Source organism: Camelina sativa, chromosome 15 (genome assembly GCF_030686135.1).
Source record: "Camelina sativa cultivar CO46 ecotype springtype chromosome 15, ASM3068613v1".
Classification (NCBI taxonomy): Eukaryota; Viridiplantae; Streptophyta; class Magnoliopsida; order Brassicales; family Brassicaceae; genus Camelina; species Camelina sativa.
In genome coordinates this window covers 24,366,939-24,439,027 of record NC_141894.1, presented here as the reverse complement: position 1 = coordinate 24,439,027, position 72,089 = coordinate 24,366,939, and the positions used below count along the sequence as shown (strand labels likewise).

At 39.9% G+C, this 72,089-nt stretch overlaps 2 protein-coding genes, 4 non-coding genes and 1 pseudogene across 6 annotated transcripts; 4 read left to right on the top strand and 3 right to left on the bottom strand.

Moving 5' to 3' along the window:
* Positions 1–25,054: 25,054 nt before the first annotated feature.
* Positions 25,055–30,585, top strand: LOC147927039 (uncharacterized). Its single transcript, XM_087487822.1, has one exon. The coding sequence runs from the start codon at positions 26,073–26,075 to the stop codon at positions 27,897–27,899; it is 1,827 nt and encodes a 608-aa protein (XP_087343948.1). The 5' UTR covers positions 25,055–26,072; the 3' UTR covers positions 27,900–30,585.
* LOC147927040 (small nucleolar RNA R71) lies at positions 26,663–26,767 on the bottom strand. Its single transcript, XR_015583177.1, has one exon. It is a non-coding gene; the product is annotated as a small nucleolar RNA R71 (small nucleolar RNA).
* A 1,142-nt stretch (positions 30,586–31,727) lies between the features above and the next one.
* Positions 31,728–31,834, top strand: LOC147927038 (small nucleolar RNA R71). The gene has a single exon (XR_015583060.1). It is a non-coding gene; the product is annotated as a small nucleolar RNA R71 (small nucleolar RNA).
* A 6,939-nt stretch (positions 31,835–38,773) lies between these two features.
* Positions 38,774–38,880, top strand: LOC147927037 (small nucleolar RNA R71). The gene has a single exon (XR_015583146.1). It is a non-coding gene; the product is annotated as a small nucleolar RNA R71 (small nucleolar RNA).
* A 7,737-nt stretch (positions 38,881–46,617) lies between these two features.
* On the bottom strand, positions 46,618–48,108 carry LOC147927035 (uncharacterized). Its single transcript, XM_087487274.1, has 4 exons — positions 47,959–48,108; positions 47,140–47,871; positions 47,016–47,079; positions 46,618–46,922 (listed from the first exon to the last, which is right to left on the bottom strand). Exons 1-4 carry the CDS (start codon positions 48,106–48,108, stop codon positions 46,618–46,620), a joined length of 1,251 nt encoding a protein of 416 aa, XP_087343400.1.
* LOC147927036 (small nucleolar RNA R71) lies at positions 47,384–47,490 on the top strand. Its single transcript, XR_015583225.1, has one exon. It is a non-coding gene; the product is annotated as a small nucleolar RNA R71 (small nucleolar RNA).
* Positions 48,109–57,707: 9,599 nt separating the features above from the next.
* On the bottom strand, positions 57,708–60,037 carry LOC147927034 (uncharacterized; annotated as a pseudogene).
* Positions 60,038–72,089: the final 12,052 nt, after the last annotated feature.

The following is a 72,089-nucleotide window of genomic DNA, read 5'->3' as shown; positions in this document are numbered from 1 at the left end:
GCTCAGGTGTGGTGGAGATCAGTGGCTGCTAGGAGAGTGCAGAGGGAGATGACTTGGGCTGACTTTGTCTTGGAGTTTAACAGTAAATATTTTCTTAGAGAGGCATTGGATCGGTTGGAGGGGCAGTTCCTTTAGTTGTCTCAGGGGACACGGTCAGTGCAGGAGCTGGACTTGGAGTTCAGTCGACTTCTTTGTTATGGGGGTCGGGCTATGGAGCCTGAGGAGAACCAGATCAGGAGGTTTATGAGGGCTCTTTGTGATGACTTGAGGGTCCATTGTAGAGGACATAGTTATGCTACGCATACAGAGCTGGTTGAGACTGCAGCAGAGATTGAGCAGGATATCCGGACACAGTCAGTGGCGGTTAGTCCAGCGGTTCAGCCTAGTATGGCTCAGCATCATGGAGGTTCTAGCAGGGGCGGCAAGCCTATGCAGGGAACCAGGAGGAGGTGGGAGGCTACGCAGACGCAGAGTGGTGCGGGTTGCTTCTAGTGTGGGAGCAAGGATCACAGGTTTGCTAGCTTTCCCAAGAGGGGTGCGCCGACGGTAGGGGCTCGTGTATGCTATCATTGCAGGGAGACAGGGTAAATCAGGCCCTTGTGTCCCAAGTTGCTGCCGGCAGTAGTGGCAGCGTTGCAGCAGGTGCAGCCTGGAGGTCAGCAGGTGGAACGGATTGAGCAGGCGCCACGAGTTTACACGATTGCAGAGACTGGTGGAACCAGTGCCGGGGCGATCACATATATAATTTATGGTACTTAAGCTTTGGGAATTTTAGTAGGTTCAGATTTTATGTTTTCCTGTGATAAAGTGTTAGGTTCTCAACACATGAGGTTTGTGTAGGGACCTTGTTGGTGGGAGGGTTTAAGTCCCATGTTATGTTTGATTCGGGAGCTTCTCATAGCTTCATTACTCCGAAGTGTGCAGAGAGTGCGGGAATCAGAGGGGATCCTGGGGAGCGTAAAGGCTTTGTCAGAGTTGCCGGAGGCAAGTTCCTGAGAGTTACTAGAAGAGTTAGAGGAGTTGATATTCAGATCGCAGGAGAGTTGTAGCCAGTGGATTTGCTTATCAGTCTAGTGGAGTTGTATGATGTTATTCTCGGAATGGATTGGTTGCATCGACATATGGTGCATTTGGATTGCCATTGTGGTAGAGTGGAGTTTGAGCATCCAGGAGGGAAGTTGGTTTTTCAAGGTATTAGACCGAGTTTGGGGAGTCTTGTGATCTCGGCCATTCAGGCTGGGAAGATAATCGAGAAGGGCCGTGAGGCTTTTGGTTATTAAATCTATGCCAGAGTCAGTGGGGAAGTCTACGGTTAGCGGTATTCCGGTAGTGGAGGAGTTTGAGGATGTGTTTCAGTCATTGCAGGGATTACCACCATCTCGGTCGAATCCTTTTACTATTGAACTATAACCGGGGACGATGCAGAAGCTTCTTACGATGGCAGAGCTGAAGAAGCAGCTAGAGGATTTGTTGAGTAAGGGATTCATCCGTCCTAGTGTATCACCGTGGGGAGCGCCGGTGTTATTTGTCAAGAAGAAGGTTGGGAGTTTCCGGTTGTGTATCGATTATCGGGGTTTGAACCGGGTCACTGTGAAGAACAAGTACCCTCTTCCTAGGATCGATGAGTTGTTGGATCAGTTGAGAGGTGCTACTTGGTTCTCCAAGGTAGATCTGGCGTCAGGTTATCATCAGATACCGATAGATAAGGCAGATGTGAGGAAGACGGCTTTCAAGACGAGGTATGGGCATTATGAGTTTGTGGTGATGCCTTTCGGGTTGACTAACGCGCCAGCAGCGTTTATGAGGTTGATGAACAGCGTGTTTCAGGAGTTTCTGGACGTGTCTGTCATAATTTTTATCGACGATATCCTGGTATATTATAAGAGTCCTGAGGAGCATGCAGTGCATTTGAGGGCAGTTCTGGAGAAGCTGCGGGAGTAGAAGTTGTTTGCTAGTTAAGCAAGTGCAGTTTTTTGCAGCGTGAGATGGGTTTCAGGGTCACATTGTTTCTGCAGAGGGGGTTTCTGTAGATCCAGAGAAGATTCAGGCTATCAGGGATTGGCCTAGACCGCATAATGCCACAGAGATCAAGAGTTTCCTTGGTTTGGCAAGTTACTATAGGAGGTTTGTGCAGGGTTTTCCAAGTAGAGCACGCCTTATGACTAAGTTGACAGGGATGGATGTCCCTTTTATGTGGTCACAGGAATGTGAGGAGGGCTTTGAAAGCCTTAAGGAGATGTTGACTACTACCCCAGTGTTTGCTTTGCCTGAGCAGGGAGAACCCTATGTGGTTTATACTGATGCATCTAGAGTTGGTTTGGGTGTGTGCTGATGCAGCATGGGAAGGTGATTGCTTATGCTTCGCGGCAATTGCGGAAGCGTGAGGGCAATTATCCTACTCATGATTTGGAGATGGCTGCTGTAGTTTTGCCCTTAAGATTTGGAGATCTTATCTTTATGGTGCAAAGGTACAGGTGTTTACAGATCATAAGAGCCTGAAGTATATATTCACTCAGCCTGAGCTGAATTTGAGACAGAGGCGGTGGATGGTTGTGGCAGATTATGATTTGGAGATAGCCTATCATCCTGGTAAGGCTAACAGGGTTGCAGATGCTTTGAGTCGGAAGAGGGTAGCTTCGGCTCAGGAGCAGGAGATGGAGTCTCTGGTAGGAGAGACCAGTGCTTTGAGCTTGTGTGCGGTTGCAGAAGAACCGTTGGGTTTGGAGGCGGTTGATAGAGCAGATCTTTTAAGCAGGGTGCGGTTGGCTCAGGAGAAGGATTTGGGGCTGGTGAATGCATCTAGTGATTTATGTGCCCAAGATAATGGAACTATCTTGGTGCTGGGGCTGTTGATTCAGAATATCAGGTCTCAGATAATGGAATTATCTTGGTGCACGGTCGGGTTTGTGTGCCCATGGATGAGGAGTTGAGGCAGGAGATTCTGAGAGAGGCTCATGCGAGCAAGTTTTCTATTCATCCAGGAGCGACTAAGATGTACCGTGATCTCAAGAGGTACTATCACTCGGTCGGGATGAAGAAGGATGTAGCTAGTTGGGTCGCGAGGTGCGATGTGTGTCAGCTAGTGAAGGCTGAGCATCAGGTTCCGGACGGGTTACTGAAGAGTCTACCCATTCCTGAGTGGAAGTGGGATATGATCATCATGGATTTTGTGGTAGGATTACCAGTGTCTCGGACGTTTGATGCTATTTCGATCATTGTGGACCGGTTAACTAAGTCAGCACATTTTCTGGCCATTAAGAAGACTGATGGAGCAGCGATCTTGGCTAAGAAATATGTGAGGGAGATAGTCATGTTGCATGGGGTGCCAGCAAGTATTGTGTCTGATAAGGATTCCAAGTTCACTCCAGTGTTCTGGAATGCATTTCAGGCAGATATGGGCACTAAGGTGCATATGAGTACACCTTATCATCCCCAGACAGATGGACAGTCAGAGAGGACGATCCAGACGCTGGAGTATTTGCTGAGGATGTGTGTTTTGGATTGGGGTGGCCATTGGGCAGATCACCTGAACATGGTAGAGTTTGCTTACAACAACAGTTATCAGGCGAGTATTGGGATGGCTCCTTATGAAGCTTTGTATGCGAGGCCATATCGTACACCGTTATGCTTGACTCAGGTGGGGCAGAGGAGCATGTTCGGGGCAGATTTTGTTCAGGAGACCTCCGAGAAGATTCGGGTTTTCAAGCTGAACATGAAGGAGGCTCAGGATAGTCAGAGGAGTTATGCTAATAGGAGGAGGAGAGATCTTGAGTTTCAGGTAGGAGACAGAGTGTACCTCAAGATGGCCATGTTGCGGGGTCCAAACAGGTCATTGACTGAGACTAAGTTGAGTCCAAGATATATGGGTCCGTTCAGAGTGATGGAGCGGGTTGGATCAGTGGCATATAGACTGGAGTTACCTGAGGTTATGCGTGCATTCCACAAGGTTTTCCATGTGTCTATGTTGCGGAAGTTTCTCCGTGAGGGAGAGCGGGTGTTGGCTAAGATTCCTGAGGATCTTCAGCCTAACATGACTTTGGAGGCGAGACCAGTGAGGGTTCTCGGGAGGCGGATCAAGGAACTTCGGAAGAAGAAGATTCCTTTGATGAGAGTCTTTTGGGACTGTGATGGTGTGGAGGAGCAGACTTGGGAGCCTGAGGCGAGGATGAAGGCAAGGTTTAAGAAGTGGTATGAGAAGCAAGCCGCGACTTGAGCTTGTCTAGCCTGGTCCCATCTGTAATCTGTGGCTGGAGCGGGAATGGAGTATTCCAGCTCATCTCTCTTGTTTACTCGGTCGCTTGGAGTGGTTGGTTGTGCGACTCAGTAACAAGATGAGGTGGTGCTCGGGGTACAAAGTTTCCGTGAGGCAGGACTTTGGGGAAAGTTTTCTGAAATAGAAGTTTCCAAAAGTGGAAAGTGCAAAAAAAAATGGAAAGTTTATGTGAGTTAGAATTTGTCTATTTCTGGTGGTGGAGAGCCTTGGAGGGGCTTGTGTGGCCTTAGTGGTGGACTTTTGAGTCATTTTTACTGTGTGTGGCAGTCTTTTTAGACATTGTGTGGCATTTGTGGCAGGCTTTTTAGCCAATTGTGTGGCCTTTATGGCCGGCTGTTTAGCTAAATGTAAGGCCTTTGTGGCGGGCTGTTTAGCCAGAGTGCCTGTTTAGGCGGTCCTTCGGGACAGATGGTCTTTGTGATGGTCCTTTGGGACAGATGGCCTTTGTGGCGGGCTGTTTAGCCAGAGTGCCTGTTTAGGCGGTCTTTCGGGACAGATGGTCTTTGTGACGGTCCTTCGGGACAGATGGCCTTTGTGGCGGGCTGTTTAGCCAGATTGCCTGTTTAGGCGGTCCTTCGAGACAGTTGGTCTTTGTGACGGTCCTGTTTAGGATAGATTGTTTGGTCTTTGTGACGGTCCTGTTTAGGACAGATTGTTCGGCCTTGGTGGCGGTCATGTTTAGGACATTTGTTTGGCCTTGTGGCAAGTATATGATCCTTATGTGGTCATGAGATATTCTAGTGAGGGGATATGTGGTTGGTAGGTCATTGAGATGTTCTACGCGAGCCACGGGAAGAAAACCTTGATAGGGATAGGACTCAGACGTGTTCAGAATTGTTTGCTCGCGACTCTTGGAGGACTTAGGTTCTCCTAGTATTGCCATATTCAGAGACTTTGTGGCTTGGGAGTATGATTGGTATATAGAATTCTGATGACGATTCGGGGGCGCGCTGTAGGGTGGCAACCCGAGAGACGAGTATTGGATTTTTCTTTATATATTTCGGCATGCGGGTTTAGGCCTGATGAGGAGCCAACATTTTGGAATGCAGAATTAGGTCTGATGAGGAGCCAATAAAAACTCAAGGTTTAGGCCTACGAGTAAAGGAAAGTCCAAAAGTCGAGAGCAAATGACGCATGGAGCGTGAGTCTATCGCCTAGAGGTGACCTTCTGTAGATCGGTCGAAGGAGTGTGGGCCATGGAGACGGTTGCACGGGAGTCCTTGGCTGATGGTTGTTCGAGATTCGAGGACGAATCTAGATTTGTGGGGGAGAATTGTAACATCCGTGAACCGACCGAAATCCCGGTTTGGGGATTGCATCGGTCGATGCAGAAGGTCAATCAGTCGATGCAGGTTCAGTTTTCTGTGTTTTGACTTAAGTTAAACGCTGCGTTTTGGGCAAAGAGAGAAGGAAAAACCTTTAATCGTTTCTTTTGTCTCATTGTTCGATTTTGGCCGTTTTTGAGAGAAACAAAAGAGAGAAAGAGTGTTCTTGGTGTTCTTGGTGATTTATGTGGATTTGTGGCGTTTCCTGGTGAGATCTGAGGCTTGGAACGTTGTAGGAGCTTGCTAGGAGTGTTCTATTGGTTGTTTGAGGTTCAGTTTCGTCTTGGCAAAGGTAAGTGCAGGACCATGGCTTATCTAAGCTAGAGAGCTCTCTAATTTGCTTGTTGTGTGTTGTTAGACTTGTTAGATTGATAATTGGGACGTTAGGAAGCTTTCTTGTTACTTGGGATCGAGTTTTGTGGCTGTAGGAACAAAGATCGGGCGAGAAGCTTCGGGGAAAAACACGATGCTCGGCATTGCATCGGTTGATGCATATCTTGCGTAAAACTCTAGGGTTTTCGTGTTATGTCGAGCACGCGTCAGTCGATGCAGTGCGAGTGTTGATCGATGCAAGTGCATCGAGCATCGGTCGATGCAACCCTGTGTCGGTCGATGCATCCCCATTCGGTGTCGGTCGATGCATGTTGGTGTCGGTCGATGCAGAGTCCTGGTTTGTTATTTGTTGTTTGTTGATTATTGTTTGATGGTTAGAGATGACTCTATTGCTTGTGTGTATATCCCAGTAGATGGGAGGATAGCCTTACTGAGTGTTTATAAAATACTCATGCATTGCAATTTGTGTTTGTGGTGCAGGTAAAGGCAAAGTATGATCGTAGAATAAGCGCATTGAAGAGGAGAATGTTCTCGTGGTTCGCTTGGTTGTATGGCTTCTGTTAGGTTGCTAGAGTTGAGTCCTAGAATGTTGTTTAGGATTGCTGGTTCTCTGGTTCATGTTGTTTGGATCATTAATTTATGATTTAGAATTAATGTTGGTTATTGAATTATTATTTGGTTATTTATTGGATAATGATATTGGTTATTTCCGCTGTTGATTGTGATTGTGGTTAGGTGGGTAGTGGGTATGGAACCACTAATTGTAGTTTATTTATTATTATGATATGTATATATATATTTTTATTATTAAAAAAAAAAACGGGTCAGGTCGTTTCATAAAGTGCTTGGCCATGGAGACACTAAAGATGACCTCTGTGTGCTCAAGGATTTGAACCTATCTTCATCAAGTTCACTGATAACATCATTATTTTACCCATTTTAGCTATAGTTTTAGTATGCATTTAGGATGAGTTTGATATGATTTCAAGGCTTTAATGTAACTATTTTAGGTTTCAAGAAGGATCAAAAGGCAAGGAAAATACGTTTTAGGAAAGATTCTTAGCTTTACAGAACGGGAAACATTTGAAGAACTTCCAGAACTCAAATTTCGCTGTACTTGGTGTCTTTGGAAATCTGAGAGAGTCTTCTTTCTCCTCAAAGTGGAATCAAGTCGATCCATCCAACCATCCGGAAGTTATGCCCGATATACCGAGACGTACCTTAAACTGACCTAAGAAGAACCTTCAAGCCCATGGGCTTTTATTTGAAGGCCTGACCACCGACCACCACGGCGGCCCAGTCCAAGCCTTCACCACCGTTCTAGAAGCTTCCTACGCCGCCTCTTGCCATGCACTTATCAAGAGAAGATGGTTTTACCCTTACAAAACCCTATAAATACACTTCTAAGCCCTAGGGTTTAGGGTGTGCAATCATTGGAGCAGTCAAGAGACACGACCAGAGGAGCAGAAGACGTCCAAACCTCTCCCTCGCCCCTCTCTTTGAAGCTTTGAGATCCACCAAACTCTTTCTCTTTCTCTTGTTCGTTTGATACACTAGTTTTCTTAAGGATAAGTCTTTACATCTTGTACTTGATTCTAAGAGGTAATATCTAAATCTTATTCTTACTATTTATTCTTTTATGTTTATGAGTTATTTAAACCTTACTTTGATGATTCTCTTAAACATGCTAGAGTAATTTTCTAGTTGGGTTTAAAGGGATAATCAAAGGGGGAAGATGATCTTAGTTTAGGTGGCAATTTTTAGGGTTTGTTAGATTTAATTCTGTTTATTCTATGCTTTAATTCTAAGTCTTTACTTAATGCTTTAAGTTAGCCTCATGAACTAACTATGATCTAAAGTGTGTGTGCTTTGCCAAAAGCTTGCATGTGTGCCTGACCTAGCTTAGATTTGTGGGGAGACATAGGAAGCACATACCCCTTACCTATGGAATTCTACGGATTATAATCGAACCTGTTTTAAATGCTCTGATCTATGCGTCGTAGACTGCGACAGTTTAGTTACGGGGTGTAGTAATCTTAGATGGTTAGCTTGAGAATTTTAAGTTAACGGTTTATTAGTGTTTCGTAGTCCGCGTTTTAGATAAACAAACTAACCCTAAACTTTCCTAGATAGTAGATTATTGAACCCCTGCGATTCCCCTTGATGCCCAACACTTGTCTCATTTATTTTACTTGCATTTTTATTTTCGTTTATTTGCTTACTACAACCGTGACAACGAAAACCTTATTTTTATTGAGTCCTAGCCTTACATCTCTTCCGACAAATTCTCTAAACAACAACTCTCTCTCTGTGGGATCGATCCTTAAATACTACTACCGATTAGCTGTGCACTCTCAGCAGTTGTGTGGTCTTTTAAGGTAAAAGATTTGAAGTGAAAAACTACACAAATCAAAGCTTTTTGGCGCCGTTGCCGGTGAGAGATTATTGTTTACAAGAGTCTAGGAACTAGAGTAACGTCTAGGACACCTTGCTGTTTAATTTTTTTTTTTATTTTTCATTGTTTTAGGAGACCTTGAGGATGAACCTCGACGCTCTCCTAGGAGAATTTGAGAACCTTACTATTGCTGAGCTCATGTCATATTACCAAGCCATGGACGGAGACCCATCCGGTCCACAAGCCCATTCACTGCAAGGTTCACGCATTGGTCACTCTCGACCAAGCATTGTACCAACACTTAGGCGACCTTGTCGAAGTGCTTTCACTCGACCACCTCAAGGCCGAGCACCTATGGGACCAGCTTACTGCCGAACTGACCATTCCTACACGCCGTATTATGCGGACGTACCATGCTTTGCGACGGACCAATACTTTGATCCACAAGAAGTCATGAATGTCGATGTCAATGAAAACTTTTTCTATGACAATCAAAAACCAATCACTTCAGGGAGCTCTCACACTGAAGACAAGCTCATGAAGATGATAGAAGAACTTATATCAAGTCAAGAGGAGGCTGATAAAGTTTATAATGCTAAGCTGGATAAGATGAGCATTGAGTTTGGAGCTAAACTCGAAACTATCACCAAGGACGTTACACGCTTGGAGGAACAAATCAATGCTGTCAAGATCTCACCTCCCGTGTTGCTGGACACAAGGAAGAAGAAGACCAACCCGACAAGGAGGAAGAAGAAGAAGAAAAGGAAATCCTACTCGAAAAAGGAAAACATTATAAATTCCTTTTAGGAAAAGGAAAATTTTCTTTTACTTCAAGACAAGAAGATTTGGAGAACAAACTACAAGATAACCTTATTCATCCTCCACAACATCTCGACGTGAAGGAAGCTGCTCAAGCCACCGAAGAACATCAAAAATAGTTTTTGAGAGATAAGCAACAAGTTCCGATGGAGACCAAGAACCCTACACCCGATTCGCAAGAGATCTCTCAAGGAGAAGAAGTTTCGATCCTTACCAAGGATTGTTTTGCTGTAACAACTCTTGAAGCCTCACCACCACACAACATCTCACATCTAGGAGAAGAAGAATCAAGCTCTGAAACTATACCAACACCCCATGTCGCTTGTAACACCATCACAACCTTCAAAGTAGTCCAACCTTTGCAAGAACTAGAAGAAGGGGAGATTTATGAAGAAGAAGATGAGTCATTCGAGGGAACACAGTTTCAACATCAACCACGTGGTCTCACCCTCTTGAACAACCGCTGGTACCCACGCATGATAAGCCTAAGAGATCTAGGCGATTTCAACCGAGCAGTTGGGAGACTTCCCCAAGGTACCACTTTCGCAAAAGCTTGTTCTATTTATCATATTGACCGATTATTTCTTGAGAGTTTTGAGTCAAGGAAGGAGATGAAAGAGCTCTATGATCAAGCCCTACAGTATCCACGGCCGTTTAACACACTACACAAAGTGGAGAGCCCTGGCCGATTCCTCATCACTTGTTCTATCAATGGAGTTCAATTTGAAGATGCATTATGTGATTCCGGTTCATGTATCAACATCATGTCAACCGATGCTTCAAGGAAGATTGGCTTGAGACACCTACAACCCTCGGACATACACATAGGACTCGCCAACTCCTCATTCACAATACCTGAAGGAATGGTGCGAGACATTCATGTGAGAGTTGGAATCTATAATGTTCCAACCGACTTTCAAGTCATCAATGATGAGAAAAGAAGGTTTACACCACTTATCCTTGGAGGAGCATTCCTAACCACAGCCGGAGCCGTCATGGACTGGCCTAACCGGAGAATGACTCTCACCAACATCAGTGGAGACATTTTCTATGAAGCTAAACCATTCAACCCTCAACCTCGAAGGTGTAGAGAAGAAGACTATGCAAGAGAGCCACCTGATGCCTACATTGGAGAACCAACCAAGAGAATTTGTCTAAGGACAACCCACTCTCCTATCCCTGTTTGAGAAAGCAACCAACGTCGAGCCAACGATGTTAAACAAGAGCGTTTCTTGGGAGGCAACCCAAGCTAGTAATTTTTTATTTTTAGGATTTATTTTCTATTACTATTGATATTTTTGCATTTTAGTTTCAGGTTTATCAAAAAAAAAAAAAATATAGAAAATAGAAAAGCCAAAAAGAAGGAAGAAGAAGGTCCATGGATTGGCAACACATCATGTCTATTGGCAAGCACCACCAACTGACGGGCCATGTTCAACATGTCCGATGCAAGCCGAAGGCGATGGATCATCACAATCCTCATGTGATTGATGCCGAGAGTCCCCACCAGCCATACCAGCCGTAACCGATGCCATGTACCATGTACCATGTATCACGTCCAACATTAGCTGCTAATGTGTGTGACCATACCTGCTGCCTATGTCCGCGACCGTTCATTCTTGTGCCGCGAGACAACTCCGAACCACCACCATCCTTACCACCTACCATCACCATTCTTTTACTTAGGTATGCATTTCTTATTTTTATTTTATCATTATTATTGATGGTTTTAGGTTTTTGTTTCAAGGAGGATGCATTTAGAGATATATCAAACACAATTTGATTGAACTTAGCCTAGTTCATACTCGATGTCAAGCAACCAAAGGAAGTACAAACGGTTAGTCGCCACTTTTTCATTCCACAGCCGAACTCTAAGATAAATTTTGGGCAACCAATAAACGTCTAGGGTCGACACAACACATTCTTATGATTGTTCTTAAACTCTACACTTTTCCTTATGATTTTTAATCCTCATCTCTTTCTTTTTTCCCACCGAGGACGGTGTGATTTAAGTCTGGGGGGAAGGATGTTCCATCCTATACTAATGCTACTTTCTATTTTGTTGACTTGAAACCTTTTTCCACTTTTTACATCAATAATTTTGACATTTTATCGAGTCACATTTTTTTTATTGAGTCAAAAATAGTAGGGTATTATGATCTTATTCTAACGGTTTATTTGATTTCGATTAACACTCTTATGACTCTTGATTATGCTTGACAACAGAACCAAAGTTTGGAAAGACTGGGAGCCGACTCAACAATCCCCCAAGTCCCTATTCGATGGATATTCAGATGATCTAATGTTGTCTCTAACTTTTATAGGACCTAAACCGGACTTAATTTTCAAACCCAGGGAATTGGTATACATTGGACTAGATCACTATATTCAAGCCACACAAGACATTGCACTTATTCAAAAGTATGTTCCCCTCTATCTTCCCTTCAATATTAAAAAAAAAAAAAAGCTAATAAAAGATGAGATGATTTTGATCAGTTTAGAGAGGTAGGTAAATTACCTATAACCTCATTATTCTACTCTTGAGTCAAATGATCACACAAAGCTTGAAAGCGAGGGGTAGGTAAATTACCGATGACCCCGGTATTCGCCTACATCTTTGATTTAAAAAAAAAAAAAAAGAAAGAAGTGATAAAAAGGAGAGGAAATGAATCATATGAAGAAAGTCTTGGCTTGAAGAGAGTCTGCAAGCCATTGATCGATTTTCCCTTGGTAAGATTTCACTTTTTATTTATTGTTTAATCTATGTACAGAGATGACAATAGAGATTCTGGAAACTCTAAAGAATTGTGGGATCAAGGAGAGTTGATGACTCTCATGGTGGATTACAAATGGAAGTTCCTAATGTCAAGGCGAAGAAGAATGCAAAGAAAATATCCCCAAAGATAAAGAAAATTCCCATTATTTTCAAAACCTATTTTCCATGATTTAGTTTGATTATTTGCTTGAGGACAAGCAAACATTAAGTCTGGGGGAGTTGATAACATCATTATTTTACCCATTTTAGCTATAGTTTTAGTATGCATTTAGGATGAGTTTGATATGATTTCAAGGCTTTAATGTCTATTATCAAGTATTTTAGGTTTCAAGAAGGTTTTACAGGATTTGTAGCAAAAAAGACCAAAAGGCAAGGAAAATACGTTTTAGGAAATATTCAGAGCTTTACAGAACGGGAAACGTTTGATGAACTTACAGAACTCACATTTCGACGTACGTGGTGTCTATGGAAAGATGAGAGAGTCATCCTTCTCCTCGAACTGGAATCAAGTCCATCCATCTAACCATCCGGAAGTTTTGACTGATTTACCGAGACGTACCTTAAACCGACCCCAGAAGAACCATCAAGCCCATGGGCTTTTATTTGAAGGCCTGACCACCGACCACCACGGTGGCCCAGTCCAAGTCTTCACCACCGTTCTAGAAGCTTCCTACGCCGCCTCTTGCCATGTACTTATCAAGAGAAGACGTTTTTACCCTTACAAAACCTTAAACCTAGACAAAACCCTATAAATACTCTTCTAAGCCCTAGGATTTAGGGTGTGCAATCATTGGAGCAGCCAAGAGACACGACCAGAGGAGCAGACGACGTCCAGACCTCACCCTTGTCCCTCTCTTTGAAACTTTGAGATTCACCAAACTCTTTCTCTTTCTCTTGTTCGTTTGATACACTAGTTTTCTTAAGGAGAAGTCTTTACATCTTGTACTTGATTCTAAGAATTAATCTCTAAACCTTATTCCTACAATTTATTCTTTTATGTTTATGAATTATTTAAACCTTACTTTGATGATTCCCTTAAACATGCTAGAGTAAGTTTCTAGTTGGAATTTAAAGGAATAATCAAAGGGGGGGGGGGGGGAGATGATCTTAGTTTAGGTGGCAATTTTTAGGGGTTGTTAGATTTAATTATGTTTATTCTATGCTTTAATTCTCAGTCTTTACATAATGCTTTAAGTTAGCCTCATGAACTAACTATGATCTAAAGTGTGTTTGCTTTGCCAAAAGCTTGCATGTGTGCTTTACCTAGCTTAGATGTGTGGGAAGACATAGGAAGCACATACCCCTTACCTATGGAATTCCACGGATTATAATCAAACTTTTTTTAAATGCTTTGATCTATACGTCGTAGCCTGCGATAGTTGAGTTAAGGGGTGTAGTGATTTTAGACGGTTAGCTTGAGAACTTTAAGTTAACGGTTTATTAGTGTTTCGTAGTCCGAGTTTTAGATAAACAAACTAACCCTAAACTTTTTTAGATAGATAGATCATTGAACCTCTACGATTCTCCTTGATGCCCAACACTTGTCTCATTTATTTTACTTGCATTTTTATTTTCGTTTACTTGCTTCCTACAACCGTGACAACCAAAACTCTATTTTTATTGAGTCCTAGCCTTTACATCTCTTCCGAGGGATTCTCTAAATAACAACTCTCTCTCTGTGGGATCGATCCTTAAATACTACTACTGATTAGCTGTGCACTTTCAGCAGTTGTATGGTCTTTTAAGGTAAGAGATTTGAAGTGAAAAACACACACATCATTGACCATCGTGTTTAAACTCTATTGTTGTTAAAGTTAATAGTGCTATTTGGCATGCTAGACTAGGACACCCTCATTTTCGTGCTTTAGAAGTTAGGTTACCAAGTATGTCGTTTAAAAATGATGATTGTATTCTAGGTAAACATTGCAAGTCAGTCTTTCCTAAGTCTTTGACAATCTATGATCATTATTTTGATTTAGTTCATTTAGATGTGTGGACATCTCCTTGCTTATCTAGACAAAATCAAAAATACTTTTTCACATTTATTGATGAAAATATAAGTACACTTGGTTAACATTACTTCCCTCTAAGGATAGAGTGCTTGAAGCATTTACAATTTTCAAAATTATGTGACTAACCATTATAATACTGAGATTAAAATTTTGAGATTAGATAATGGAGGAGAGTACACAAGTCATGTTTTTAAACAACATCTTGCGAACCATGGGATTATTCACCAAACCAGCTGTCCGTAGACACCTCAGCAAAATGATGTAGCAGAAAGGAAGAATCGACATCTAATGGAGGTTTCAAGGTCTATGATGTTTCATACAAAAGTACCAAAGCATTTTTGGAGTGATCCTGTCCTTGCCGCCTGCTATCTAATCAACCAAACCCCTACTAAGATCCTTCAAGACATCTCACCATTCAAGGTATTAAACAAAGAAAAACAAACATTTGATCACTTACGCGTGTTTGTCTGTGTTTGTTATGTGCTAAGACCAGAAGAACAGCGAGACAAGCTGGATGCCAAGAGTGTTTAAAGTATGTTTATTGGTTACTCCACAACACAAAAAGGGTACAAATGCTATGAGCCTAACACGAAGAGAGTTCTAGTCTCACGGATGTTAAATTTGTGGAATCAAAGGGGTATTATGATGAGAAGAATTGGGACAACAATAAAGATATAGCAAGATCACCCTTTGATCGGTCTGCCAACCTTTGAATCATTCTCGAAAAACTTGGCGTTGAAACAACTCAAGTCAGACAAGCCAACAACACCAGGAGGATCTAGTCAAAGTCATGAGGAATCTCACCCTGAGCCTATTACCTGCAGTCCAAAAAATGAGGATGCTCACTCGACACAAGACACTATATCGAGTGATGATGCAGGCGGTTTAAATTCAGTGTCTTCTGAGGAAATCTCTGGTGAAGCTGACAATAATCCTACAGACACTGAAGATAACGATGGTGATGATCTAGAAGAAATAATGCCTCCACAACGTAGTGAACGACTTAAGAAGAAAAACATGCGGTTCTACTACAACAATGTAGCTGTTGCTCATCCTATTCAAGCCGTTTTCACTCTTGCGCATTTTCCAGTGGAACATCAAGCATTTCTTGGGAAGATTATTAAGCATTAGATCCCTCAAAGCTATGAAGAAGCCAAAGACCACAAAATGTGGCGTGATGCTGTCTCAGCTGAAACAACCGCAATGGAGTCAAACCATAGTTGGGATGAGGCTGATCTTCCCAAGGGAAAGAAAGCAGTAACTTCTCGTTGGATTTTTACTATCAAGTACAAAATTAATGGGGATGTCGAACGCTACAAGGAACGACTCGTGGCGAGAGGATTCACTCAAACGTATGGGAGGACTATCTTGATACGTTTGCACCAGTTGCCAAGCTCCATACTCTTCGAGTAGTTCTCTCATTGGCAACAAAACTCAATTGGGAGATGTGGCAAATGGATGTCAAGAATGCATTCTTACAAGGCGAACTAGAAGATGAAGTGTACATGCGACCTCCACCCGGCCTAGAAGACATCACTGGACCCGTGAAAAGTACTTAATCTCAACAAAGCTATTTATGGTTTGAAACAATCTCCAAGGGCATGGTACCACAAACTGAGTACTACGTTACTAAAACACATATATGTTTGTGGGTGGTAATATGATGAATGTATGGAATGGTGAGATATGAATGAATGGATGGCAGGGTGTTTCAATTCCCCTTATGCAATTGTAGTACAAGAGGTGTCAATCCAATCTGAGAGTTTGCAAGTAATCAGGATGTGCATAAATGTCTAAGTCAAGCCAAATGCAAAGGATGTTTGTCACTAACAATCCTATGATGAAATGTAAAGTGCAGAATGTAAAAGATACTAGAACTAAATGCTGAATGTAAATGGAACAGAATGATTATGACAGTTATGAAGCTAGAAAAGAAATAGAAACTATGGTAATGCAAGTAATGAACTAATGCAAAGCAATTATGAACAAGATACTAAGTGAATGCTGTTGAAATGCAACTAGAATGAGATAGGAATTAAGACAGGACAACTACAAAGCATAAACAAAAGTTCTGGGGATTAACTCGAGCAAGCACTCGATCGAGTGTAGATCGAGTGCAGGGTCGAGCTGGACAAACGCGAAAAACAGAGCAATACAAGAAAAACAGAGCAATATGAAAGCGAATCAAACAACAAGCAAGCAGCAGGATTTAGACTAAGAAATCAATAGACAAGGAAGGTCTTGAGGAGGGATTCATGGGCTGGACTAATGATTGAGGTCAACAAATCTCAAACAACTTGAGCTAATCTCTAAACAATATTTTCTAAGACATGTTTAATCCACTCTCATGGCAAGAAACAATCAAACTCATGCATCTCTAGACTTGTTCTCATAAAGTAAAGAATCTACACAAGCAGGCATTAATCAATATGTCAAATACCAAACAAGACTTCTAATCTCTTAGCAAGCCTAATGGTAAACTCTAGATCTAGCCTTATCTATGCTCCTTAAAAATTGGTGTGATGCTAAGATGCTTGAAATCAAACCCTACCCTCTCAGTTATAGGATCAGCATTAAGAACATCTAGCCTAGAAGAGATCTACTACAATCAAGCTTGACCAAATCAAACAAACCTCAAACACAATCTAGCCTAACCCATCCTCAAGATCCTAAGCAACTACTCACAAGAACACATGATGAACATCAAAGTCATAAACCCAGAAAATACTGAAACTTGTATCAAATGAAAGATAAAGCAAAGATCTACAATATTCAAGAAGGAATCAAACACGATATCTTAATATCTTGAAAGTTATGGAACCAAAAAAATCCAAGAATTCTTTGTTTTCTCCTTCAAAAGAAGGTACAAGATCTAAGAAAATAAAAGTGCAAAAAGAATAATTCCCAAAAGGGTAAAAACTAGGTTTTTGACTATCTAAAACGCTGGACTCTTTGGTGGCCGCAGGGTACAAGCCCTTATATAGAAAAAGTAGTGGAAGCCCTAAAAATGCTAAAAGACAAAATAGCTAGGCGGCTCAGCCAACTCGACCCGGTGCTCGGTCGAGTGACCGGTCGAGTTGGCTTCTCTCGTGCATCTTCCACTCGGTCGAGTGCCTCTCTGCACACGGTCGAGTGTCTGGTCGAGTGGGACTCCGGACCTTGGTTCTTCAGCCTTAACTCTCTTGCTTTTCCTTCATGATTGCTTCACTTCTCCTCAGCATTGCTTCCATGCTCCTTAAGCTCCAAATCACCTGTTTATGCATGAAAAGATGCAAATGCAATGCAACTATACTCTAATGCATGATTAGTCCTAAAGCTATGCAATAATGACTAAAATGGATATCAAAAGATGCAAAATATGTGAATAAACTAAGGGAAAACATGGTTAAATATATGAACATCAACACCCCCAAACTTAGTCTTTGCTTGCCCTCAAGCAAAGAAACAAGACATAAGAAGGTAGGTGAGGTTTGAAAGTGGGATCTCAGCTCCTAAAGCTTGCAAATAGACCATCTAGAATCAATGTCCAAGTTAGTAGTACTATGATGCAAGTTGAATGAGCTGTACTTAAAGATTTTAGACAAGCATATCACAACCTTTACTGATTTGAGCCTTAGATATCCACATGCATTCAAATCAACCATTTCATTTAACATTCATTAATCAAGAACATGAATCAATTCTATGCAATGCTTAAACTCATTTGGCTTGGAGATATAAGTTTTGAGACAATGGTGGTCTCTCTTTAGAGTGGGGTTTATCAATATCAAGGTTCTCTCATGAAAATGGATTGAGCTTTAGAAGAATGCTAAAGGTAAGAACACTTAGACACATACAAGAACAAAACCTTGTCTACCCAAAGGCACCCAAAGAATTCTTCCTATCAATCTAAACCCAAATGGTGCTACCCTTTAACTTCTTCTTTTCTCTTTCACCCTTTTCTCTTTTGGTTTTCAAGTCTTAGGAGAGGTTTCTTATTTGATCTTTCTAGTGGGATGGGGGATTCTTACTTATTTGCTATGGTTCTCTTTTCGTCTTATTCTTAAGACATACAAGCATTTTGCTAGACTTTTCTTTTCTTTCTTTTCTTTTCTTTAACTAGAACCATCTTCAACAATTTTTTACTTCCCATCCTTTCACTAGACCTTGCTTAAACACATTTTCCTCTTAAAGACTCTACCCTTTTTCTTTCTCTTTTTCCTCCTTTCTTTTCATAACAGCCAAGTCCCAAACCCAACAAGTGAACCACCTAGTCCTATCTCTTTTGAAAAATGCAAACTAGAACTACACAAGTTCTTACTCTTGTCAGTTCAAACCTAACACTTTCTACCAAGCTCAATCCCAAAAATAGGCCTCACACACACAAGAATAAACATGGCTTGAAAGAAGGGTTGGTTAAGGGGTAGGGAAACTGATTTTAATTGTTTAATCAGCTACTTAGATCAACAAGAGTGGTAAAAAAGAGAAAGATGATCCAAGTATGTATATGGTATCCATGAGTTTAAAGCAATGCACACATTGATAATTGCAAGTCAATATTAGGTTCTTATAAATAGGAAATGGTGTCAAATCACAACATGCTTCAATTTAGACCAAATGCAATGCAGGAATTCAAGGCTGGGTTCAATCTTATGCTTCTAACCACTCAACTATCATCAAAGTACTATTAACTTGGGCATTGATCCTAGTCTAGTGAATAAAACAAGCTAGCAAGGCAAACTCATCATAGATCCCTAATGCAAATATTATACAATCCTACATTAAACATGCTAAACAAGATCCTAATATGCAATGAAAACTACATGAACACTCTTTTTTTATAAAGATTTTTGCAAAAAGTTTTTCAAATTTTTAGGGTTTTTCTATGCCTTAGATGTTATGCAAATACTAACATGATGATGCTAAAAATTTGAAATAAGAACACAAAACACAATGTCAAATGCTATCTCAAACCCTCCCCCAAACTTAAATCACACAGTCCTCTGTGTGAAAGAAATTTGATTGAGGATTCAAGATCAAAAACAAAACACAATATGAGATGCAATGGTATTTACAAGTGAAGGTGATAGTGGTACCTTAAGGGTTGTGGAAGAAACTGTCCACATCCTCTTGCATGCTGTCAAACGTGTAAGTGGGGGCTTGTTGGTGACTTGGAGAAGGTGATTGGGGCAGCTCGACGATGGCGATCGACCGGGACTCGGTCGAGTACGTGCTCGAGTGGGGGGGGGGGGGTCGAGCAGGCCTGCGGATGCCAAAACTCTGACCTTGCTGCCGGTAGAATGATAACACTCTAATTTACATGTTTTTAGCATTCTTTTTGTCCATATTTTGCATTGTTCATACCTCTAACTTAGCATTTTTAGACCATTTACTGTAGGAATCAAGTTTTAGAGCATTTAGGGTGTTGCATTTCTGCATTTGCATATATTGGATGAAAACAGGTGCTAAAGAGCCAAAAATGGGGGAAAACAAGGACAACTCGAGCATGTACCCGAAGGAGCCATCGAGCTACAAGAACAAGTACGAACCTCAACACGATCGAAGAGGATCCAAGAGCGCGAAGAGCAACCCGAAGATCCACCCGAGGAGTTACCCGACTCAAGCCTCGTGTACCCCATCGAGTAGACCATTGGGCAGGTCTGGGAAGCTAGGTCAAATGGGTTTCCATATATAAACCCCTCTTTCCCTAGCTCGCAAACGAGCATGCCAAAGACCCTCAAACCAGAGAGCGAGAGCTTCTGTGAGAGAACTGAGCGACTCAACATATTTTTCTTGTTTTTGTACTTTTATTTTGTAGTTTTTCATAGATATTTTATCCCTACTCTTTTCTACTCTACTCTATCTTTTTAATAATCTCATTTTCGTTTATTTCTATGGCTTTATCATTTGTTTCTATGTCCGAGTAGTGTAGCAAAGTTTCTAGGGATGGGATAGATGATTAGGTGTTCTTTATCGGTTATGATGCTTTTGTTGATTGTTATGATAGATAAATTTCCTTCTAGGTTGATGTTCTTAATGCGGTCAACAGACCAAAAGGTTGAGATTAGATCTAGGGCGTTTATAATGCTACATGCCGAAAGGAGTAGATAAAATGCTTGATTAGGTCAATGCTAGAGGTATAGTTAACTTTGAGTGACAAAATCAGATAAGTCTAAGTATACTGACAAAAATGAATTGTTCTTAATGCCTGCTTGTTCATATTGCTAGTGCGACAGTGTGGTAGTATGTTCAAGGTTGATTGTCACTAGTGCGACAGTGTGGTGACAAGGTTTTAGAGGTTCATTGTCTAGGAAATAATTGCTTGAGGCATGTAAGGCATCCGTATTGGTCTAGAACACTTAGGATTCGATTACCCCTATCCTTAGGAACTTTCGTATTTCATTTCTTGCATTTTCCTTACTTACTCGACCACTTACCCGATCAGGTACACGATAACCTGTATCGAGTAATACCTCGAGCTGTTCATAGTTCACTTGCATACTCGATCACCCCTTTTGCTTGGCTTGACTTGCTTGATTCTAATTGCATCCTATCTGCTAGCATAACAACCATTTGGATTGATAACCCTTTGTACTACAACTGCATAGGGAATTGAAACCCTTGGTGAAAACTAGTCTATCAATTTGGCGGCGTTGCCATTTGGTTGTTTAATTTTGCTACGTTTAGGATTTCAGGACTCTCAACTCATCTGACATTGCATCATCATAGAAGTGGTTGAGAAAGGCCACCTTGACATCACGCCAGCTTGTCAATGATCCAGGAGGCAGCTGTTTCAACCACTGAGATGCCTCTCCTGCAAGTGAGTAAGGGAAAAGTTTGCAGAAGATGTAGTCCTCAGTTACCCCATTAGCCTTGATGCTAGTCACCAGATCCTCAAAATGCTCAATGTGATCCAAAGGCTTCTCATTGGGCAAAGCAGAGAAAGGTCTCTGCCCAACTAGTTGAAAGTATGCAGGTTTCAACTCAAAATCATTCCTCTGAAAAGGGGGAGGAACAATAGCAGACCGGTTCTCATACACCAGATCAGCCCGATTGTAGTCAGCAATGGTCCTGATCAGATCCCGGTTGTTCTCCTGTCGTCGAACAGGGTTCTGTACGTGGTTGGCAGCTCCACGCACGTCTGCAGGTTGGTGTCGATCGATGCCACCTGGTTGGTGTCGATCGACACCCAGATCCGGATTATCAACGACACCAGCTTGCTGGTTCACAACAGCCTGCTCGTTGACAACAGGTTCAGGGATCACGTTCCCTTCTGCATCAAGCTTTTGGCCCTGCACATTGCGCAAGTGGCCCTCTTGATCCCTCAAAACACCAGCTTCATCACGCATCAGAATGATTGTATTAACCATCTTCAGAGATTTAGCTGCCTTTCTGTTCTCATGTTCTAGTTTTCCCAACTCTTTGTTTGACAAATTCACAGTAGGACCAGACTTGTTATTCCTTGTGTGAGGTTTAGGAGGCATGCACCTGAAACACCAAAGAGAAGAAAAACAAAAACGTGTTAGTTTGAAAATAAAAAGAAAAAAAATCTAGACAAAATCAAAAACTCAAATCTAATGGTAGATCAAAGAGTCCCCGGCAACGGCGCCAAAATTTGATATGCTCAAATTAAACCCTAGAGCTACTCTCTCAAATTAAGAGATCAATGCAGTACTTAGGGGTCGAATTCCACAGAGACTCAAGACTACACAATAAATTATAGAGTTTTTCAATTATGCTAAACAGATTAATTTGAATTAAAATAAAAGCAATGCAAAATATAAAAGTTGTTGTAAATTCAGAAAATCAAAAAGCTAGGCCTAGGGAATTTCTCAGGGAATTATGAAATATTAAATCAATCAATAAATTAGGATTCAATCAATTAAGAACAGATCTAGAACTCTAAACTTTTGGTAAATTAAATCAGTTCTCACTGCAAATAATATCTAAATTTAAAACCAGAAAATCCAAATCTCTTTGTAAAATTCTAGGTAATAAATCAGCAATAAAATCAGGTTTAGATTGTTCACAAAATTATTAAATCAAATCTCTTTGCAAGAAATAATTTTGCTCATCAAAAGGTTTTATCAGGAAAACAATTATATTCTCATATCAATTTATTTTCCTAAGGTATTAATTCTAGATGGCCAATCAAGGATTAATATGAAGAACAACCTAAGATGAAGATCTAGCAAGATAAAGAATCCTAAATAATCAGATCTAATAATTCATAAAATCCCTGTGAAAAACCCTGAACCTAACAAACAAATTACTCAGACATAATCAATGAAGAACAAAACATGATTCTGAATAATAAGCAATTGAAATTAAAAGAGTAAGGAAGGAGTTTAAGAATTCTTCTCTCAAAGCAGTTCAGATCTCTCTCCCAAAAGCTCTCAAAATCTCACAGGGTTGCAGAAAAATAAAACTCTCTAGAATAAAACTTAAGGGTTTGGAAAACCTAAAAACTATATATATATGTCCTAAAACACGTCAGGGACTTGTGTTGCAAATATGGAAAACTTCGGGCAATTTTGTAAAACTTCCAAATTTGAAGACTTGTCTCGATTTGCAATGGGTGTCGACCGATGCTCTTCTAGTGTCGATCGATGCCCTTCGTATAATCAGACTTCAAATTGATTCTTCGAGATTTATGCTCCAAAACAATCCAAATTGCTCCATTTCGCTCCTTTCATGCTAAAAACCTGTAAAGACTCAAAAACAATCTAGAAACAAATGAAAAGACACTAAAAGACTCATTATATCATGGTTAAAAACCATAAAAACCATGATATATCAGTGGGAACTCAGCCTTAGGGTCTCCTTCATCCTTGAACACCTCATTATCAACTTTCTCCTTGATAGTGAAGGGTTGATCATCAATGGTAGGCAGGTTGGTTGGGTTATATATGTTGAACTTCATTACCACATCTTCAGCAATGTTCAAGGTCACAAGACCTTCCTTGACATCAATGACTGCTCCAACAGTAGCTAAGAATGGCCTCCCTAGCAAAATTGGATCCTCAGGCTCCTTGTCCATCTCTATCACCACAAAGTCAGTGTGAATCCTTGCCTTCCCTATCTTAAGTGGGACATTCTCCAACCTTCCAACTATCTCTCTATTTGTCCCATCAGCTAGAAGCACATGGAGATTGGTAGATTTGAAATAAGTTCTTCCAAGCTTTTGGGCTATGGAGTAAGGCATGACACTTGTTGAAGCTCCCAAATCACAAAGACATTGGTTGTAGTGAAGATAACTGATTGTGCAGGGTAGATAGAAAGGTCCTGGATCACTGAGCTTTACTGGAATGATCACTCCTGCAAGGTTCTCAAGATCCTTCTCATCTTGAGCTTCAGCCCTCTTACTAGACAAATCAAGCAAAAAATTTTTGTAGAGAGGATATGGCTCATACTGTTCCAAGGCAGGCCCTCTCTCCTCTTCTTGGTAAGCTATTATGATCTCTTGAATGGCTGACACTTGTTCCTCTTTCTTAACCAAAGCTTCTTCTTTCAAAACCCTCTCTTCCTCTTGTTGCTTAGCCAACAATGCCTTTTTCTCAATTATTTCCCTTAACTCCTTGATCTTCTGTGCTTTGAAACGCCCAGGGAATGGTAGAAGAGGCTTGTAAGCAGGAGGAATGTACTTAGCAGGCTTGACAGCTTCGAATTGCGCAGCTCGATCGACCACTCGGGCATGCACTCGATCGAGTGTGTGGTCGAGCTCCTGGTCGAGTTCTCCTGCGAGTTCCTGTTTACTTGCACATATGTCACTTGGGGCTTCAGTAACTGATGAATTCCCCCAAACCTGGACTTCACTGTCCTCAGTGACTTCTTCCTCCTGAATTAGGATGGCCTTGGCTGTGAACTCCCTTGGATTTTGAACAGCTTTTCCAGGGAGTTGGTTGGGTTTTGGAGCTGAAGAAGAGGCTATGTTGCTCTCCATATACTTGACTCTAGAGTTAAGACCTTCAAACTTCATGTTCAGGTCATTGTACTGGGATGTAAGCCTTTGGTTCAGTTCAGCAAACTGCTTAGCCTCCTCAATCTTCCCTTGGGTTTGACCAATCAACAGCTGCTGTATCATAGCTCTAAGGTCTTGTTCTTGGCCCTGGTTAGTCTGAAATCCTGGTGGGGGACACATCTGGGGTTGGAACACCTGCTGCTGTTGTTTGGGAATATAGTTTTGGAACCCTTGAGGCTGTTGAGGCTGTGGAGGAGGGTAGACTTGATCTTGTGGATTAGCCACATTGGTGCTCCTATAAGATAGGTTGTTGTTCTTGAAACCACCTTGATTGTAGCTGATATCTTTTGTTTTTGTTGGGTTTTAAGCCTTGTTTTTGCATAAGTTTGTTGCATAATATTGTCATTCTAGGTTGTTTTAGGAGGATTTGCATCTAGTATGTTATCTCTCAGGTTCTTGGAGTAATCTCAACACATTTGGAGCATTTAGACTTGTTTTGATTGCAAAGAAGCAAAGAAGAGTGAAGTGAAGAAGAGATGCACTGGAGCGCCATCATCAGCGGCCACCACCATCAGCCAAAGTGTGCCCGGTCGTCCCAATCGGCCATCTCAATCGGCCAAAGCTTGCCCGGCTCAATTTCTCGGATGGAAGATTCAGAACCGGTCAAAAGCGTCTCAAAGATCGACTCGGATGAAGATCTTACATTGAGATTTATCTTCCACTCTCTTCATCAAAGTTATAGTCATTTGAGTTATCTTTCCAATGGAGGTTATGTCAAGCAAATCCGAGCTACTATGCAATAGTTATGGCAGTTTTAGTGGATGTAGGTCATTCTGGCGCGAAGACACACGCGGCCGCACAACGCGGCCAAACCAAGACCGAGTGAAGGCACGCGGACACACCACTCGGCCAAGCCATGACCGATGGAGTTTAAGTGGTTGAGGGTGCGAATACACACGCGGTCACACCACGCGGCCAAACCAAGACCGAGTGAAGGCACGCGGCCACACCACTCGGCCAAGCCATGACCGATGGGTTTTTAAGTGGTTGGGGGTGCGAAGACACACACGGCCACACCACGCGGCCAAACCAAGACCGAGTGAAGACACACAGCCACACCACTCGGCCAAACCATGGCCGCTGGAGCCATCTCCTCACTTGTTTTATTTTTGAACCGGGTTTGACCCAGTTTGTTTTGGGTTGACCTAGGTTCTCTTCTACTTTCCTATAAATACTCTAAACCTATTAAACAGACATATCTCTTATCTTATCTTTTTTTCAGTAGCCACTTAGGGTTCTTAAGCTTGTCTACTCTTGGTTTATTGAATCCTTGGTTGATTTTCCAGTTTTTAATAGCAATATCTCTTTCTAATCTCTTAACCTATAAACTCTTATTATGATTTCACAAAAATCAAACTCTTTCCTTTGTGTGATCATGATGATGAGTGAGTAGATCTTTTAGGATTTTGGGCTTGGTAGATTAGGGAGATAGATGATTGATCTTTGATGTCTAGGTCTTTATTTATGTATTTCCTATCTTGATTAGTGATAATAATGCTAGATAGCCATGACAAAGCTTGAATCTAGACTTTAGGATTTCCATGCCCACAAGGTGTTTGATGAAATTCCTGAACCAAACTATTCAAGAGCTTTGCATTCCTAGCCAATGGAAATTGATGATTAGGGTGCTTAGTAGTATTTAGACTTGATTTTAATGCATGCTTGCCTTGTGATTGCCTTTGGAAATTGTTGATTATCACTTGATTAGCATAGGATCTCTATCATGGAAATGAATTGATTTGCATAAGTGTTCTTAGCCATAGGATTGTTCTTGATTGTTGCTTAGACATCTAGGATTGATTAGCTATCTCCCAAGTCAATTACCTTGCCCAAGGTTCACTTGTTTAATCTTGATTTTAAAACTGTTCTTAGTTGTGTGTTTGCTTGCTTTTAGTTTGTTTGTTTGACTTATTTAAAGTTGCTTCTAGTTAGTTGATACATAAAACAAAACCCTTTCTTATTAGCTTAGATTAAGCATTCATGTGTATTCCTGGTGTGTTGATCATTGCAAACTGAGGTTCGATAATTTAATTGAGAGAAAAAGTACTACATCAATTTGGCGCCGTTGCCGGTTTGCAATTGCATTTAACCATTAGGATTTCATCTTTGCTTGAGACTAGGCCATTTAATTTCGTGAATATGATTAGCTTTATGCATCTAGTTGAGATGATGAATTCACTTTTGCTTGTTGTTACTAATTTGTCTTCCTTGATTCTCTTATGCTTTCAAAGGTACTCAAACCAAAATAAGAAGAATGGAAAGACAAGGTCATTCAAGGTGTTGGCTGTGGACAATCAAACAAGCATTACTAAAGCTCCAAAACCTCAAGTAATAGTAACAAATCCAAGTCAACTTCAAGAGAACACATTGACAATAGGAAGCTTTGATGCTCTTTATCATGAGTCAAGATATGGAATTCGACCTCCTCCCATAGAAGCCAATGCTTATGAAATCAAGCCAAGTTTGATTAGATTGATTCAAGGCTCTAAGTTCTTGGGACTAGCTATGGAGAATCCCTATGATCATTTGGACTCCTTTGAGAGGATGTGTAGCACATTTAGGATTGGAGGTGTGCCCAGTGATAGTATCAAGCTCATCTTATTTCCATTTTCTCTTGGAGAGAAAGCAAGCCAATGGGAGAGAACTATCCCATCTCATTTGGTCAATTCCTGGGATGATTGTAAGAAGATCTTCCTTCTCAAGTTCTACTCCAAGCAAAGAACAGCTCAAGTGAGAAATGACATATTGAGTTTTAAGCAAGAAATTCATGAAAGCTTCAATGAAGCATGGGGAAGACTTAAGGGATATATTCGAGATTGCCCACATCATGGATTCAACAAGCAAGCTATACTTAGTATTTTATATGGAGGAGTTAAGAAGGAGCTCAAATTGACATTGGACATGGCTAGCAAAGGAAGTTTTTCAAACCTCACCATAGAACAAGGAGAGTTGCTTGTTGAGAATTTGGCTCAAAGTGATCAAAGATACTATGAGGAGGACTATGATAGAATCCCAAGAGAGGGTGGTGACAAAGCTGAGGAAAGAAGATACCAACACAGAGGTTATAACCAAGCTTATCCACCTTTAAAGCTTCAACGAAAGTCTTCTATTCAACTTCCTCCTCAAGATAATGAAGTGAGTGCCATGTTGAAACGAGTTTTAGAAGGTCAAATTAAAGGTTATATGGACTTGAGTAAGAGTGTTGTTGAGCTGCACAATAAGATGGATGGGGTGTACAATGAACTTGATCATAAGATCATTAGTTTGGCTTCTCATTGGAAAATTGTTGATCCTAAGGTACCTCACACCTCTTCTAGTGAATCCAAAGCTACCCTCAAGGAGTTTTGCACTGCTATCTTCACAAATAATTTGGATATGGTTGATGAGAATGAGAAAAAGGTACAAGAAACTTCTAAGCTTTCATATGGTTGTTTTGTTGAGCAATCGGTAGATGATAGCAATGGAGAAGAACCAAGGATTTTGAAGGATCAACTAGAAGATGTCCAAGTTGTGAATGTGATGAATGGAGATACTTTACAACTTGCTAATTGTGGTGAAGAAATTTTGGATGGTGAGTGTTTAGACTCTTTATTTGATGACCTCAAAGGAGACTCTAGAGAAGGAGATTTGGGTCAAGCAAATAAAGTTGTTGACAAGAAGAAGAGGAAGAAGAAACAAAACCACCTTCCCACCATTGTCTCTTCTCCTATGAATTTGTGTTTGCATCCCTTGGGGCTTGTTGATGGAGAAATAGAGTACAAAGTGAAGCACAAAGGTTCTTCTTCACCCTTTGCAAGTGTCAAAGCCAAGCTAGATCCCAAGTATCATTATGACAAAGATAAGCTTCATGAACTTCTCTCAAGTGAGATTACTATCAACCTCCACTCTCCTTCCACCAATTCAACAGGATCTCAAGGGAGCACTAAAGCTCCTCCTATCACTCCATTCCCTAAGGTTCACAACTAGGGCCAAGGTATGGTCCTAACCTTCCATTGTATATATTATTTGAGTCTTGTTTTCTTTATTTTGTTAGTCTTTCTCTTGGACTTTTCTCACACAGGGACTGTGTGAATTAAGTTTGGGGGAGAGACTAGCCATCTAACATTGTGTTCTGTTTTGATTTTCATGTTTTGTGTGATGCATTGTTAATACCTATGTTTTGAGAAAAATCAAAAAAAATCAAAAAATTTAAAAAAATACCAAAAAAAAGCATTTAGCTTTGCCTATTCATTCTTGTGTTTAAGATTGAGTCTAGAAGCATTTACTATGCATTTTCATTTGCATTTGGGATAATAATGAAATTGCCTTGTAAATTTTGAGTTTTAGGATTGAACCCACAGCCCTCATTTATAGCTCATTGGTGCTTGTTTAATCTTGGGGAAAAAATGAAGAATCTAGGCTTAAAAACATTGTGTTACTTGAAAGCATTTTCTTCTAGTGTAAAGCTTGCTTGATCATTGCTGCATCTCTATATTATTTGGACTTTAATTTGATCTTTAAATTATCTTGCATATGGACTATGAATGCTAGCTCATGGAACTTTCATTTGTGTTAACTATCTCTATTTGCCACTCTATTTTGTTTAACCCAATCTCTTGCCATGCCTTTGGACCCCAACCTTTTCTTTCAAGCCTTGTATTGATTTTTTGAGTGAGGCCTTTTCTTGATAATGCTATAGGTTGTGAAATCTTGAGAGTATTGAGAATGACAAAGAACTGGCTCTTGTTTTTAGCTAGGCTTGGAATCTTTAATGCTAGCTAATAGGACTGGTTTTGAAAGAAATAGGTGGTTAGAATGTTGATTTGGGGTCAAGTTTGGGAAAAAGAGAGAATAAGAAGGGAAATAAAGGTTTACTTGGTCAAAGAAAAGAAAAATCTCTAAGGTTAAGTTGGTTATAAGCTCTAAGTCTCAAAGAAAAGGGATAGAAAGTATTGTTATAATCTCCTAGATTCAAAATGAAAAGAGTAAAGGAAAATCAAACAAGATTGGGAGTATAGCAAAGAATGAATAAGAAATAAAATGAGCTAGTGTTTAAAGCAAGAACAGCCTTAGAGATATAATAAAAATAAAGGAATAAGACCATAAGTAAAGAAGAAAAACGGGGTAAGTTGAATAAGGTTGATTTTTTGGGTTTGAAAGGAAGATAAGTAAGATGAGAAAAAGGGTAGAAAAGCTTCTAGGTGGGTAGAACATCAAGAGCTAAGCTTTGTATGCCCAAATTATTCTCAGTCTTAGATAGATTTCATGACTGTCTAGCATTCCTCTTTGTTTGAGAATTAACCACCCAAAAACACCATTTCCAACCACTTTATAAACAGCCTTTCCCTTAACCCAATTGAGCTTGATTTATTTTTCCATTTGCAAGATCACACCAAACACTTTAATGAATGTGAAAGAGATGTTCAGTAGGATTGCAAGTCTTTGCCAATAGATAGAAGATGAACTAGAGTGGTGCATTGTGCTAAGCATAGAAAAATATTTGTAAGGACTTTGATTGATCTTAGCACCATTGAACTGCATCTAAGGACTTTGGTTTGAATCCTTTATCTCATACCTTTAGGTTCTGAATCCCATTTTTAAACCTCTCTCTCTCACTTTTTGTTTGGTTCTTGCTTGAGGACCAGCAAGAGATAAGTTTGGGGGAGTTGATATCTTGTGTTTTTGTTGGGTTTTAAGCCTTGTTTTTGCATAAGTTTGTTGCATAATATTGTCATTCTAGGTTGTTTTAGGAGGATTTGCATCTAGTATGTTATCTCTCAGGTTCTTGGAGTAATCTCAACACATTTGGAGCATTTAGACTTGTTTTGATTGCAAAGAAGCAAAGAAGAGTGAAGTGAAGAAGAGATGCACTGGAGCGCCATCATCGGCGGCCACCACCATCAGCCAAAGTGTGCCCGGTCGTCCCAATCGGCCATCTCAATCGGCCAAAGCTTGGCCGGCTCAATTTCTCGGATGGAAGATTAAGAACCGGTCAAAAGCGTCTCAAAGATCGACTCGGATGAAGATCTTACATTGAGATTTATCTTCCACTCTCTTCATCAAAGTTATAATAATTTGAGTTATCTTTCCAATGGAGGTTATGTCAAGCAAATCCGAGCTACTATGCAATAGTTATGGCAGTTTTAGTGGATGTAGGTCATTCTGGCGCGAAGACACACGCGGCCGCACAACGCGGCCAAACCAAGACCGAGTGAAGGCACGCGGCCACACCACTCGGCCAAGCCATGACCGATGGAGTTTAAGTGGTTGAGGGTGCGAATACACACGCGGTCACACCACGCGGCCAAACCAAGACCGAGTGAAGGCACGCGGCCACACCACTCGGCCAAGCCATGACCGATGGGTTTTAAGTGGTTGGGGGTGTGAAGACACACACGGCCACACCACGCGGCCAAACCAAGACCGAGTGAAGACACACGGCCACACCACTCGGCCAAACCATGGCCGCTGGAGCCATCTCCTCACTTGTTTTATTTTTGAACCGGGTTTGACCCAGTTTGTTTTGGGTTGACCTAGGTTCTCTTCTACTTTCCTATAAATACTCTAAACCTATTAAGGAGACATATCTCTTATCTTATCTTTTTTTTCAGTAGCCACTTAGGGTTCTTAAGCTTGTCTACTCTTGGTTTATTGAATCCTTGGTTGATTTTCCAGTTTTTAATAGCAATATCTCTTTCTAATCTCTTAACCTATAAACTCTTATTTTGATTTCACAAAAATCAAACTCTTTCCTTTGTGTGATCATGATGATGAGTGAGTAGATCTTTTAGGATTTTGGGCTTGGTAGATTAGGGAGATAGATGATTGATCTTTGATGTCTAGGTCTTTATTTATGTATTTCCTATCTTTATTAGTGATAATAATGCTAGATAGCCATGACAAAGCTTGAATCTAGACTTTAGGATTTCCATGCCCACAAGGTGTTTGATGAAATTCCTGAACCAAACTATTCAAGAGCTTTGCATTCCTAGCCAATGGAAATTGATGATTAGGGTGCTTAGTAGTATTTAGACTTGATTTTAATGCATGCTTGCCTTGTGATTGCCTTTGGAAATTGTTGATTATCACTTGATTAGCATAGGATCTCTATCATGGAAATGAATTGATTTGCATAAGTGTTCTTAGCCATAGGATTGTTCTTGATTGTTGCTTAGACATCTAGGATTGATTAGCTATCTCCCAAGTCAATTACCTTGCCCAAGGTTCACTTGTTTAATCTTGATTTTAAAACTGTTCTTAGTTGTGTGTTGCTTGCTTTTAGTTTGTTTGTTTGACTTATTTAAAGTTGCTTCTAGTTAGTTGATACATAAAACAAAACCCTTTCTTATTAGCTTAGATTAAGCATTCATGTGTATTCCTGGTGTGTTGATCATTGCAAACTGAGGTTCGATAATTTAATTGAGAGAAAAAGTACTACATCAGTAGCCCTTGAATCCACCTTGGTTTTGCATATAGCAAAGCTCAACATACTCATTCTCCCCCTCTTGAACTGGAGCTTCTTCTTCACTAATGAAGTGAACTGACTTGGACTGGCTGAGGAGTATCTTGTCAAGTTTCTCACTGACCATCTTCAAATCCTTCTTGTACTTGTCCTCATGATCAGTTGAGGAACTCCTTATGGTCCTATCATAATCTTCATTATAATTACCATCTGACTGAGCAAGATTCTCAACCAATTCCCATCCTTCTTCCACATTCTTGTTGAGGAAGTTGCCATTAGAAGCTGTGTCAAGAAGCATCCTGAACTTTGGAAGGACTCCTCTATAAAGTGTACTCAACAATGACTCCATACTGAATCCATGATGAGGGCATTGTGTTTGGTAGCCCTTGAATCTCTCCCAAGCTTCACAAAAGCTTTCATTGTTCCTTTGAGCAAATCCAGAGATCTCATTTCTCAATCTAGTAGTCCTAGCATTGGAGAAGAATTTGGCCAAGAAAGCCTTCTTACACTGATCCCAAGTAGTGATAGCACCAGTAGGCAGAGTCTTCTCCCACAAATGTGCCTTGTCCCCAAGAGAGAAAGGGAACAACCTCAGTTTGAAACCATCCGGGGTCTGGCTCGATCAACTGCTCGATCTCCACTCGGTCGAGTGGTGGTCGAGTGGTACCTCAAATGGAACTTCAACCCCAAACACAAGATTCAAGTGCAGAAACTTCACAAATGCAAAAAGGAACTTAATCTTAGACTAATATGGATCCTAAATGTCACAAAAACTAACTCAAACAGGCAACGGCGCCAAATTGAACCATGTAATTTGTGTGGTGAGATGAGGTATGTGTGTGAAAGTGTATGATATGGAATGATGATGGGTGTTTCAATTCCCCTTATGCAGTTGCAGTATAAGAGGTATCAATCCAGTCTGAGTGCTTGTGAACAATCAAGATATGCATATGAATCTAAGTTAAGCCAAATATGATGATGATTGTCTGTCACTAACAATCCTATGATGATAATGATGAAAGCAGAAAGTAAACTACAAGAACTAGGAACTAAATGCAAATAAAACAAGATGATTATAAAAGCAATGATGCAAGAACAGAAACAGAAACTGTAAACACTAGATAAGAACTAATGCAAGGCAAGTAATGAACTAGATGCTAAGTAAATGCAATGGAAATCAAACAGGGATGAAACAAGACAAACACAAAACCTAAACAAGAAATCTGGGGAACAGCTCGATCAGCACTCGACCGAGTGTAGGTCGAGTGGGTGGTCGAGTGGGATTAAAACGTGAAAACAGAGCAATGCAATAAAAACAGAGTAAAGCAAACACAGATCAAACAGCAAGCAAATAACAAGATTGAGACTTTAAAATCAATAAACAAAGAAGGTTCCTGAGGATGTATTCATGGGATAAACTAATCATTGTGGTAATCTAACTTGATCAACAAATCTCAAGCAATGCTATGAACTAACCTCTAGACATATTAATCTAAGACAAGTCTCTCCCACTCTCATGGTCAAGAGACAATCAAACCTATGCAATCCTAGACTTGCTCTCACAATGAAAAGAATCTACACAAGCAGGCATTAAGCAATACATCTCAAACCAAACAAGACCTCTAATCTCTTAGCAAGTCTAATGGTAAGCTCTAGATCTAGCCTTATCTATGCTTTCTAAACATTGGTGTGATGCTAAAAAGCTTAAGATCAGATCCTACCCTCTCAGATATAGAATCAGCATTAAGAACATCTAGCCTAGAAGAGATCTACAATAATCAAGCTTGATCAAATCAGATACACCACAAGATCAATCTATCCTAAACCATCCTCAAGATCCTAAGATAACTACTCAAAGCAAGACATGATCAAACAAATCATAAACCCATAAATCATTGAAACTTGCATATTCAGAAAGATAAAACAAAGATCTACAATATTGATGAAGGAATCAAACTCAAATTCTTAATACCCAGAAAGTTATTCAACAAACAAGTATGACGACTTCTTCTTTTTCTTAAGAACAAAATCTAAAAAAAGGAAAAATATAAAAAGCAAAAGGAATAAAATTCCTAAAAAGGTAAAAACTAGGTTTCTGAAAAGCTGGAATAGAATCTAAATATTTTTGGTGGCTGCAGTACAAGTCCTTATATAGTGGGGAAGGTGGAAGCCCTAAAATTGGGAAAAGTCAAAGTGGTCCACGGATCGGTCAACTCGACCAGTGCTCGGTCGAGTGACCGATTGAGCTGGCTTCCCTGGTGCAACTCCACTCGGTCGAGTCCATCTCCCACTCGGTCGAGTGCTTGGTCGAGCTGGACTCCGGATCTTGGTTCTTCAGCCTTAACTCCCTTGTTTCCTCCTCATGATTGCTTCACATCTCTTCTCCATTGCTTCCATGCTCCTTAAGCTCCAAAATCACCTGTTTATGCATGAAAAGATGCAAATGCAATGCAACTACACTCTAATGCAAGATTGATCCTAAAGCTACACAAAAGTGGTAAAAATGGATAGAAAAAGATGCAAAAGATGTGAATAAACTAAGGGAAAACATGGTAAAATATATGAACATCATCCACATCCATCTGCATGCTGTCATATGAGTAGTTGGGGTCCTCTTGGTGGCTTGGAGACGGACTTTGGGGCAGCTCGACGATGCCAATCGACCGTGACTCGGTCGAGTGCATGTCCGAGTGGGGTGGTCGAGCTGGACCGCGAATCTCCATATCTTGAGTCTGGTACTGCTGGTACTGCTGGTATAGTGTTGGATCCATAAAGTATTTGGGTGGGAAGGGAGGGTAACCTGGATAGCCTGGATAAGCAACTTGAGGTGGGAAGCCATAGGGTGATCTGGGCTGGTGCTCGACCAAGTGCATCGAGGGTGCTCGGTCGAGTGGGTGCTCGAGTGACCCGGTCGAGTGCCTCGAAAATTGTTGTTCTCGGGCACTTGAGCTCCTCTTCCTATGATTTGGCTCATACATTGAAGCCCTAGCTGGTTCCACAGGGTTTGCAACTCTTGAAAGTGCTCTAGTTGAGCTAGTTCTCCTCAAAGGGCTTGAATGGCTTGGAGATAAGTTTCCACTCTTCAGATCAGCAATCTCCTTCTTTAGTCCCTTGATGGACTTAGCCATGTTAGTCACCTTCTTCTTCAGCTTGTCAAACCTCTTCCCATGCCACTTATTCCATCTTTGCAACAATGTCAGCCTCTTGCTATGCTCTCTCACTCCTCTACTATCCCTTGGATTGGGCTCATAGTCCTCAAAGTAGAACTGCTCTTCTCCATCAGCCACTTGTGCATTCCCAACTTCCTCAACTCTAGGTTGAACCACTCCATCAAACCAATGCTCCTCAGCTGGCCAAAAGTCAATGTTGGCTCCTTCTTGAATGGTGGTGAGCTCTTGGTTAGGCAATATGAATTGCTTTTTCCCAAGTGTTGGAAGCTCAAAGTTGAAAATGTGGTTCCCTTGATGCATCTCCTTGGCTAGGATGAGAGTGGAGGTAAGGTAGCTGGAGTCAATCCATCTTGTGGAGACCCCTTCTCCTCTAAGTGGGATGTTGGCAGCTTGAAGGATTGGAGTAATGATGCCTCCAATGGTAAGTGCTCCTCTTGAACCCTTGTTCTCAAGCTTGCCTACCCAACTTCTCAAATATATCATATGATCTATCAGCACCATTGCAAGATCAGTCTCCACTGTGCTACGAAGGATGATGGTTCCATTCCTTGCTTGAAGAAGGACTCCATTGAGAGCCAAGTCAATCATCTTTAGCTCTCCCTCATTGATGTTCCCAGTTTCCTTCCTAGCAAAGAAGGTGTTGGCAAGAGCTTTGTGGTAGTACCTCAAGACTGGGCTCGTAATCCTTGAGCTCTTGGAGTTGGAGGATGAGTAGAGCTTGTTGTCCCCAATGGTTTCCCACACAGCATACAATTCTTCTCTTGGAACCATCAAACTCCTATTGCTCCCAACCTCAAAACCAAAGACATCAGCCAACCTCTTCATTAAGAGCTCATGCTTCTTCCCTTTGATTGTGAAAGAGATGTGACCAGCTCCTACTTCAGCATCCTTCCTCACATATGTGTGCAGATTGATAGTGGCTAGGAACTCACAGCTTTCCTCTCTATAGCCCTCCATACAAAGCCCCATGAACTCGGTAAGGCTGCTCTTCTCAAAGAGACACTCCACATCCTCATCAATGGCAAACTTCTCCATGGTCTCCTTGTGTGGATATCTAGTTCCCAAGAACTCCATCCTCATGAAAGCATCATAAAGATACTTTTTTGACAATCCACAAGACTCAGCTTCTCCATCATCCATCAACTCTTCTTCCTCATTTTCTTCTTCCTCACTCTCACTTTCACTTTGCTCTTGTTCAACCTCAACAGCTGGCCTCTTCCCTTTGGCCCTTGCTCTCCTAATAAACTCATTGAGAGTTGTCTGCCTCTCTTCCTCACTTTCAGTTCTCTCAGGATCCTCCTCAACAGCTGGGTTTCTTGAAGTCGCATGCTGGCTCGGTTGGTCACTCGGACAGCCACTCGGTCGAGTGCATACTCGAGTGAGACGTCGAGTGGACCTTCCAGCATCCTCTCTTGATTCGAAATCAACATCATTACGACCCTTGGAGCTTGCAGCTGCCTGTTTGGACTTCTTAGTGATCTTGGAAGACATTTTTGAACAAAAACTGAGAGGAATAAACTCAAAGCTTAAAGTTAATAGGTTAGTGACCCAAAAACTAGAAAGAACTAAGCTTTGAGCAAAAGATGAACTTGAGAGAGATTTTAAAACTTGAATTTAGATATTTTGAGCAAATGAGAGAGTGTGAGAGGTATAGGATCGTGCTAGGACTATATAAAGAAGCTAAGGGAACAATGAGACAAGGGTGGAGCGTCCATACCATTCAAATTCGAAATGGGAATCTTTGACCTGCTTTTTGGCTGCCACTCAACCCCACACTCGACCAGCACGTGGTCGAGCTCCTTGACCAAATTTTGAAATTTCAAAATTTTTCTTCCTTTTCTCCCTCCACTCGATCGTTCCAGAAGCTTTGAAGATCAAATGGGCCTTAATCCTTACCCAGCTCGGTCGAGTACCTCTCATGGCCTGGTCGAGTGAGCTTGCAAGTCTCCTTCTCCAAGTCCACATCTCTTCTTAACCAACTACATTCTCACTAAAAAGCCTGTCCAACAAAAACATAAAAGAAAACACATCAAAATTACTAAGGAATTAAAGGATATTTACAAAGGATACCTTAGGGACTTCCTCCCTAGTGAGCTTGTTTAAAGTCACTAAGATTGACTTTGGTTTCCTTCTTAGACTTGATCTAGATACCAAGGAGGTGATGAAATCCTCCCTGGAACCTCTTGGTCACTGTGAAGTTGATCCTTGATCACCTCACCCTTAGCACACAAACCATACTTCTTCTTGATTTTGAGCCTTGGTCTTGCTTTTCTCAAACACCTCTTGTTCAGCTTCACTTGAAGATCCTCAACCATACTAGTCAAATCTTGAACTGACCTCTTAAGCTTTTCCACGGAATCCTCTTGAAGTGGGAGCTCAGCTTTTGGAGTTGCCTTATCACTTAACCCTTCTTGACCACCCTTGTCCTTGATAGTAAAAGGCTGGTCATCAATGGTGGGAAGGTTGGTTGGATTGTAGATATTGAACGTCATAACTACATCTTCAGCAATGTTCAAGGTCACAAGACCTTCCTTGACATCAATAACTGCTCCAACAGTGGCTAAGAATGGCCTCCCTAGTAAGATTGGATCTTCAGGCTCCTTGTCCATCTCTATCACCACAAAATCAGTATGAATCCTTGCTTTTCCTATCTTGATTGAGACATTCTCCAACCTTCCAACTACTTCTTTGTTTGACCCATCAGCTAGGCAAACATGGAGATTAATGGATTTGAAATCAGTTCTTCCAAGCTTTTGAGCTATGGAATATGACATGACACTTGTTGAAGCTCCCAAATCACAAAGGCACTGGTTGTAGTGAAGGTAACTGATTATGCAGGGCAGATAGAATGGTCCAGGGTCCTTAAGCTTTATTGGAATGATAACTCCTCCAAGGTTCTCAAGATCCTTCTCATCTTGAGCTTCAGCCTTCTTCTTAGACAAATCAAGCAGAAAATTTTTATAGAGAGGATATGGTTCATACTATTCCAAGGCAGGTCCTCTCTGCGCTTCTTGGTAAGCTATGATGATCTCTTGTATGGCTAACACTTCTTCCTTCTTCTCAACCACAGCTTCTTCATTCAAAACCCTTTCTTCCTCTAGTTGCTTACCCAACATTTCTTTTTTTCTCAATGATCTCCCTTAATTCCTTAATCTTCTGTGCTTTGAAACGCCCAGGGAATAGTAGTGGAGGCTTGTAAGCAGGAGGAATGTACTTAGCTGGCTTGACAACTTCGGAGTCTCCAGCTCGATCGACCACTCCATCAGGCACTCGGTCGAGTGCATGCTCGAGTACCTGGTCGAGCTCGGTGTCGGATCCTTGCTTTTTTGCACAATCAACCCTCTGATCATCAGTAATTGACCCATCCTCCCCACCTTGAACTTCACTGTCCTCAGTGACCTCATCCTGAAAGATATTAATGGCCTTGGCAGTGAACTCCTTGGGGTTTTGGATAGCTTCTCAATGGAGTTGGTTGGACTTTGGGGCTGAACTGGATGCAATGTTGCTCTCCATATACTTGACTCTGGAATTCAGACCTTCAAACTTCATATTCAAATCATTATATTGGGATGTGAGCCTTTGGTTTAACTCAGCAAACTGTTTGGCTTCCTCAATCTTCCCTTGTGTTTGACCAATCAACAGCTGTTGCATCATGGCTCTAAGGTCTTGTTCTTGGCCTTGGTTAGTCTGAAACCCTGGTGGGGGACACAACTCGGGGCTGGAACACCTGATGCTGTTGTTTGGGGACATAGTTTTGGTGCTGTTGAGGTTGTTGTGGTGGGTAGACTTGGTCTTGTGGATTAGCTACATTGGTACTCCTATAAAAGAGGTTATTGTTCTTGAAACCACCCTGGTTGTAGCCCTTGAATCCACCTTGGTTTTGCATGTAGCACAACTCAGCAAACTCAGTCTCCCCTTCTTGAACTGGAGCTTCTTCTTCACCAATGAAGTGAATGGATTTGGACTGGCTGAGGAGTATCTTGTCAAGTTTCTCATTGACCATCTTCAAATCCTTCTTGTACTTGTCCTCTTGATCATTTGAGGAACTCCTTATGGTCCTATCATAGTCTTCATTATAGTTGCCATCTGACTGAGCAAGATTCTCAACTAATTCCCATCCTTCTTCCACATTCTTGTTGAGGAAGTTGCCATTAGAAGCTGTGTCAAGAAGCATCCTGATCTTGGGAAGCAGTCCTCTATATAAAGTGTTAAGGAGTGACTCATTGCTGAAACCATGGTGAGGACACTGAGTCTGGTACCCTTTGAATCTTTCCCAAGCTTCACAAAAGCTCTCATTGTTCCTTTGAGCAAACCCAGAAATTTCATTCCTCAATCTAGCAGTCCTAGCATTGGAGAAAAACTTGGCCAAGAAAGCCTTCTTGCAAGCATCCCAAGTAGTGATTGCACCAGTAGGAAGAGTCTTCTCCCATAAGTGAGCCTTGTCCCCAAGTGAGAAAGGGAACAACCTTAGCTTAAAGCCATCTTCACTCACACCATTGATCTTGGTAAGACCACAGATTCTATCAACTCATCAAGATGATCTAGTGGATCCTCCATAGGCAATCCATGGAACTTGTTAGCCTGGATCATGGAGATTAATCCGCTCTTGATCTCAAAGTTGTTGTTGGCAACAGTTGGTGCCACAATGCCAGCTCTTTGGTTGTGAGTGTTGGGTGCATCTCCAGCACCAATGTTCCTTGGTCTCTGAACCTGATCCTGCTGATCCATAGCTACTATAACCTCTTGTTGTTCCTGAACAACTCTCCTTTGCTTAGTGCCCAAACTCTTGGTCAACTTGTGGATGTTGTCAATATGCTTAAGAAGATGGTCCTTTCCTTTAGACCTTGTGTGCATCAACAAACACAAACGATTTTTGCCAGGCACACGACTGAGCACAGGCTCAAGTAGGTGGTCAAGTCGACTGGAAACTGATGGTTATAGAGATCCGGCGTCTGGCTCGAGCAAGTGCTCGATCACGACTCGGTCGAGTGGTGGTCGAGTGACTGGTCGAGTAGTACCTGAAATGGAACTTCAACCCAGAAACAGAAGATTCGTGTACAGAAACCTCACAAGTGTATAAACGAACTTAATCTTAGACTAATATGGATCCTAAATGTCACAAAAACACACTCAAATGGGCAACGGCGCCAAATTGAAACAAGATTATTTTTGTGGTTGTGAATGAATGATGGAAGTAAGTGTATGCAATGGTGAGATATGGAATGATGGGTGTTTAAATTCCCCTTATGCAGTTGCAGTATTAGAGGTGTCAATCTTAAATGAGTGTTTGTAAGTTAAGCCAAATGTAAAGATTATTTGTCACTAACAATCCTAAGATGGAAATGTAAAATGCAGAAAATAAACTACAAGAACTAAGAACTAAATGCAAATAAAACAGGATGATTATAACAGTAATGATGCAAGAACAGAAACAGAAACGACTAATAATGAACTAATGCAAGACAATCAATGAACTGAAAACTAAATGTATGCAACAGAGATGCAACTAGAATGAAACAAGGCAATCACAAATCATAAAACACAAAGTTCTGGGGATGAACTCGAGCAAGCACTCGACCGAGTGTAGGTCGAGTGAGAGGTCGAGCTAGACAAATCCGAAAAAACAGAGCAACACAATAAAAACAGAGCAATGCTAAACCAAATCAAACAACAAGCAAGCAACAGGATTAAGACTTTAAAAACAGTAAACAAAGAAGGTCCTGAGGATGGATTCATGGGATGAACTAATCATTGTGGTTATCTAACTTGGTCAACAAATCTCAAGCAAACTTTGAGCTAACCTCTAGACATATAAATCTAAGACAAGTTTCTCCCACTCTCATGGTCAAGAAATAATCAAACCTATGCATCTTCTAGACTTGTTCTCACACAGTTAAGAATCTACACAAGCAGGCATTAAGCAATACATCTCAAACCAAACAAGACCTCTAATCTCTTAGCAAGCCTAATGGTAAGCTCTAGATCTAGCCTTATCTATGCTTCTTAAACATTGGTGTGATGCTAAAAAGCTTGAAATCAGATCCTACCCTCTCAGATATAAGATCAGCATTAAGAACATCTAGCCTAGAAGAGATCTACAACAATCAAGCTTGACCAAATCAAACAAACCACAAGATCAATCCTTCCTAACCCATCCTCAAGATCCTAAGCAAACTACTCACAACAATACATGATTAAACAAGTCAAAAACCCAAAAAATATTGAAACTTGCATTATTAGAAAGATAAAACAGAGATCTTCAATATTGATGAAAGGATCAAACTCAAATTCTCAATATTAAGAAAGTTATAAAACTAACAATATTGAGGAATTTAGTCTTTTTCAAGTACATAATCTAAAAAATAAAAGTGCAAAAGGAATAATTCCCAAAAGGGTAAAAACTAGGTTTAGAGAATATCTAAAAAGCTGGACTCTTTTGGTGGCTGCAGGTACAAGGCTTTGTATAGGAAGGGGAGTGGAAGCCCTAAAAATGCAAAAAGTCAAAGTAGTCAACGGCTCGGTCAACTCGACCTGTGCTCGGTCGAGTGGCTGGTCGAGCAGGCTTCTCTCGTGCATTCTCTACTCGGTCGAGTCCTCCTCAGCACACGGTCGAGTCTCTGGTCGAGTGTGCGGTCGAGTTGGACTCTGGACCTTGGTTCTTCAGCCTTAACTCCCTTGCTTTCCCTTCATGATTGCTTCACTTCTCCTCAGCATTGCTTCCATGCTCCTTAAGCTCCAAAATCACTTGTTTATGCATGAAAAGATGCAAATGCAATGCAACTAAACTCTAATGCATGATTAGTCCTAAAGCTACACAATAATGGTGAAAATGGCTAACAAAAGGTGCAAAAGATGTGAATAAACTAAGGGAAAACATGGTAAAATATATGAACATCAGAAAGGTAAAGATAATGTAGTTGCAGATGCATTATCCAGGAGGTACACTCTCATTTCTACATTGTCTTCTAAGCTTGAAGGTTTTGATGAGATAGTAGAACTTTATGAGACTGACATCGATTTTGCTGAGAGCTATAGTAAATGCCATAAGTTTGCTTTTGAAAACTATTATAGGCAGGATGGATATTTGTTTTATAAGGACCGATTGTGTATACCAAGAGGATCCATAAGAGAACTGCTGATTAGAGAAGCTCACGGAGGTGGACTAGCTGGGCATTCCGGAGTGTCAAAGACTCTACTTGGACTGCAAGAACATTTCTATTGGCCTCAACTGAAGAAAGACGTTGAGAAGGTTTGTTCTAGGTGCCATATCTGCAAAATGGCAAAGGGTAAGGTACAGCCTCACGGCTTGTACACTCCTCTACCGATTCCTTCTCAACCTTGGACTCATATTTCTATGGATTTTGTTCTTGGCTTACCTCGAATCAGAAATGGTAGAGATTCTATTTTTGTTGTGGTTAACAGGTTTAGCAAGATGGCTCACTTCATTGCAAGTCACAAGACGGATGATGCTGTTATTGTAGCTAACTTGTTCTTCAGGGAAGTAGTACGCCTACATGGATTGCCTCATGTAATTGTTTCAGACCGAGATACCAAGTTTCTAGGACACTTCTAGAGTACGTTATGGGCTAAACTCGGAACCAAGCTGTCATTCTCAACCACATGTCACCCGCAAACAGATGGGCAAACCGAAGTGGTGAACAGGACGCTATCTACACTCTTAAGGACCTTAGTGAGAAGCAATCTCAAGTCATGGGAAGAATGTCTACCACATGTTGAGTTTGCATATAATCACGCTAAGCATTCTGCTACTCTATTCTCTCCTTTTGAAATTTTTTATGGTTTTAATCCACAGTCACCTCTAGACTTGATTCCTTTACCTTTAAGTGTGAAGTGTAGCTTTGATGGCAAAGAAAAGGCTGAACAGGTGAGGAGGATACATGCCAAAGCTAAGGAGAACATAGAGAAAAGAACCAAGCAGTATGAGAAGCATGCGAACAAGGGCAGAAAGGAGCTCATTTTCGAAGAAGGAGACTTGGTGTGGATTCATTTACGCAAGGATAGGTTCCCAGAAGAGAGGAAAAGCAAGCTTCTACCGCGAGCTGATGGACCATTTGAAGTCATCAAGAAGATCAACAACAATGCCTACGAGATTGATCTTCAAGGTAAGTGATATGCTCAAATTTACCCTAGAGCTACTCTCTCTAATTAAGAGATCAATTGTAGTACTTAGGGATCGAATCCACAAGAACTCTAGATTCACACAATAGATTTAATAATCTTTTAATTATGCTAAACAGAAATATTTTAATTAAATTGCAAGATTAAACAGAAAATAAAAGAGATGTAAAAATCAGAAGGATTAAACGCTAGGCCTAGGGAAATTCTCAGGAAATCATGGAAAATCAGATCAATTAATTAAGAAACAGAATTCAACAATTAAGCACCGTTTTTGAACTCTAAACACAATTATAAAATAAATCAGTTCTCACTGCAAATATTATCTAAATTTAAAACCAGAAAATCCAAATCTCTTTGCAAAATTCTAGGTAATAAATCAGCTTTAAAAACAATTTTAGACTGTTCACAAAATTATTAAATCAAATCTCTTTGCAAGAAATAATTTTGCTCACCAAAGGTTTTTATCAGGAAAATCAATTATATTCTCATATCAATTAATAATCCTAAGATCTAAATCCAGATGACTAATCAAAGATCTAGCATTAAGAACAACGTATGATGAAGAACAGGAAAGATAATGAATCCTAAATTAACAGATCTAACAATCCATGAAATCTCTAATGAGAAACCCTAAACCTAACAAGCAGATCTACTCAGACATAATTGTAAGACACAAATCATGAATAAAGTAGATATCATTAAGAGATTAAAGGGAGAAGAAAAGGAGTTCTGAATCTTCTCTGAAGGAGTCTTGATTCTTCTCTCCAAAAGCTCTCTAAAAATCTCACAGGGTTTTGCTCTCAAAAGTTGCAGGGAAAAATAAAGCTTAGGTCTAAACAATGACCATAAAAATCCTATTTATACTCCTAAACACGACCAGGGACCAATGATGCAAATATGGAGGACTTTGGGGCAGATTTGTAAATCTTCAAAACTTGTGGGAAAACTTCCAATTCTGACTTTGGCTGTGCATCGATCGACACATCACTTTCATCGACCGATGCAAGTCTCTGAACTTCGTCTCCCAACTACCTCAATGCTTGATTATGCTCCAAATCCTCCTATTTAGCTCCATTAAGCTTCCATCCATGCTAAATCCTATAAAGACTCAAAAGACTCTAAAAATACCAAAAAGACTCTATAATTAAGACTTATATCATGGCTAAAAACACCTAAAAACCATGATATATCAACTCCCCCAGACTTAGCCTTTGCTTGCCCTCAAGCAAAACATAAACTTAGCCCTGTGAAAGAGGTTTGAAAACGCAGGAACTCATTTCCTTTTTAAAGTAATGCCATGATCATCCAAACCATAATCCACATGCTTATCAGATAAATCCAAATCGAACCACCATGTACTTCTCCGTTGACTTTCATAGCATCCCAAATTCAAACCAAACTCCACTACTTCCTCCATTAAGCTTTCATCGGTGAGTCTCATCAATTTGATCAATATCAAGAACCTTCTAGACTCATTCTCGTACAATACCATAACAAGCAAGACATATCTTTTACACATGTGGTACTCTTTCTCTCCCCCAGACTAATTCTTTTTAATTTTCGTTAGAGCTTTGCTTTGTTTTTTTTTATTATCTCTTTTTTTTCTTCAAAGGTGTAAGCGAATACTGGGGTCATTGGTAATTTACCTACCCCTCGCTTCCAAGCTTTGTGTGATCATTTGACTCAAGAGTAGAATAATGAGGTCACAGGTAATTTACCTACCTCTCTAAACTGATCAAAATCATCTCATCTTTTATTCTCTTCTCTCTTTTTTTTTTTAACAAAGCTCTCAGGATTTTTCTTAACATGAATAAGGGAGAGGAGTACCCTTACTTTCTGAAGTCTTACTTGTCAGGTATGAACAAGGAGTCAAGCTCTATGAAAATCAATCTCCTTGATGAGGTAAAAAGAAAAAAAACGGAAATTACCTCAAGCTTTTATGGATTCTGTTGGAAATTCGGATGTCTCTGGTTCACTGGTCAGCCATTGGATTTTTCATTAGTCGGATTTGTGGATTCAATCTGCAGCATTAATCATGGCAGTACACTAAAAAGAAAAATCACAGTTCCCAACAAAAATTTTGACTCAATAAAACAATTTTTTTTTTTTTTTTTCAAAAACAAAAACGTAGTAACTGCCTCCCCCAGACTTAAAAAACACTGTCCCCAGTGCTATCAAGTAAGAGATTGGCGAATAAAATAAAAATAAAATCAAAATCAAAAGAAAAATGAAAAAGAAAAACCTACCAGTGGGTTGCCTCCCACTAAGCGCTTGTTTTCAGTCATTAGCTTGACTGTGTCGGATCTCAGGCATCCGGTGGATCGGAACATGGCAGTGAATGCTTCTGAGAGGATGTCCTCTTCCTCCAAGGTGGTGTGTAGGCAGCAGATGAATGAGGTCTACAAGGGACATGAGGAACAGGACCAAAGCGTGACTTAGGTATGGGTGGCTTTCTTTTATATCCTGCAAAATCATCAACAGAAGAAACAAGCGCTCTTCGATAATCTCGTGGCTTGGTTAACTGGACAACAGTTTTTGTACCTTTCAAATTCTTATTGATGATAGGAGAAGGTTTGGGAGAAGGAGATGCATACCTTGGCCTTACCTTTGGGTTCTGAACTGTGGAATGGTGAGATTTCAGCTTTACAACTGGTCTAGGACTTGCAGCTAAGGAACCACCTCGAGAATCTGTAGTTTTGGACAAGTCCGAGCTGACTCTGGAAGGTGTGTCGATCGATGCAACAGCTGCATCAATCGATGCTTGGCCTGCAACTCGCGTTTCTTCAACGATTCTGCAGCTTTCCTCTGAAATCCGTGTTTCCAGCACAAAAACATCATCTACCAGCGACTTGTCATGCATCAGAACCTCATCATGATCTCTAGTATTGATTAGATGATCTCCACTCCAATCTTCAAGCTTAACAGTTTTCTTGCTCACTTTCTCAATAGTCTCCAACTCCTTGACATACCCAGCAGTAATGTCTCTAGGAAGCTCTATTAGTGGATCATCATCAGAAGCAATCTCCACAGAAAATGTCTGACCATCAATAGTGGGAACCCTTCTCAGCTTGTCCATCTCAAAGTTCATAACCAAGTCTTCTACATTCAGAGCTATGTGTCCCTTCTTCACATCTATGATTGCACCAGCTGTAGCCAAGAAAGAGCGTCCTAAGATGAGAGGATCATTAGGCTCTTGGTCATATTTAAGCACCACAAAGTCAGTGGGAATCATGCAATCTCCAATCTTTATTGGAATATCTTCTAAGACACCTTCAGGAATCCTTCTGGAACGATCAGCTAGGATAAGAGATATCTTAGTTGGCTTGAAATCTATCATCCCATGTCTCACAGCAACAGAATGTGGCATCAGGTTAATACTAGAGCCAAGATCACAGAGTGAATGAGAAAACCTTCCTGTGGAGATAGAGCAATCTAACACAAAACTTCCAGGATCTGGTAACTTCTCTGCAATCCTACTCTGAATCACTGCACTTACTTCCTTAGAGACAACCACCTCCTGCTTCTTATCCTTCTTCCTCTGTGGAGGCTGCTTCAACAGAATTGAGCAGACATCCTTTGTAAGCAGTGCTCCTTCCTCAGGACTCAAACCATTGGTGACCATTCACTTCACATATCTCTTAATACTAGGAGAAAACTTGACTGCATCAATTAATGGCATCTCTATCATCACCTTATCCATCATAGCTTTGCATCTAGCTTCTTCAATCTCATGTTTGGATCTCCTAGGCTTGGGAAAAGGAACTTTAGGCTTGTACACTCTTTCAGCAACTGGAATCGGAGCTTTCGTAACTTCTGTCTCGTTCTCGACATTGCATCGGTCGATGCTAGAGTTGCATCGGTCGATGCTAGAGTTGCATCGGTCGATGTTGTCTCGCAAAGTCAACCCTTCTACGACCACTGAGGGTTGCGTCGATCAATGCTTAGCAGCTGCATTGATCGATGCTGGAGCAAGTGACGTATCATCGTCTCCTTCCTTCACCAAAATCGCATTACAAGCATGGTTGGGGTTCTCAGTTCTTCTAGAAAGAAGTTCCTCTTGTCTTTTAACAGACCCAGCAGTCTGAATCACTTGATTCTCTAGCTTCTTGACATGAGTATTCAATGCATCAAACTTCCCAGTCAGCTCAATGTATACAGAATCAATCTTCCCATTGAAGTCCACTGTTAACCTCTGTTGACCTTCCAAGATCTGTCCAAGCATTGATTCCATCTTGCTTTCTGAATTGGGTGGAGGGAGGGGTTGGTAAGAAGAAGATTCATAGTTCCTTGTGAAATTGCTGTTTGGATTTCCTGTGAAGGAATTCTTCTGACCAAATCTCTGATTTTGATAGCGAGCTCCATACACATAATTGACACCTTCTTCGTAAATCTCTGGCTTTGGCTCAAATGTCTCAACATCTTCAGCAAAATGGACAGACTTCTTTCCCACAAGAAGTTTATGCACTGTATCCAACTTAGCATTCACTGTAGCAAACTGATTTGAACCATTGCCTTCATGTGCTCTTTTCCGCTCTAAGTCCGCATTCTTAGTGATGTTGCTTGATGCTAGTCTTTCAATCAACTTTTCAGCGTCATCTGGGTACCTTGTCTTGAAGTTCCCATCACTAGCAGCATCCAAAGCCATCTGATACCTCCAGTCAATCCCGCTAAAGAAGATACTGATCAACTGCACCTCTGAGAACCCATGATGCGGACAATCTCTCTGGTATGCTTTGAACCTTACCCAAGCAGCTTTGTAAGATTCAGCAGGTCCTTGTCTAAAGGTGGAGAGCTTGATCCTCAGCTCATCAGACTTCGCATCATCATAGAAGTAATTCAAAAACGCCACCTTGATGTCATGCCAGGTTGTCAAAGATCCCGGTTTGAGCTGCCTTAGCCAATGAGAAGCTTCCCCAGCAAGAGAGTAGGGGAAAAGCTTGCAGTAGAGATAGTCCTCTGTGACTCCATTAGCCTTGATGCTTGTGACTAGGTCCTCAAAGTGCTCTATGTGGTCTAGAGACTTCTCATTTGGCCTTTCTCCAACAAGAGCGAAGTAGGCAGGCTTCAGCTCAAAATCATTCCTTGGGAATGGAGGAGGGACAATTGCGGAACGGTTCTCATAAAACAAATCTGGCCTGTTGAAGTCTGCAAGAGTCTTGACAAGCTCTCCATTGTTGTCCCGTCGCCTCTGAACATTCTCCGCATCCGCTCGGGCATTGCATCGATCGATGCCAGCATTGTGTCGATCGATGCCTTCCTGGTTGCGTCGATCGACGCCATCTGCATTCCCATCGGCCACGACGAGTTCTTCCTGAATAACCCGTCCTTCAGCATCAAGTTTCTGGCCTTGCTCGTTGCGCACATTACCCTCTTGATCCTTCAAAATCCCAGCCTCATCAGGTCTCAATATGATTATGTTGGCCATCTTTGCTGATTTGGCTGCTTTTGTGTTTGCACGCTCTAGTTGTCCTAACTCTTGGTTGGTAAGCTTAACAACTGGACCAGTAGGATTTTTCCTGGTGCTAGGCTTAGGCATGTACCTGAAACACACAAGAGAAAAGAAACAAAAGCGTGTGAGTAAAACAGAAAAAGAAAAATTTAGACAAAATCAAAGACTTTGATCTAATGGTGAATAAAAAGAGTCCCCGGCAACGGCGCCAAAATTTGATATGCTCAAATTTACCCTAGAGCTACTCTCTCAAATTAAGAGATCAATTGTAGTACTTAGGGATCGAATCCACAAGAACTCTAGATTCACACAATAGATTTAATAATCTTTTAATTATGCTAAACAGAAATATTTTAATTAAATTGCAAGATTAAACAGAAAATAAAAGAGATGTAAAAATCAGAAGAATTAAACGCTAGGCCTAGGGAAATTCTCAGGAAATCATGGAAAATCAGATCAATTAATTAAGAAACAGAATTCAACAATTAAGCACCGTTCTTGAACTCTAAACACAATTATAAAATAAATCAGTTCTCACTGCAAATATTATCTAAATTTAAAACTAGAAAATCCAAATCTCTTTGCAAAATTCTAGGTAATAAATCAGCTTTAAAAACAATTTTAGACTGTTCACAAAATTATTAAATCAAATCTCTTTGCAAGAAATAATTTTGCTCACCAAAGGTTTTTATCAGGAAAATCAATTATATTCTCATATCAATTAATAATCCTAAGATCTAAATCCAGATGACTAATCAAAGATCTAGCATTAAGAACAACGTATGATGAAGAACAGGAAAGATAATGAATCCTAAATTAACAGATCTAACAATCCATGAAATCTCTAATGAGAAACCCTAAACCTAACAAGCAGATCTACTCAGACATAATTGTAAGAACACAAATCATGAATAAAGTAGATATCATTAAGAGATTAAAGGGAGAAGAAAAGGAGTTCTGAATCTTCTCTGAAGGAGTCTTAATTCTTCTCTCCAAAAGCTCTCTAAAAATCTCACAGGGTTTTGCTCTCAAAAGTTGCAGGGAAAAATAAAGCTTAGGTCTAAACAATGACCATAAAAATCCTATTTATAGTCCTAAACACGACCAGGGACCAATGATGCAAATATGGAAGACTTTGGGGCAGATTTGTAAATCTTCAAAACTTGTGGGAAAACTTCCAATTCTGACTTTGGTTGTGCATCGATCGACACATCACTTTCATCGACCGATGCAAGTCTCTGAACTTCGTCTCCCAACTACCTCAATGCTTGATTATGCTCCAAATCCTCCTATTTAGCTCCATTAAGCTCCCATCCATGCTAAATCCTATAAAGACTCAAAAGACTCTAAAAATACCAAAAAGACTCTATAATTAAGACTTATATCATGGCTAAAAACACCTAAAAACCATGATATATCAGTAAGTATAAGATATCTTCAACATTCAATGTTTCTGACTTGCTTCCTTTTTATGCAGATTCCGATTTGAGGACAAATCCTTTTGAAGAGGGGGAGGATGATATCATCATGGCTAGCAAGGAGTCAGAAGCTGCAGAGGAACCGGAGATCGTGGGAAGGGTCACTCGTTCAAGGGCTAAGGAGATGGCTAAGGAGGCTCATTCACTCATAGCTGATGGGTCATTCAATCCACCGAGGATCCAAGTCTTCAACATAGCGACCGTGAAGACTTCACGCGGTAATGATAGCTAGATAACTTAGGTGTGAAGTTTGTACTCTTTTTCCCATAGCCGAGTTTTGTCCCACTGGGTTTTCTAGGCATGGTTTTTAATGAGGCAAATGGATCACTACGTCGAGTTATCTAGAAGTCATTACCAAAGGGGGAATAATGTACTTCTGTACTAGTTCAGTCGACTTCTGTACTACTACAGGTCGTCTAGACGTTTTGCTGTTTTTCTTATTTCCTTAAAACGTCTTGTTGTTTTGGTTTTGCACTTCTTGTTGTTTGGAGTGTCGAGCCCTAGGGTGTTTAAAACCCAAAGCTACGCCTATTTTGTTCTTTAGCGAAGAAGTATGTTGTAAACACGTTTTGTGAACTTTCTTCTCTCAATTTGATTTCTTGAATGCGTTCTTGATTTCTGAGTTTCTATACACTTTGTGATTAAGAAACTCTTCACTTCTGTTCGAATCCATCTCATCACTCAAAACACTTTTCACCATTGATCCATTGTTACTTGTTTGATCATCGCATACATTCACTCACCAATCTCACTCGATCATCATCACCACCGAATTCACATCGCCTATCTTCTACCGTCAGACTCCATCAGAGTTTCATCCTAGGGAGTTCGTATTATAGGTATACTGTATGTTACAAATATATTATTTACCACCACCTAGAAAATGTCTATATAAACAAATTCAGCCAACTATTATATGTCTCTTTACTTTAACTTTTGCATAGTTTCTTTAGTCACTAAAATTGTTGGCTATAAAAACATTTTGAATAAAAAATATCACAATAGTGTATGACTAACCATGGAGAGAACCTCGGTTCTGCCCTCCTCTCTTATGGAGAGAACATTGCGTCCAACCACCTCCACCGTGGAGAGAACCTTCGCTTCGCCTTCCTTCCTTGGGGAGATAACCTTGCGTCCAGCCTCCCCCACTTTCCTCCCTTGAGGAGATAACCTTGCGTCCAACCTCCTCCACCATAGAGAGAACCTCGGCTTTGCGCTCCTCTAAAATACCCTTTTAGCTATCTTAAAGTGGCTTGCTCCAGCAACCAATGAAACTAAAGATCCTTTTCCAACGTGACAAAATCTTTTGATAGTAACTAATGTTAAATTTTCCAATGTATTTCATCGAAATTTTTTTTGAACACCATGATGTAGCCTCTGTCTCCAAGCTCCTATGGATCTATCAACAACAATTTATGTTTTTCCAATCTATGTTTGTTGTAGGCTTGTGTTTGATTAGCCTATTTTATCCAACCATTAGGTTGATAACCTTCTCTTCTTTATCTTCTTTTGAGATTGAACGAATGGTAACTATTATGTTTGCACAAAAAATGTCTTTTACCAACCAATCAAGGTTAAGAAATTGGAAGAAAATTAATTTGATATAATTAATGAAATAATAGAAAATTGTAAGCACGGTAATATATGAATCTCAAATAATTCAAAGATGATAATATAAATTAAATAAAAAAATCTAAAACTACTACAATAAATTTTTAAATACAGTATTAGAAAAACAAGATGTATATATTAATCTTCCATTTTTTTTTTGGGTTAACATATTAATCTTACTTATTCCAAACTGAAAAAGTTGAAAGTAAGAGTATATTTTGGTTTAAAAAATAAATAAAATTTGTCTTCCCATGAAAAAAGTTTGACCAATAGAACAAAGTTGAAAGCAATATTTTTGAATAAATTATTTTGTTAGATGAATAATATGAGACAATCTATGTTTATATAGAAGTGAGTATTTACATTTTTTAGAATTAATAATTTTATGTATATTTTCCTTAACCCTTTTTCTATTTTAAGGAGAACATTTATTCCAATGAGCTCATTGATTTGTTAAAAAATTTCTTGCTTCCCACTTTCTTGTAAGACGTACTATCGTTCGATGATAAGAACGCTTACTGTTTAGTTGATCTAGTGTTATATAATCTCTGTTATTATCTTGCATTTGTGTATTCATCTTTTTCTTATGCTACCTGTCCTGCAAATTAATAGAAATAATAATAACACCGTGAGAAATTTGTTAATCCCAAAAACTTTAGTTATTATGCATAAGCTACTTTGTTAACACTTCAAAGTCAAAGATTGCATAGTATGAATTACGAAATTGAGAAACAAAAAAAAAATCACCGACGACGAAAACACGTGGTAATATCTAGGAATCTTTTTCAAGAAACAAAATGCCTTCGATTAGACAACAAACAAAATAGCTTCGAGAATTGTTCAAGAACGATGATGTGTCAAACAAAAGGTTAATAAAAAACAAAGAAGAAAATTTTACCAAGAAAAACAAAGCTAGTCAAAATTATTTTGTTTGGTGAATAATATGTCAGCATCTAGGGAAACGTTCTGGTTCCCCATGAGAACTATGATATCGTACCAGATGGCGCCCAAACTTTACCCTCGTCCCAGATGGCTTTCCTGAAATTCTTCTCAACCTATATACCCATATATCGGGATGTTATCGGTTTAAAGAGTGAACCGATAGGAAACCGTTCATACCAAATACAAAACCAAAAATAAAACCCGATTGATGTTAATAACTCAACCCGAGACGATACATCTATAACTCCATTAAAATCCCCAAATCCCCAAATCCTCAAACCCTAAAAGCATAAACTTCTTAAATCGATCTCTGCAACCATGAGCAATGTTTCTGGAGCTTCGAGTTGTTCATCAAATGTCCGACAAAGAGGATTCGTTGTTGGCGTGCCAAGAGATGTTGGTGTGGGGAACAAATCGTGGCAAAGAATTCCAAATCCGACCCTAATCCTTCTCGGAGATACTTTCGATGTCGAGAAGCAGCAGCAAAGAACGTACTATGTTATGCTTTGTTTGATGTTAACATCGACTCTCATCAATTCTCATTGTTTTCTATGATAATGTAGCTTGTAAACGATAACCACACCTTTAAGTGGGTCGATGAGGCATTGTTGGACGAGGTAGAAACATTGTGTGTTAAAATTGAGAGAGTAAAAGAAGAGATGAAAGAGCTTACAATAGAGACATTGCAAGACCAGAAGATGAAATTTGAGAAGATGCAAATGGAGTTCGAAAAAGAGCTATGTGAGAGGGTTGAAGAAGTTTTGTTGGAAGCAAAAGTTGAATTGCAATGTAAGATGAATAAGATTATAATTGTATGTGTTTTCGGTTTTCTGATCATGTTTGCTCTGTTTAAGCTTGTATGATGAGCTATTGTAAACTATTGTTCGGTTGTAATCTATTGTTCAGTTGTATGCTCTTGTTTGTGTTTGTGTTGGTGTTGAGTGTGAACTCTTGTTGATGTTGTGATTGTCCCCATTTAATAAGATAAGACATTCCACATTTCATAAAAGGCAGAACATGATGAACACATGTTCTGAAAACAAGCAGAATGATAAGGTTTTGAAATCATGTTCTCAACATGATCACAGACCAAAAACATAACCCTACTAGTCTATTCGACCAAAATACAGATCCAACTAGTCTCTTAGACCAAAAAACAGACCCCTACTTCAATAATCTTCAATATTCAGGATTGTGAAAGTCCTCCACCACCTTGAGATTGTCCTCCACCACCCTGAACAACTTCTCTTCCACCAGATTGAGAAAGTCCACCACCATCTTGAGAAAGTCCACCACCTTGAACAACTTCTCCTCCACCACCTTGAGAAGCCTGAAAACCCGCAAATTCCAAAATGTGAGAACAAGAAACCGATTATAACAAATAAAATGAGAACAAACCGATTAATAATCTGTGTTCGATTCTTCTTCTGGTGGAACCTACAGTTATGCTGATCAGAACCACAAATTCCACAGTGCATTATCCTTTTTTTATGTTTTGGGTTCTTCTTGACAGGAGACTCATTTACACCTGACTTCCTCTTCTTTTCTGCTTTGGTTATCTTCTTTCTCCCAGGTTGTGGTGGCTCAGGTGGAACATGAACATTGTAACCTAAAGTCGAAGGCCAGTGACGAGCACCCCTTTGTGGAGTAATGCCATCTGTGTAGTTAAGCCTCCACATAGAAGTTTGAAACCACTGGCACACATAGTCATCAGCACTTAATGTCCTCTTCAGAATCACTCCATAGGCATGCTAACATGGAATCCCACAGATTTGATATTTTTTGCAGGTAGAAGTCATATTTTGCAAACTAACTCTGTGTTTGTCTCCATCCAGTGTGACTTCAAAGCACCCATTAGTAGAAGGATACACCTGGCATTCCGAAGCTTTCTCATGCTCTTTAGCAATAAACTTTGCCACATATGGAGTACATAAACCTGAAACATCAAAAACCAAGAACATTGCATTACATATGTAGAAAATTGCATTAATTTTTGAATAAAATTAATTACCTTTTTGAGAATGAGAGAGAGCTGAATGTTTGGCAATATGAACCATTGACAGTCTTCTAACTGTCTCCAACATTGCCACAAACGGTTTCTCCCTTGCTTTGTCGATGGTCTTGTTGAAAGATTCTGTGTAGTTGTTGTCGACATCTTTGCAATAACCCCCCATCTTATAGAAGGCACGACACCAGCTCTTTGGTTTCGACTTCATAACATCATCATACACACCAGTGTCATAAGCGTGTATATGTTCCAATCTCACACCAAACTGTTTTGCATTATAGCTCCAAGCCATATACCAGAGGAGTGGCTTCATTTGCTTCTTGGAAGGATGATTCTTCTTCAAGTTCTCATAAATGTGTCTAACACACATTCTATGCTCTATTTGTGGTAACTCCAACTCCACAGCTTTTATCAACCCCTAATTGAGAACCAAAAACCAAACATATTAAAAACGAGCATTCACTTTTATCAACCAATATAATAAATTAGTTAGATACATACCTTTTGTCGATCAGACACTAAAATGTAACCATCTCCCTCGTTTAGCTCCAGGTCAGTCTTCAATCTCTTCACAAACCATAACCAGTTTTCTTTGTTCTCAACTTGAAAAACACACCAGGCTATTGGATAGATGCCATTGTCTGCATCTCTGCCTAATGCAGCAAGCAACTGTCCCTTGATCTTTGACTTTAAGAAGGCGCCATCAACTCCTATTATAGGCCGGCAAGTCTGTTTCCAAGTTCTTCTAAGGGCATTGAAACAAACATAAAACCGATTGAACAAGTCTTGACCAGCATCATTCTTAATTGTATCAAACTCCACAACAGACCCTGGATTTGCTTCCAAGATCTAAGCTTGGTAATCTCGCATTCGTGCAAACTGTTGTTCATAATCATACTCTATCCATCCCAAAGCCTTTCTTCGAGCAGCTTGACACTATGGCCTAGTAGCGGATATCTTCCACCTTTCCATGATAATTTGTTCAATCCTCAAAGGCTTGTAATGATCTGGTTCCTCTCTAATCTTATCGAGAAAAATTGATATGATCATGGCTAGCAAGGAGTCAGAAGCTGCAGAGGAACCGGAGATCGTGGGAAGGGTCCCTCGTTCAAGGGCTAAGGAGATGGCTAAGGAGGCTCATTCACTCATAGCTGACGGGTCATTCAATCCACCGAGGATCCAAGTCTTCAACATAGCCACCGTGAAGACTTCACCCGGTAATGATAACTAGATAACTTAGGTGTGAAGTTTGTACTCTTTTACCCATAGCCGAGTTTTTTCCCACTGGGTTTTCTAGGCATGGTTTTTAATGAGGCAAATGGATCATTACGTCGAGTTATCTAGAAGTCATTACCAAAGGGGGAATAATGTACTTCTGTACTAGTTCAGTCGACTTCTGTACTACCACAGGTCGTCTAGACGTTTTGCTGTTTTTCTTATTTCCTTAAAACGTCTTGTTGTTTTGGTTTTGCACTTCTTGTTGTTTGGAGTGTCAAGCCCTAGGGTGTTTAAAACCCAAAGCTACACCTCTTTTGTTCTTTAGCGAAGAAGTATGTTGTAAACACGTTTTGTGAACTTTCTTCTCTCAATTTGAATTCTTGAATGCGTTCTAGATTTCTGAGTTTCTATACACTTTGTGATTCAGAAACTCTTCACATGTTACAATCCATATCACCACCGAAATAATCTGTCTCCATCTAATCATTGTTCTATCATCCGATCATCACCATATCCATCAATCTTCACAATCTCGCATCATCATCTCCACCGTATTTGCCACTTCCGCACCATCACCATCGAGCCTCTTCATCATTCATTAGTGTACAGCCTTCATCAGAGTTTCTATCCTAGGGAGATCCTATCAAAAATTGTAGCTATGATTGGGGTCTTAAACATCTCACACTCGCCATTAGGGGTACAACAATGCTTATGAGTGTATTTCGTAATCCTCCACAAGGATGCGTTTGGAAGAAGTGCAGCAAACACTTTCCACTCACAATTGCCCTTATCCCTAACACATCTAAACCCGAGTTTATCTTTGTCATACCTGTACTGCTTCAAATTATAACTGGTATGTAGTGCATAGTCCAAGACACTCTCCTTGAATGCGACCCCATTGTAGAAGGATTGGCCTTTCCACAAAGTTCCATCACCACGTCCGATATCCATAAACACCCTCTCTGGACCCGCACCACAACCACGACCTTCTTCCTCGTCTTCAGTTTCTGGGTACGTATCATGACGAATCAACTCTTCAGCATCGGTAAAATCCTTAGCAAGCCTATCGACATGAAATTCATCTCGATCCTCTCCATCTTCATCGTACTCTTGTTCCCCAACACCATCTCTTTGCCCAATACCATCTTGTTGCCCAAAACCAGATCGGATTATTAAATCCATCGATTCAATTTGAGAGATCGATGATGAAATTTGATTTTAGGGAAATCGTTTTCTAGGGTTCGTCGTGAGAGAGAAAAGGTTAAAATGTGATTTTAGGGATTTCTCGGTTCAGGGGTTATGTTTTCTAATCGGGATCTAATCAGGTTTTAATCGGGTCGAAATCAGGTTTATTTTGGTTTGTAAACTTCTTCACTTGGTTTAACAAATAATAAACCAATTAAACCTATCGTAATGGTGAAATAGATGATAGCTTCTATCCCATGAAGATACAAAACTTAAATTGCAGATATATGGGTATATAGGTTGAGAAGTTTGGGCTCCATCTGGTACGATATCATTGTTCTCATGGGGAACCAGGACGTTTTCCCCATCATCTATAATATAGAAGGGTGTATTTACAATCATTTTCCTTTTAGAATTAACAAAGTTTTTTAATATAATTTGATTACAATTATCTTATGCATCATTTTACCAAGCTTGAAAACTGTGATTTCTGATCTTTAAAATTGACACATATCACGGTCTGATGAGTTACAGACTTGGATATTTCATCGTTAAAACTGACACGTGTTACGATTTAATGAGTTTTTAACTTTAATCTCTAATCGTTAAAACTAACATGTGTCATAATCTGGTGAGTTACTAATTTTGAGAACCAAACTTTATATAATAAAATATAGTTAATATGTTTGACCTAAGTTTATTAATGGGCTAAAGCTCAATCACATGACTACTCTTTCGATAATAAGAGAAGTCATCTCTTGCCTTTTTAATTTCACATGCAACATATACATAACATTATCGTATGCATATCGAAAATGCATATATGTATTTTATTAATACTTTATTACAAGTGCACATATATATATATATATATAAATCCCAACGTAACATTAATCCAATTTGTTTAGGTGTGTGATCCTGTAAGATCGCATAATATTAGTAATCAACTTCTAAAGTCATTGATTAAAAGGTTTCTAGCAAAACATTATAATCAGTGGCGGAGGCAGAAATTTAGTTAACATGGGGCACAAAATAATTAATTAAAATATAATAATATTACTATTATTAAAAAATCCAAAACCAAAAAAATAAAACGTTAAAAAATTGTCATAACAAAAACATATTAAGAAGTCCTACAAAACTATTCTATGATCTTCCATATCTTGAAATCTGTTTATCACTACCTCATTTGTTACTTTATCTAAGTGCTCTTTTTCAATAAAACAAACCATACAATCATTTAAAAACTGATCACCCATTCGGTTTCGCAAGGTAGTCTTCACAATTTTCATCGCAGAAAAGCATCTCTCGACTATAGCAGTGGCAACAGGTAAAGTCAAAACCAACTTCAAAAGTCGATAAACAAGAGGATGCGAAAGATATTTTTTTGTCTCTATCATTACACGTGCAAGATCTCCAAGACTCTCCAAATTAGCAAACCTTTTATCTTCACGGATATTATCGATGTAAATACCAAGTTGATGCTCAAGAGATATCCGCTCCACAGAACTAAAATCTTCAGGATAAAACTCAGATAACCTCACAAGTTTCGACTGGAAAACTCGTGGAAGGAACCAAAAGGGCTCAAAGACGCAGTGCAACTAAGCAATTCAGTGTTTACCTCGTCAAAACGATCATTAAAATCTTGAATTTGCATATCCAATACAGTGTAAAAACATTCCACTTGATAATGATGCAAGTTTGTTATGTTGGTTCTCCGTCTTGGCTTCTTTGGATCCACAAATTCTTCTTCCATGATGATCAACTCAGTTTTATGACTCTCACAAAAAGAATTAACTTTTTCAACCAAAGAATCCCATCCATTATCCCTGAGATTGTACAATTGTTGCTTGGTAGATTTCACCAGAGACATAGCATTCAAAATGTCTTGATCTTTCCTTTGCAGAGCCACCGATAGAGTATTTGTGATCCCGAGAAGAAGTAACATCAACTGTAAGTAGAACCCAAAATCAAAGGTGTGCAAATATTTGATGAGACCATTAGCTTGCCGTCTTTTGATACCATCACTCCCTTCGCTCTGGGTATACTCCAATAGTTTCATAATAGAAGGGAATAAATCAACGAATCATACTAAGGTATTATAGTGAGAACCCCATCAAGTATTACCAGGTTTTTGAAATGAAAGCTCCTGATTCAGTCCCTTTCCTCTCTTAATTTCAACTTGACTAATTCCTTCCTCGATGATCCTTCGTTGGTCTTCTCGAACCATATATTTCCTCTTACAAGAAGCTCCAACCACATTTAATATAACCGAAATCATATTAAAAAAATCACAAACTTCAAAATGTTTTTTAGCAACTGCCACGACGACAAATTGAAGCTGGTGAGCAAAGCAGTGTACATAATATGCAGTACTATTTTCTCTTAAAATCAAAGATCTCAACCCATTAAATTCGCCTTTCATGTTACTTGCTCCATCGTAACCTTGTCCCCTTAATTTTTTCATACTCAACCCCCGCTTTGCAAACAATGAATCAACAGCACATTTCAGAGTTGCAGAAGATGTATCTTGAACATGAATAAGACCAAAAATCTTTCTTTTACTATCCCATCTTTATCAACGAAGCGAAAAACCATTGCCACTTGCTCCTTAGTAGAAACATCTGCAGACTCATCCACCAACAAGTAAAATACATCGTGATTAACTTCTTGAATAATAGATTCAATAACTTCCTCTGCAAAGCAATGCACTAGATCAGTCTGAATTTTGTGAGACACCATCTGATTATTATTTGGAGCATTCTCCAACACAACCTTCCTTACAAGCTCATTTTGATCTGCAGTATATTTCACAAGCTCTATGATGTTTCCCCTTTTAGCTGATTCTACTGACTCATCATGACCTCGAAAAGGTAATCCTTGCCATAATAAATATCTACAAACATCAATTGAAGCATTCAATCTGATTCAGTATTCATTTTTTGCAGCATCATCCTGCTTATAAAAAGCATGAACAATTGATTGACCTTGTCTCATCAAATTATCAGCCATTTTCAATGCATTATTGTGAAAACTATTCACTTCTCCCACATGACCACTCAATCTCTTTGGATTTTTCCATGTATCAAATCCCCTTGTTACAAGTTCATCACTTCCACCTTTATTTTTTGTAAACTCTAAACAAGTAGCAAACCAAACAAAAAGCCTTGTCTATCTTCACACTATATTCCAGCCAATCACCATAAAGATCAAACCAAATTGGATTGAATCGTCTCAATTTATCTCCAGTTAGTGTTCTAGGAAATTTGTGATCACGAGGTTGATGAGAACCCTTAACTAAATATTTGCGTCTTACCTCATCTCTTTGGTTAGGGTGATATTCCACAATTCGTTTCCTATCTGCAGGGTCCACGGGTAAATTCTCCAAATCATCATGAGAATGAGATGTACTTGTTGGTTTTTTTGGAAAATATTTTTCCATAGATCACCTAATAAAAAACATAGCATGAATTCATCAATATATATTTAAAGCAATTGAATGAGACTATCAATTTATCTAGAATAAGAAGAAAACCAATAGACAAGTTTATATGCTATAACACGTAAACAGAATTTTGTCACAAGTTTTGCATCAATTACTTACTGTTGTTATATGCTGTTTGATAAAAAATAACCGAAGACAAAAATAATACTGGAACCAGTCAAAAATAGAAGCAGAAGACTTTTCTCTCTCTATGATGCAGTTGAATTGCTGTCGATGAACTCATGAAAACTAGATATAAGTCCCGATAAAAAAAAAGTTTATAGACTTTGAGTTTTAGACTTTTAGTTAGTTGGGCTTGAATCATTAGTAATTTTAAAATAGTTGGGCTTAACCTATATTGCCTTAATATATGTATAGCATAAATTATGATACAATTTACTTTTAGTTTTAGTTTATATTATAGAAAGAGCTTCCGTTAGACTTTAGCATGTGGCACAATAATTAAGTGTTATTATTTTCTGAACTATGATAACTAAATCTCATGTAAAAATTTTTTTTCCAGGATTTAGCATGTGGCATGTGCCACACAAACTAAAGCGTATGTCTGCCCCTGATTATAATCATCTAATATTGTATAACTTTCAAATCTTGACTATACAAAAGTAAGTAAAAGTGATTTCAGGACATTCCCAGCAGGCACTGCAGGAATTCTTGAACGTTGGACGTCCTTTATGGTGCAAAGCCATTAAAGCAACCATAAGAGCATTCTCTGACCAATCATTTGATTCAAACCTCTCCAATATCTTACGGTTCGATAGGGCAAGGATTCTTAAAGGAAACTCAGCTTGGTCTTATGGTAAGGAGTTGATCGACCGGTGTCTAGCGATATGGTTGACGAGTGTTGAGAGAAAAAGTGATGAGTTTGAGGCTCTTAGAACGAAGCTTTCTTTTGTACCAATAATGTCAAATGGATCATGTATCACAGTTGGTCCTTGAATATTCGAGTTTCTTCTTACAATGCTACGTATTGTCACGTATGTGTGGTTTCTCCACATCAAACCAACAATTACAAACTAGCAAGATTCAAATCCTTAAGCAATTTAAATGCTAGTTTCGAATCGAGAGGTTGGGATTAGATTGTAGACACTTCCACACCGAGAGATGCTCAATGAAATGTCTGAATTAGCTAATGACAGAGATTTACTCACTAATCTTAAGGGATTAGATGTGTAAGGAGTTTATTGACAATAATGAATTGGATTTTAATATATACTTGATTATGTTTCTCTGACGAAAGTAGGGTAAAAGAGTGATTAATTTTGATTTCTACCACGAGAGTGGGTTAGCAAGGTTTAGATTAAGACCTTCATCATCAAATTCTATGATTAGATTAAGACCTTCATCATCAAACTCTTTGATATTCTCTTCTTTGATGTTGGTTTTTAAACTAACTTTAAAATCTTGTTTCAGTTTCTTGATGATGATAATAAGTGCTACTTGGAGATCAACTACACCTTTGACATCCGTAAAGAATGGCCTGCGGTTTGAATAAATGAAGATCTTTCAAGAATGCGAGACACGCGATTCTGCTGGGAATTCATTTAAGCTATTTATGGTTGGATGCAAGTGCATTGGAGCTTATGTGAAGAACAAGAAAAATCAGAATCAAGCAAACAAATCTCTTTTAATCAAGAACAAAAAAATTGAATTAAGACCCAAAGTTTAACAACTATCAACGGACCTCATGAAATTTTACAGTTTATTAAGAAGTTCTTAATCTAACTTCTTTCAAATTTATAATAAAATTAATTTTTAAGCAATGTTGCTAATGACCATTGATGGAGATGCTCTAAGTCGAAGTCTCTCTTCTCTTTTGGTTGTTTGTTGTTCGTGTTGTTATAGAGAGAAAGAGAGAGCTTGATCGCTTGTGAAGGAAGAAGGTGAGCAACTTGTCTTTGGTGTGTAAGGCAATGGAGACATAACTGTTAAGGCTTGGTGGAAAAGGGGTTCGACCTAACAGATCGATTCTAAAGGTAACAACATTTTGTGGAGTTGTATGCTAAGCCACAGGCCAGCCCCTCAAGATTCCTCCTTCCATGTGTATTTCTGACAACTATCTTAAATGGTGAGAACATCGAGTTCACAACTCACACATGCGCTCTCTATGAATCAGACGTTTCAGAACAGTGTGTGAGAGCTTATGAGGAGGGAAATGATCCGATGGAAGAGGAAATAGAAGAGTATCGCCCAGAGCAGTTCTACTTTGAAAAGTACTCAGCGCTGAGAATGCCAAAGGGGACTAAGGCATCTCATGATCGAATCAACAAGCTTCATAAATGGAGCAAGGCAAGGGATAAAGCACTCAAAGCTTTCAAAAAGACTTTCATGAAATTCATGAGTAAATTCAGCTGTTCTTCATCCACTGCTATTCCAGTGACCATGCCCCATGAGTGTTACTGAAATACGCATGGAAGGAGGAATCTAAAGGGGCTGGCCTCTGTATGAACAAACTTCTAGATAATGGTTAGAATATTTGAGTTAATATTTTAAGCATTATATGCAGTCTCTGGAGGTTCTCGGTTTCAGACGCGAATTGGGACCAATGTGGATTCAAAGAGAGATCGTAAATTCATCTTCGACCTGATCATCACGAAACTTTCTTGGTAGCTTCAGGACATGTAGGGGTTGAGTTTCAATGGTGAAAATTGGACGGTCTTAAAGATTTTCGTATCTGATATTTTCCCCAGTTTAGCTTCAAGGTTGTTTTGTTGTTGCGGCTGGCTGTAAGATGAATGGAGCCACTGCTGGTTGTGGTTGTTTGACTTGTTTGTTGTGTTGGCGAGTGGGGAGTCACCGGTGGTTGTGGTTGTTTGACTTGTTTGTTGTGATATTGAAACGACCGACCCTTTTTTTTTTTAAATAATAAATAATAAATAGAATATAATAAAATAAACTACAACAAGTGGTCCCATACCCACTAGCCACCTAACCACAAACACATTCAACAGCGGAAATAACCAACCAATATTTAATAATAATCCGATAATAAAATATAACCATATTCCAACATAATCAATATCCAAAACAACAGGAATCATAGAACCAGCAACCTAGCAATGTTCTAATGACCCAACTCTAGCAACCTAGCAATGCCAGACAACATAAAACCGAGTCCCTAGAACATCCTCCCCTTCATTGCCTTGATTATACGATCACACTTTGCCTTTACCTGCACCACAAACATATATTGCAATGCATGAGTATTTTATAAACACTCAGTAAGGCAATCCTCCCATCTACTGGGCTATACACACAAGCAATAGAGACATTTCTAACCATCAAACAACAATAAACAATAACAAACCAGGACTCTGCATTGACCGATACCAACATACATCGACCGACACCAGGTGGAGGTTGCGTCGACCGATGCAAGGTTAACTTGCATCGACCGATGCAAGATATGCATCGACCATCGACCGATACCAACATGCATCGACCGACACCAGGTGGAGGTTGCGTCGACCGATGCAAGGTTAACTTGCATCGACCGACGCATGCTTGACATAACACGAAAACCCTAGAGTTTACGTGCCGTCCTCGCATCTGCATCGACCGACGCACAAAGTGTATCGACCGATGCAATGCCGAGCATCGTATTCCTCCGAAGCTTCTCGCCGGATCTTTGTTCCTGCAACCACGAAACTCGATCCCAAGCCACAAGAAAGCTTCTCAATGTCCCAAATAACAATCTAACCAGCCTAACAACACATAACATGCAAATCAGAGAGATCTCTAGCTTAGATAAGTCATGGTCATGCACTTACCTTTGCCACAGAAGAATTTGAACCTGAAAAAACAAGAACAAGCCTCTAGGAAGCTCCTACAACGATCCCAGCTACAGATCTCTACAGGAACGCCTCCAATCTCCCAGAATTCTCAAGAACACTCAAGAACAACTTTTCTCTCTTTCTCTTTTCTCAAAAACGGCCACACAACCACGAATGAGACAAAACTCGCATCTAAGGGTTTTCCTAACCCAAAACGTAGTGTTTGACTTAAGTCAAAACGCACATAATTGAACATGCATCGACCGATGCACCATCTGCATCGACCGATGCAACTCCCAAACCGGGATTCTGGTTCAAGGATGTTACAATTCTCCCCCACCAAACTAGATTCATCCTCAAATCTCGAACAACCATCAGCCAAGGACTCCCGTGCAACCGTCTCCACGGCCCGCACTCCTCCGACTGATCCACGAAAGGTCACCTCTAGGTGATAGACTCACGCTCCAGGTGTCATTTGCTCTCGACTTTTGGACTTTCCTTTACTCATAGGCCTAAACCTTGAGTTTATATTGGCTCCTCATCAGACCTAAGTCTGCATGCCATAATGTTGGCTCCTCATCGGGCCTAGACCCGCATGCCATAATATAAAAGGAAAATCCAACTCGTCTCTCGGGTTCCCACCCTACAGCGCCCCCCCCGGATCGTCATCCGAAGTCGATATACCAACCATATTCCCAAGTCACAAAGTCTCTGAATATGGCAGTACTAGGAGAACCTAAGTCCCCCAAGAGTCGCGAGCAAACGATTCTGAACACGTTTGAGTCCTATCCCTATCCAGGTTTCCTTCCCGTGGCTCGCGTAAAACATCTCAATGTCCTACCAACCACATATCCCCTCACTGGAATACCACATGACCACACAAGGATCATATACATGCCACAAGGGCCGCCACAAAGGCCAAACAAATGTCCTAAAGAGGACCGCCACCAAGGCAAAACAAATGTCCTAAAGAGGACCGCCACCAAGGCCAAACAAATGTCCTAAAGAGGACCGCCACCAAGGCCAAACAAATGTCCTAAAGAGGACCGTCACAAAGACACTCTGGCTAAAAAGCCCGTCAAAGACCATCTGTCCCGAAGGACCATCACAAAGACCATCTGTCTCAAAGGACCGTCACAAAGACCATTTGTCCTGAAGGACCGTCACAAAGACACTCTGGCTAAACAGCCCGCCACAAAGGCCAAACAAATGTCCTAAAGAGGACCGCCACCAAGGCCAAACAAATGTCCTAAAGAGGACCGTCACAAAGACACTCTGGCTAAAAAGCCCGTCACAAAGACCACACAATGACTAAAAAGACTGCCACACACGGCACACTGACTCTCATGGCAAGAATCAATCAAACCTATGCATCTCTAGACTTGTACTCACAAAGTAAAGAATCTACACAAGCAGGCATTAAGCAATACATCTCATACCAAACAAGACCTCTAATCTCTTAGCAAGCCTCATGGTAAGCTATAGAACTAGCCTTATCTATGCTCCTTAAACATTGGTGTGATGCTAAAGTCAAACCCTAACCTCTCAGTTTAGGATTAGTATTAAGAACATCTAGCCTAGAAGAGATTCTACCACAATCAAGCTTGACCAAAGCAAACACACCTCAAGATCCTAAGCACTACTCACATGAACACATGATGAACATCAAAGTCATAAACCCAGAAAATCTCGATACTTGCATCAAATGAAAGATAAGAACAAGATCTACAATGTTGCAAAAGGAATCAAACCCAAATTCTTAATACATTGAAAGTTATGGAACCAACAATATTGAAGATGCTAAGAGTTTTCTTAAAAAGGGTACAAAATCTAAGAAAATAAAAAGACAAAGGGAATAATTCCTTAAAAAGTAAAAACTAGGTTTCTGACTCTCTAAAAAGGTTGTACACCTTGGTGGCTGAAGGTACAAGGCTTTATATAATATAGGAGATGAGGTGGAAGCCCTAAAAACACTAAAAGACAAAATAGTCAACGGCTCGGTCAACTTGACCTGTGCTCGGTCGAGTGGCAGGTCGAGCTGGCTTCTTGAAACAAGAATATTTTGTGGGTGTGAATGATGATGAATGGAAAATGGATGCAATGGTGAGATATGGAATGATGGGTGTTTCAATTCCCCTTATGCAGTTGCAGTATAAGAGGTGTCAATCCTAAATGAGTGTTTGTGAACAATTAAGATATGAATATCAATCTAAGTCAAGCCAAGTGTAAAGACTGTTTGTCACTAACAATCCTAAGATGAAAATGTAAAATGCAGAAAGTAAATTACAAGAACTAAGAACTAAATGCAAATGAAACAGAATGATTATAACAGTAATGATGCAAGAACAGAAATAGAAACTACTACTAATGAACTAATGCAAGACAATTAATGAACTGAAAGCTAAATGTATGCAACTAGAATGAAACAGGAATGAAACAGGACAATCACAAATCATAAAACACAAAGTTCTGGGGATGAACTCGAGCAGCACTCGACCGAGTGTAGGTCGAGTGGGTGGTCGAGCTAGACTAGACGCAGAAACAGAGCAATGCAATAAAAACAGAGTAATGCTAAACCAAATCAAACAACAAGCAAGCAATAGGATTAAGACTTTAAAATCAATAAACAAAGAAGGTCCTGAGGATGGATTCATGGGATGAACTGATCATTGTGGCTATCTAACTTGGTCAACAAATCTCAAGCAAGCTATGAGCTAATCTCTAGACATATGAATCTAAGACAAGTTTCTCCCACTCTCATGGTCAAGAAACAATCAAACCTATGCATCTTCTAGACTTGTTCTCACACAGTAAAGAATATACACAAGCAGGCATTAAGCAATACATCTCAAACCAAACAAGACCTCTAACCTCTTAGCAAGCCTAATGGTAAGCTCTAGATCTAGCCTTATCTATGCTTCCTAAACATTGATGTGATGCTAAGAAGCTTGAAATCAGATTCTACCCTCTCAGATATAGAATCAGCATTAAGATCATATACCCTAGAAGAGATCTACAACAATCAAGCTTGACCAAATCACACAAACCACAAGATCAGTCCATCCTAACCATTCTCGAGATCCTAGGAAGACTACTCACAACAATACATGATTAAACAAGTCAAAAACCCAGAAATTATTGAAACTTGCATTATTAGAAAGATAAAACAGAGATCTTTAATACTGATGAAAGGATCAAACTCAAATTCTCAATATCTTGAAAGTTATAGAACCAACAAAATATAAGAATCTAGTCTTCTTTCTTAAGAAAGTACAAGATCTAAAAATAAAAATGCAAAAGGAATAAAGCTAAAAAAGGTAAAAACTAGGTTTAGAGAATATCTAAAAAGCTGGACTCTTTTGGTAGCTGCAGGTAAAAAGCTTTTATATAGGAAGGGGAGTGGAAGCCCTAAATATGGAAAAAAGTCAAAGTAGTCAACGGCACGGTCAACTCGACCTGTGCTCGGTCGAGTGGCAGGTCGAGCTGGCTTTTCTCGTGCACTCTCCACTCGGTCGAGTCCATCTCCCCACTCGGTCGAGTGCTTGGTCGAGCTGGACTCCGGACCTTGGTTCTTCAGCCTTAACTCCCTTGCTTTCCCTTCATGATTGCTTCACTTCTCCTCAGCATTGCTTCCATGCTCCTTAAGCTCCATAATCACCTTTTTATGCATGAAAAAATGCAAATGCAATGCAACTAAACTCTAATGCATGATTAGTCCTAAAGCTACAAAATAATGGTGAAAATGGCTAACAGAAGATGCAAAAGATGTGAATAAACTAAGGGAAAACATGGTAAAATATATGAACATCACTTCTCTCGTGCATTCTCCACTCGGTCGAGTCCTCCTCACCACACGGTCGAGTCCTCCTCACCACACGGTCGAGTGTCTGGTCGAGTGTGCGGTCGAGTTGGACTCTGGACCTTGGTTTTTCAGCCTTAACTCTCTTGCTTTTCCTTCATGATTGGCTCACTTCTCCTCAGCATTGCTTCCATGCTCCTTAAGCTCCAAAAGCACCTGTTTATGCATGAAAAGATGCAAATGCAATGCAACTAAACTCTAATGCATGATTGGTCCTAAAGCTATGAAATAATGGTTAAAATGGATAGCAAAATATGCAAAAGATGTGAATATACTAAGGGAAAACAATGTAATATATATGAACATCAACACCCCCAAACTTAGTCTTTGTTTGCCCTCAAGCAAATAAGCAAGGCATAAGAAGGTAAGTGAGGTTTGAAAGTGGGATCTCAACTCCTAAAGCTTGCAAATAGACCATCTAGAATCAATGTCCAAGTTACTAATACTATGATGCAAGGTGAATGAGCTGTACTTAAAAATTTTAGACAAGCATATCACAACCTTTATTGAATTGAGCCTTAGTTATCCACACGCATTCAAGTCAACCATTTCCTTTAAGATTCATTAATCAAGAACATGAATCAATTCTATGCAAAGCTTAAACTCATTTGGCTTGGTAATAAAGGGTTTTGAGACAATGATGGTCTCTTTTTAGAGTGGGGCTTGTCAATATCAAGGTTCTCTCATGAAAATGGATTGAGCTTTATAGAAGAATGCTAAAAGTAAGAACACTTAGACACATACATGAACAAAACCTTGTCTACCCAAAGGTACCCAAAGTGTTTATCCTAGCAATCTAAACCCAAATGATCCTAGTGCTACCCTTTACTTCTACTTTTCTCTTTCACCCTTTTCTCTTTTTTTTTGGTTTTCAAGTCTTAGGAGAGGTTTCTTATTTGATCTATCTAGTGGGATGGGGGATTCTTACTTATTTGCTATGGTTCTCTTTTCTTCTTATTCTTAATACATACAAGCTTTTTGCTAGACTTTTCTTTTTTTCTCTTTCTTTCTTTCTTAAGCTAGAACCATTTTCAATAATCTTTACTTCCCATCCTTTCACTAGACTTTGCTTAAACACATTCTCCTCTTAAAGACTCTTCTCTTTTTCTTTCTCTTTTCTTTCTTTTCTTTTTATAACAGCCAAGTCCCAAACCCAACAAGTGAACCACCTAGTCCTATCTAGTTTGAAAAATGCAAACTAGAACTACACAAGGTCTTACTCTTGTCAGTTCAAACCTAACACTTTCTACCAAGCTCAATCCCAAAAATAGGCCTCACACACTCAACAATAAACATGGCTTGAAAGAAGGGTTGGTTAAGGGGTAGGGAAACTGATTCTTAATGAGGAAATCAGCTACTTGGATCAACAAGAGTGGTGAAAAGGAGAAAGATGATCCAAGTATGTATATGGTATCCATGAGTTTAAAGCAATGCACATATTGATAATTATAAGTCAATATTAGATTCTTATAAGTAGGAAATGGCATCAAATCACAACATGCTTCAATTTAGACCAAATGCAAGGCAAGAATTCAAGGCTTTGTTCAATCTTATGTTTCTAACTACTCAACTAGCATCAAAGTACTATTAACTTGGGCATTGATCCTAGTCTAGTGAATTAAGCAAGCTATCAAGGAAATACTCGTCATAGATCCCTAATGCAAATATTATACAATCCTATATTAAACATGCTAAAGAAGATCCTAATATGCAATGCAAACTACATGAACACTCTTTTTTTATAAAGATATTTTTCAAAAAAATTCAAATTTTTATGGTTTTTCTATGCCTTAGATGCTATGCAAATACTAATATGAAGATGCAATGATATTTACAAGTGAAGGTGATGGTGATACCTTAGGGATTGTGGAAAAAGTTGTCCACATCCATCTGCATGCTGTCATAGGAGTAGTTGGGGTCTTGTTGGTGACTTGGAGATGGACTTTGGGGCAGCTCGACGATGGCCATCGACAATGACTCGGTCGAGTGCGTGTCCGAGTGGGGGGGTCGAGCTGGACCGCGAGTGTCAAAATGTTGACCTTGCTGCTGGCAAAAATGCTGGTAGAGAGCTGGATCCATGTAGTATTGAGGTGGGATGGGAGGGTAACTTGGATAACCTGGATAAGCAGCTGGAGGTGGGAAGTCATAGGGTGATCTGGGAAGGTGCTCGGTCGAGTACGTCGGGTGTGCTCGGTCGAGTGGGCGCTCGAGTGACCCGGTCGAGTGCCTCGAAGACTGATGTTCTCGGGTACTTGAGCTCCTCTTCCTCTGATTTGGCTCATACATCGAAGCCCTAGCTGGTTCCAAAGGGTTTGTAACTCTTGAAAGTGCTCTAGTTGAGCTAATTCTTCTGAAAGGGCTTGAATGGCTTGGAGATGAGTTTCCACTCTTTAGCTCAGCAATTTCCTTCTTTAAGCCCTTGATGGACTTAGCCATGTTTCCCACCTTCTTATTAAATTTATCAAACTCTTCCCATTCCACTTGCCCCATCTTTGCAAAAGTGTCAACCTCTTGCCATTCTCCCTCACTCCTCTACTATCTCTTGGGTTGGGCTCTGATGTTCATATATTTTACCATGTTTTTCCTTGGTTTATTCACATCTTTTGCATCTTTTTCTATCCATTTTCACCATTATTGTGTAGCTTTAGGACTAATCATGCATTAGAGTTTAGTTGCATTGCATTTGCATCTTTTCATGCATAAACAGGTGATTTTGGAGCTTAAGGAGCATGGAAGCAATGCTGAGGAGAAGTGAAGCAATCATGAAGGGAAAGCAAGGGAGTTAAGGCTGAAGAACCAAGGTCCGGAGTCCAGCTCGACCAAGCACTCGACCGTGTGCTGAGGAGGACTCGACCGAGTGGAGATTGCACGTGAGAAGCCAGCTCGACCCCTAGCTCGACCGAGCACTGGTCGAGTTGACCGAGCCGTTGACTACTTTGACTTTTTTTATTTTTAGGGCTTCCACCTTCCCCACTATATAAAGCATTGTACCTGCAGGCACCAAACAGTCCAGCTTTTTAGATATTCTCTAAACCTAGTTTTTACCTTTTTTAGCTTTATTCTTTTTGCATTTTTTATTTTTGGATCTTGTACTTTCTTAAGAAAGAAGACTAGATTCTTATATTTTGTTGGTTCTATAACTTTCAAGATATTGAGAATTTGAGTTTGATCCTTTCATCAATATTAAAGATCTCTGTTTTATCTTTCTACTAATGCAAGTTTCAATAATTTCTGGGTTTTTGACTTGTTTAATCAGTATTGTTGTGAGTAGTCTTCCTAGGATCTTGAGGATGGTTAGGATGGACTGATCTTGTGGTTTGTGTGATTTGGTCAAGCTTGATTGTTGTAGATCTCTTCTAGGGTAGATGATCTTAATGCTGATTCTATATCTGAGGGGGTAGAGTCTGATTTCAAGCTTCTTAGCATCACACCAATGTTTAGGAACCATAGATAAGGCTAGATCTAGAGCTTACCATTAGGCTTGCTAAGAGATTAGAGGTCTTGTTTGGTTTGAGATGTATTGCTTAATGCCTGCTTGTGTAGATTCTTTACTGTGTGAGAAAAGGCTAGAAGATGCATAGGTTTGATTGTTTCTTGACCATGAGAGTGGGAGAAACTTGTCTTAGATTCATATGTCTAGAGATTAGCTCATAGCTTGCTTGAGATTTGTTGACCAAGTTAGATAGCCACAATGATCAGTTCATCCCATGAATCCATCCTCAGGACCTTCTTTCTTTATTGATTTTAAAGTCTTAATCTTGTTGCTTGCTTGTTGTTTGATTTGGTTTAGCATTACTCTGTTTTTATTGCATTGCTCTGTTTCTGCGTCTAGTCTAGCTCGACCGCCCACTCGACCCACACTCGGTCGAGTGCTGCTCGAGTTCATCCGCAGAACTTGTGTTTCATAATTTGTGATTGTCCTATTTCATTCCTGTTTCATTCTAGTTGCATTCCTATTGCATTCACTTAGTGTCCTGTTCATTACTTGCCTTGCATTAGTTCATTAGTAGTAGTTTCTATTTCTGTTATTGCATCATTACTGTTATAATCACCCTGTTTCATTTGCATTTAGTTCTTAGTTCTTGTAGTTTACTTTCTGCTTTTATATTTTCATCTTAGGATTGTTAGTGACAAACAATCTTTACACTTGGCTTGACTTAGATTGATATTCACATCTTAATTGTTCACAGACACTCATTTAGGATTGACACCTCTTATACTGCAACTGCATAAGGGGAATTGAAACACCCATCATTCCATATCTCATCATTGCATACACATTCATCTTCCACCACCACAAAATAAATCTTGTTTCAATTTGGCGTCGTTGCCCATTTGAGTGTGTTTTTGTGACATTTAGGATCCATATTAGTCTAAGATT

What these genes read in the sequence shown, in the direction of transcription:
- LOC147927035 (XM_087487274.1), bottom strand. Translation starts at nt 48,108, where the DNA reads ATGGCCAACATAATCATATTGAGACCTGATGAGGCTGGGATTTTGAAG. An exon ending in CCGATGGGAATGCAGATGGC is followed by an intron (nt 47,872 to 47,958) that starts GTCGATCGACGC and finishes GAGAATGTTCAG; the next exon opens with AGGCGACGGGACAACAATGG. An exon ending in CTATCAAAATCAGAGATTTG is followed by an intron (nt 46,923 to 47,015) that starts GTCAGAAGAATT and finishes CACCCAATTCAG; the next exon opens with AAAGCAAGATGGAATCAATG.
- LOC147927039 (XM_087487822.1), top strand. Translation starts at nt 26,073, where the DNA reads ATGATTAGCTTTATGCATCTAGTTGAGATGATGAATTCACTTTTGCTT.